General features: G+C 41.0%; 1 pseudogene across 1 annotated transcript; it reads right to left on the bottom strand.

Annotated features, from left to right (window-relative positions):
• Positions 1 to 11,837: 11,837 nt before the first annotated feature.
• Positions 11,838 to 17,436, bottom strand: LOC309967207 (RAD52 motif-containing protein 1-like; annotated as a pseudogene). Its single transcript has 5 exons — positions 17,341 to 17,436; positions 16,779 to 16,958; positions 13,499 to 13,621; positions 12,954 to 13,122; positions 11,838 to 11,980 (listed from the first exon to the last, which is right to left on the bottom strand). The product of its transcript is annotated as an RAD52 motif-containing protein 1-like (transcript).
• Between the last annotated feature and the right edge of the window lie 51,444 nt (positions 17,437 to 68,880).

Below are 68,880 nucleotides of genomic sequence, written 5' to 3'. Positions count from 1 at the left end.
TAGGTTGTTCCAGACCCAGCCTTTAGTGGTAAAGGTTTTGTTGTTATATTTCTATTATGTTTCCTTTAAAAATCATTATGCTATTTAAATGGATTAAGTCAATTCTATAGGCATTTATCTCATGATACTGATGAAATGAATACCTAGAGGGCAGTACTACAAGTTGATTGGACTTGAGAACCTCTATTAGCACAGTTACGTATAAACATTATCTATATGTAAACCAAAGTACATGCTGAGTGAGATTCTCCGACTCTTTTTCACTGTCTGCCCCTCAAGCCTGTGAGAAATGAAATATTTCTCGCCAGCTCAGTAAACAAAGTATGTCACAGTCATCAGCACTTGCAGCCCTCCAGTGTGAGCCGCAGGCCCTGAGTAATTCAGTATATGCAAATAGAGAATGCAGGCCCCAGAGAGCTGAGGTGCATATCAAAGGAAGGATTTCAGTGAGCCCAGACTCTGGCATCTTCCTATACAAAAAAAGCGCTACATTCCTCACGTTGGGAGAGCTGGTTTTCTTTAGTTAAAAATCACCTTTTAATGTTTCCCATTACCTGCGCCAGGTCCCCTCCCCCCCGATACTGTAGCTCAGGGAGGAAGAAGCGTAGAGAGACTCGGCTGAATAAGGGGCCTGCGAGATTCGGGAGGAGTTTTCAGCCGCTTTCCCCGCAGTCGGGAGGAGAGGCGCTGAGGCTGCAGCCGGACCCTGCTCCACCCTTGCCCAGTTTCCCCTCAGGACGCTCAGGCCGACCCCCTCCCCACGCCCCACAGGCCCCGCGAGCCAGGGGCGAGAGGAGTGACCGAAGTTCCCCGGGACCAGACGCTGGGGGCAGCTCTTTCTGCACAGCAGCGGCGGGTGGCAGCGAACCCCTGTCCCTCAGAAGCTGGTCTTGCGCTGTCGCCCGGGCACCGGACCAGGCGGAGGGTCGTCGCCCACTTACCGGCCCGCCGTCCGCACGACTGTCGCGGCTTCGGCCGCCGGGGCCCCTCCAGAACCGGCAGCCTCAGTGAGGCCGCCCTCCCCTTGGCCTCCGGGGAGTTCTGTGACGGCGGAGGGAAGAGACCCCGAGCTGCGGGAGTTCCAGCTCTGCGGAAACGCGGGCTCCGTTCTGGGCGCAGAGGGTGGGACCGCTCTGCCCCGAGGCCTTTCGGGAGGGAGGGGGGCGCCGGGGGAGGGAGCCGCCAGGAGCGCAGGGCCCCGTCGGGGTTCCTGGAGGGGAGGCCCGGCCTGGGGGCCCCCCGACTGTGACCGAAGCCCAGGCCTTTTTCCTGGAATCCTACACAAAAAAGTTATAAAGATACACGGTCTATAGTAAATATTCACAAATGATTGTTGCTGCTGTGCTTACTGTCCTATTAAAGGTGTAAAATCCATAAAACACTTTAAGTTCAAAATTAAATATGAATTTTTACCTTTCTAATTATGTCTCTGCTATTCAAAATTGTCCTTAATGGATCAGAGACTGTGGCATCACTAGTTAAAAATGAGCTTGTTAAAAAAATAGAACTCGGGTCCACCGACCTACTGAATCACAATCTGCACTTTTACAATCTCCCCAGTGTACTTGTGTACCCAAGAATAGTTGAAAGGTACATTTCTACCTCGACATGTCTTTTCTGTCTGAGAAATACACACATTTTATCTAATTTTATATAAATAAAACATTCAAAAATGCATATGCCTGTGTTGAAACCATCATTTTATCATTTCTTTTCTAGGTAAGTATAGTCTCTATACTGGTTTTGTAAATCACATGCCATACTCTTTTCTTGTAGTTAGAAATAAAGTAGAGAAAGTTACTTTGTAGTGTATATATATATATTTGTGATAATTGAAGACACTCTTCTAAATTAAAACCAGTTCTCTTAACTTGCTGTTTTCTTCTTGGGTCACATTATGAACTCTTCCCGTGGCCACATGGCATGTGTACCTTTAATTTTAGGGACTGCTGACATTCCAGGATATGGCCATAGATTTCTCTCAAGAGGAGTGAGAATGCCTGGACCAAGATCAGTGGGAATTGTACAGGGATGTGATGTTAGAGAAGTATAGGAACCTGCTCTCCTTGGGTGAGGATACCTTCCTTCCAGAATTCCTCATGCTCTAAACGCTCAACCACAGCGTTTAGAGTCCTTCATTTGTAGAATGTCTCCTGGAATCTTCTGCTTCCTACAATAGGGTTACAGATTGCAATGTTCCAGGAAATACTGGGAATTTGTGGGTATAATTTATCTTATTCTTTTAAAATTGCAGCCTCCCTCAGCCGCATAGCACAGGGAGAGCAGCTTGGTGCTTTGTGACCACCTAGAGGGGTGGGATAGGGAGGGTGGGAGGGAGGGAGATGCAAGAGGGAAGAAATATGGGAACATATGCATATGTGTAACTGATTCCCTTTGTTATAAAGCAGAAAATAACACATCATTGTAAAGCAATTATACTCCAATAAAGATGTTAAAAAAATAATAAAAAATAAAATAAAATTGCAGCCTCCCTTTTCATATACTTTGTAACTGCTTGGGATGTGTCTATATGAACTGTGTACTATATGCTTCTGTTATAGTCCTTACAATATTTTATTGTCTTATTTTCTGTAACAACGTTCCATGGATTCTTTGGGCTTAAGGTATATTAAAAGGGAGACTGCGATTCTGGGACTTCCCTGGTGATGCAGTGCTTAAGAATTTGCCTGCCAATGCAGGGGACACGGGTTCGATCCCTGGTCCGGGAAGATACCACGTGCCACGAAGCAACTAAGCCAGTGGGCCACAACTACTGAGCCTGTGCGCCACAACTACTGAAGCCGGTGCACCTTGACTCTGTGTGCCATTTATTTTTTGGATAATAAAACCACCTCTGAGTGATCAAAATTTAGACCAGCTAGTCAAAATGCTTTATCACCTGTTCCTAAAAACACTGATCAATGGAACAAGTTTTACTAGGGATAACAGCGTAATTGTATTCTGGAGTTCATATCGGCAATATGGTTTATGACCTTGATGCTGGATGACGACATTTCAATCGTGTAACTGCTATTAATTGTCTGTTTGTTCAACGATTAAAGTCTCACATGATCTGAGTTCAGACTGGAGTCATCCTGGTTGCTTTCTGTCTATTGCAGGTTTCTTCCAGTATGAAAGGACAAGAGCAATACGGCTTACTTTACAAAAAGTCTGCAAGCTAAATGATGATAAAATCTAAATTCAATTAATTTATACATACCTTACTGTAGAACTGGGTTTGTTATGGTGGCAGAGCCCAGTAATTATGTAAAACTGAAACCTTTATCTGCACTGTTTCAAGTCCTCTTCCTAAGAATATGTTTATAATCAACATTCTTTCACAAATGATCCAATTTAATTCACCATAGCATTCCTCATATTAACTAAATGGAAAATCCTAGGCTATATACAAATCCAGAAAGGGCCAAAAATCATCAGCCCCCATGGATTATTACAACCCATTGCTGAGGCATTCAAATTACTTATTAAAGAACCTCTATGTCCATCAACATCATCAATTTATATATTATTGCCCCAATGCTAGCCTTAACCCTGTCTCTCACAACATGAATTCCTCTTCCCGTATCTTATCCACTAATTAATATAAATGTAGGCATATTATTTATATTAGCCATATCAAGCCTAGCCATTTATTCCATCCTCAGATCTGGATAAGCTTCACATTCAAAATACTCACTCACTGAAGCTCTAGGGACAGTAGCACACACAATCTCATATGAAGTAACGTAGCAGTTATTCCATTCTCGGTCTTACTGATAAATGGATCATTTACACTTTCAACAGTAATTATTACACGAGAACACCTATGACTAATTTTCTCCTGACCCCTACCCAGAATTTGATTATCTCCGCAGTAGCAGAAATCCAATGAAGCCCCACTTGATTTCACAGAAGTAGAATCAAAACCTGTATATGTCTTCAATGTAGAAAATGTAGCAGGCTCATTCACCCCGTCCTTCCTAGAGAATATGTCAATTTCCTTATAATAAACATTTCCACAACAATCTATTTTTAGGAGCATTGGACAATCCCTAGGTGCCAGAATTATATACAGCCCAAGTCACCATTAAAACACATCTAACAATCTCCTTTCTATGAATTCGAGCATCCTACCCAGAATTTTGATATGATCAACGTATACATCTCTTATAAAAAGTTTTTTTACTACTGACATTAGCCCTATATATATGAGGGTTTTTCTCACTACCTGTCATCATACCAGGCAACCCAACACAAACTTAAGAAATATGTCTGACAGAAGAGTTACTTTGATAGAGTAAATCATAGAGGTTTCAATGCTCTTATTCCTGGAATTGAATTCTTCCTAAGAATTTTACATTCTCCATGCTACCACTTTACACCACATGCTATATAGTAAGGTTCTCTAAGTAAGCTTCAGGCCCATACCCCCAAAATGTTGTCGTATATCCTTCCTGTACTAATAAACTCTCATTGTTTTTACTATCATTTTACTGACCATTTTCTCAGGAAACATAATTGTATAACAAGCTCACACTGGTTAATGGTATCCCCATTCTAATAAAAAACATGAACCCATAAGCTACAGAAGCATCCAACAAATGTTTCCTAAAACGATCCACCACATCAATACTACTTATAATGGCTATTATCATTAATCTAATATGCTCTGGTCAAAGAACACAAAGAATAACAAAAATCTTTAATCCAGCAGCATCCACCCTCATGACAATCGCCCCTTGTCACAAAAGTAGGACTTTCCCCATTTCACTTCTGAGTGCCTGAAGTCACACAAGGCATCCCATGAACAGCAGTCCTGATGCTATCAGCCTGACAAAATTGCACCCCTATCAGTTTTATATCACATGTCACCATTCATCAAGCTAAATATACTATTAATCATAGTGATATTATAAATCATAGCTGGAGGCTGAGGCAGACTTGGCCATACTCACCTGGAAAAAATTACACCCTCCTCATCAATTGCCCATATAGGATGAATAACAGCTATTATAAAGTATATTCCAATTATAACAATCCTAAACATACTAATTTATATCATAACAACACTCTCTTCTTCTTATTTATGCCCAGATCATGTACTACAAGAGTATCGTTATCACACACATGAGATAAAACACCTCCCATCACAATCCTTTTCCTCACCATTATAGTATCATTAGGACATCACCCATCACTATCAGGGTTTTTACCCAAATGAGTAATTATCCAAGAGATAACAAAAATGATAACATCCTTCTACCAACACTAATAGCCATCATAGCAGTCCTCAACATATATTTCTACTTGCAGCTAACATACTCCACATCACTAACTATGTTCCCTTCATTAAACAACACAAAAATAAAACAATTTGAACATACAAAGAAATAACCTTCCTATCATTACCAATCATAATATCCACACGATTACTACACATAACACCCATTCTATCAGTGCTGGACTAGGAATTTAGGTTAGTTCAGACCAAGAGCTTTCATAACCCTAAACAAGTAAAATTTACTTAATTCCTAAAAATAAGGATTGCAAGCCTTCATCCTACATCAATTGAACGTAAAGCAAACATTGTAATTCAGCCAAATCTTTACGAGATTGATGAGTTTTAACCCCAGGAAACTTTAGTTAACAGGCCAATCCTCCAGTCAACTGCCTTCAGTCTACTTCTGCTTCATTTGAGAAAGAAAAAAAAGGCAGGAAAATCACCGGCAGAAGTTTAAGCTGCTTCTCTGAAGTTACAATTCAATTTGTTGATTCACCACAGGGTTTTTGAGAAAGAGGGCTCAATCTCTGCCTTTAGATTTACAGTCGAATGCTAGCTCAGTCTTTTTACCTCTGTTCATACACTGCTGATTATTTTCAACAAATCACAAAGATATCAGCATTTTGTATTTACTATTTGGTGCTTGAGCTGGAGTAGCAGGCAGCACCTTAAGTATATTAATCCAGGCTGAGCTATGCTAACCTGGAGCGCTACTTGGAGATGCCCAAATCTGTAAGGTAGTCATAACAGTCCCTGCACTTGTAATAATTTTCTTTAGAGTTGTACCCATTATGATTGCAGAGTTTGAAAACTGACTTGGCCCACTAACAACTCAGACACCTCAGGTAGCATTTCCCCCAAAAAATCATGTAAAATTTTGACTACTTCCCCCATCATTCTTACTCCTACTCATATCACCAATAGTAGAAGCTGGTTCTGGTACCAGTGGAATCCCATATTCAGCTCTAGCCTACAATCTGGCCCACGCAGGAGCCTCTGTCAACCTAACCATTTTCTTCTTACATTTAGCCCGTGTCTCTGTAACTCTTGGTATTATTACTTTTATTACTATAGTCTTTCATACAAAACCAGCAGTCATATCCCAATACCAAACACCACGATTAGTTTAATCTTCCCCAACTATAGCCATATTACTATAATTACCAGTGTCAGTCCGAGCAGCCAGAATTGCCATACTGTTAAGAGATAGAAGTCTAAACACTACTTTCTTTGACCCTTCAGGAGGAGACCGAATCCTATACCAACACCTATTTTGATTCTTTGGTCACCCTGAAGTCTGTATTCATGGCCTACCAGGGTTTGTTATAAACTCACATATCATTACATACTATTTAGGACAAAAAGTGCCTTTCAGCTATTTGGGAATAGTATGAGTCATGTCCACTGGCTTTTTAGGATTTCTCTTGTGGCCCCATCATATGTTTACCATAGGGATAGCTGTCAACTCAGGAGCATACTTTGCATCAGCTACCGTAATTACTTCTATCCCTACAGGAGTAAAAGTATCTAGCTGATTAGCAACTCTTTCTTTAATTTTTCTCCTTTTTTTTGGCTGCGTTGGGTCTTGGTTGCTGCACGTGGGCTTTCTCTGCTTGCCATGAGCGGCAGCTACTCTTCGTTGCGGTGCGCGGCCTTTTCATTGCAGAGGCTTCTCTCGTTGCAGAGCACGGCCTCTAGGCGCGTGGGCTTCAGTAGTTGTGGCTTGCGGGCTCTAGAGGGCAGGCTCAGTAGTTGCGTCGCACGGGCTTTTTGCTCCGCGGCATGTGTAATCTTCCCAGACGAAGGCTCGAACCCGTGTCCCCTGCATTGGCAGGCGAATTCCTAACCACTGCGTCACCAGGGAAGTCCCTGGTTAGCAACTCTTCACGGAGGTAATACTGTATTACCTCCCACTATATTATGAGTTTTAGGCTTTAGTTTTTCTATTTACAGTAGGTGGTTTGAAAGGAATCATCTTAGCCAACTCATCCCCAGACATTGTCCTCTAGGATATATACTATGTAGTAGCACACTTCCATGACCTAATGTCCATGGGAGCAGTCTTCACTATTATAGGAGGCTTCCTACACTGATTCCCACTATTCTCAGGTTATACAGTTAACTCAGCATGAGCAAAAATTCACTTTACAAGTATATTTGTAGTAGTAAATATGACTTCCTGCAGCACTTTCTTGGCCTCTCAGGGATGTCACTACATTAGTCTGAGTACCCTGAGGCACACACAACACGAAGTATTTTGTCTTTGGCTCATTCATCTCAGTAGCAGCGGTAATGCTAATAATCTTCATTCTTTGAAAAGCATTTGCGTCTAAACAAGAAGCCTTAGCAGTGGAAACTGCTACTCCTAACCTAGGATGGTTACACGAATGCCCTACATCATATCCCATGTTTCAAGATCCTACCTATGTAAATGTAAAATAGGAAAGGACTCAAGTCCTTTTCAACCAGTTTCAAGCCAACACCATAACAATTATGTCTTTCTCAATAAATGAGATAAAAGTAAAAAGTGATGTAGCTTTGTCAAAGTTAAATCATAGGCTAAAATCCTGTATATCACTAAGGCATACCAATTTCATCTAGGCTCTCAAGACACAACATCACCGATTATGGAAGAACTTTTACATTTTCATCATCACACAATAGTGATTTTTAAAATAAGTTCTCTAGTCCTCTATATTATTTCACTAATACTGACATCTAAACTAACTCATATATATACAATAGATGCAAAGGTAGAGAAAATGTGAACAATTTACCAGCCATTATTGTAATCTTAGCTGCTCCATCATCATTGTGAATCCTTTACATGATACATGAAATCAATAACTCTTCCCAAACCATAAAAAACTATGGGTCAGTAATGATACTGAAGCTACAAATACACAGATTATGAAGATTTAAATGTTGACTCCTCTGTAATCCCCACATCAGAGCTAAAACCAGGAGAATAATGACTAATAGAAATAAACAACTGAGTAGTGAGAGATAGTCATTGAATATTAGTTAGTTTCATCTGAATTGTTGTACACCCCTGAGCTGTTCCTTCTCAGGACTAAAAAGAGCTGCTATCCTAGGATGCCAAAATTAAAGAATCCTAATACCAACAGGACCAGGCCTATGTTGTGAACAAGTTATTCCACCACCCCTACAGAATTTGTTCTTGTCATTGTTCACATTTGAGCCATCCTAATGGGTGTCTCCAGCAGCCCAGTGGTGGAGGGGTGTTGGGAAGGATGCAGAGCTTCCCGAGGAAACCAAAGGACCTGGCATTCTGGGAAATTCAAAAGTGCTAGTCCAGTTCTGGCAATCTGAACACTTCCTCCTGAAAGCTGAAGTCTGAGAGACATTCTTCCTGCCTTTGGCCACACGGCTGACAAGAAAAGTAGGCTGACCTGCCAAATGAGCACCAGTTAGGGTGGCGGGAGGGGGACACTCCTTACAATTATGCTAAAATGTTGCCATTTCCTCCAAACTCTCAGTATTCACGTCTCATTATACATTCACAACTGTGTTCTCAGGGGTTACGACTGAATCAGTGATGACTCAAGAATTTCTGTAGGAGGGGTTTGGGGCAGGTGAGCAATTCATTCTGGGAAAGAGAGTTTAAAACCAAGTGAATGGCCCTTTACATTGGCATGGGAAGACTTCCCCCATCCCACCTTCTCTCAACAGAGCCATTAATCTAGAAAAAACTACAGTGTCACTTTTCAGAGGTCTACCCTGTGTGAACACATGGAGAAGACACTTAGAATGTTAAAGTCAGCATATTAAGTAATTTTCTTGAAATACTGTAACTAGCACCAGTTTACTTTCTTCACAGTCCTTTCCACAATCTATTTAATTTTAGTCCTTTTTAATTGTCTGGTACACCTTTAACACCTAAACTCCAAGAGAGAAGGAGCTTCATCTTATCTCCACTGCCTAACACATAATGGTTTCTAAATGGAACTGATTCCAAGATTGGCCTCATTTAGGAGTGGATATGTTGTTATAATCAGGTTTCCAAAATCTTTAGTATCAATACGGAATCCTTTCCTCTCACATTTCACAGGAAGCTAGACTTCTTATAGCCCAAACATGGATACGTTTGAAGTTTCCTTGACTGATTTAAATTGAATTAAAATTAAAATAATTATTTTGTACAGGAAAAACTTTCAATTTTTTTTCATTTTTCACAACATAACCACCTTTTCTTTCTCTACTTTCTTCCCTTTAAAACAAACTTTGCAACATTGGGGTGAGTTGAATAATCAGAAATCTAGCCCCAAATTAAGCTCTCAATGACAGGAAACACATTTTTTGCTCCTTTTAAATAAAAATCCTATATGCAGTACACTAATGTTTTCTTTCAGAAATTACATTGACAATTTAATCCCTAATTCGAGGTATCCATATAACTCGTTTACAGAAAGGTTCTTTGGCAAAAGATTTAACACAAGATATATATGAGATGTTGAGATCTGGGTAATATACCTTACTTGAAAGGCATGAATAGTTTTTAAACAGTGTAGCATAATCACACTTAAGACCATAGTTACTTTGTTCCCAAACCCCTGCAATTCTATTTGAGGGGAGTTCTAAAAGGCCTGTGTCTTCTCCTGTGTCCACAACTGTAGACGTACACTGGTGGCCCTCAATCCTGCTCTCCAAACTTCAAATAGGGACCAGAGACAAGGCTCGGGACTTGGAGAAGTATTACAAATTCCCTGCCTCAAAAGTACTTTCAGAGTTTCACATTTCCCTAAGGAAGACAGGGCTGAGTAGACATGCTGAAGTCTTCCAAATCCTGCTGGTTGTTTTGAATTATGGCTACACTGGCTGTGTACCTCTTGAGCTTTTATCTCCACATACTTGAATTAAATCCTGTAGTTCCTCTTCGGTTCTAGCATCTGTGACATCTTCACAGGGTCTATATGCCACAGCTGTTTTACCACTTTCTGTAATAAAGTTAACAAGGATCAATTCAGAAGTGTTCTTGTTCTAAAACTTCCTATATACAATGGTAGCACCGAATAATTAGACATTCTTTTGACTTCCAAAAGCAGAAAATAAGAGCATTTTCCTAGAAGTTCCCTCATCTGACACGTCAGTTTTTATTATAATTATTTGTGAAAACATATATAAGAAGTATCAACTTTGGTTCAAAAACTTTATGATCTTAGAAATAAGAACTAAGGAATAAGGACATAGAAATTAAAAGCTGTGGAAACAAAAATGTTCCATCACAATACAATTAAATAGGAAGGCATCAGGTGGGGGTCAAAGTGAGTTCAAACCTGGGAGAGATACCACTGGACTATAATAGATACTTCCTATTAGAAGCAAGGCAAGTGTCTACTCCTTGGGACCAAAATTCTACCAGATACAATGAACAAAGCTTTGGAGACAGAGACAGACAGACAGAGCATTTGAACACTCTACTGGCAGAAACTGGCCCATGTACCCTTTGGACAATACAGCTTGCCTCAAGGCAAGCTAGAGCCACCAGGCTTTTTGGTCTAAGGGGTTTTGCGTACATATAAGGAGTACATTGGCATATTAGGCACAAACAACCCAGGGAATTAGTTTGGTTCTTAAAGGTTGTTACCCAGAGTTGACAGCGGATGGAGATTCTGCCTGATGACCAGGGAAGTCAAACTTCACTGGAAGGACTGCCCAGGCTGGAAGGCCAAGTCCAATCCATGGTCAACTCTTACAAGCCAATAAGGTCGCTGACAACTTAGCTAGGATTTCTCAGTCTCTCAGCCTGCAGGGCTGTGAAGCAGGGGAGCAATTCTGTTCCGGGAATCTACTAATCATAAAGTTTCCTTTGGGCACAGCCTGTGACATTCTCACCGCTGTATAACTCGATAGGGAACACAACGCTATTCAATGGCATGTCCAATTTCAAGACTCACAAAAACGTAGCTGATTATTATATAAGAATGATATTCACCCAATATATCAGAAATGAAAACTGAAATTAAACTGATTCCAAAAACCTAATCTAATAAACTCTTCAACAAGAAAACAACGGTAAAAATAATAGTCAATATACTTTGTCTGCTTACTATGTTTCAGGCATAGTTCTAAGCTTTTTATATTCATCACCTCATTTACTCTTACAATATCCCCGATTTGGTGGTAAGCTGAATTACTAACCCTATTTGCAGATAAAGAAATTGCAGCTTAGAGATATTAAATACCTTCAAATGTCTCTGGCTGGAAAAACCTAAAATTGCAACAACAACAAAATCTAAGAGACAAAGTTAGGACTCAAACACAGGTGTCCAAAGCTTATAATCACTACCCTATTCTGTATGATAAGCAAGCCATTGAGGAAGAACTGGATCAAACACTTTCTGTATGAACTGAGGCAAGTCATTCTACATCTAAACACTGGGGACAATAATATGTGCTGTCGTCTTTCTCATAAATGCCACAAAGAACAAATGTAAGACTGTTGCTGTGAAAGCATCTGGTGAATGAAAGAATATGTAATGTTTTGGATAACCATTAGTTTCATGCAATTAACTTTTCAAGTAAATTTATTTGCTCACTGAAACTGAAGCACTTCAACGACATTCAAAAAGGTCTTACCTAAAACCACAATCAGCAATTTCTGGAATGCAGCTGTCATAGCTTTCTGAATAGCAAGCTTCTGGGTTACCTTCCTTTTCATATGTAATGATAATGACCCTAAATCCAACCAAAACAGATGAATTTAAAATGCCTATATGAATAACTGATTTCTAGGTTATATGTTTAAAACTAAAAATGCATCTGTGATTCTTAGATCATTACCTTAGTGATTAAGGGCAGGCACAATACTGGGGTACGGGTGAATGTCTCCGTTGCAGGTATACCCTGGCATGGCATATTTTTACTGCTCAGATCTATTCTGGAAGTTCCTAAAATATTAGATGGGAAATGTAAACCAAAAACGTGGCACAAATCTCACATTACTCACAGATTTCAAATGGACAAGCTAAGGCTACACTGCTACAGACCCTGCTATCCTCTGCGTCAAGGGCTGGACTCATACAGTGAGATAGCTTTGATTGTAGTGCAGATGATCTGGACTCTACTCAACCATCACCCACTCAGGTGAATGGTGGAGCCTCCTCCACCCTATTCGCTAACAGCCCTGCCTCCGACTTAAAACCCAAAGCCCAAGTGCCATGGATTCTAGGAAAAAACTCAGTACCAATCGGAATCCCCTTTCTAGGGATCTACGTTTACTTATTCTGCTCAAGCCCTTTTATAGGAGGCAAAGGACTGAACATTTACACATGAGTTTATTTCAATCTTTAAACAAAGATTTTATTGGGATAACTGAAGGCCAGGAGATATGTGCATTTGAAGGACTATTTTAGCCCAAAACAAATTATTAACAAAAAAAAAAACCCCAAAAAACAAAACAAAAAAACCTAATTTTCCCTCCTCCTAAGCTTCTTGGCAGGCAGTCAGTATTAAAATTCTAAAGTTTAAGGTGCTGTCAGGTATTGCCTAAGATAAAAACCTATATTGTCGGGCAGAACAATTCTGCCCAGGGCTTTAGTTGCTTAGAAAAGATGATGATGTATCTGAAAAGCTGAGTTTCAGAAAGAAAGGAAAAAAGAGAAATCCCACTCCCTCACCTCCCCACACACACACATACTGGAAAGCAGACCTTCCTCCAACTTATTCAAAGGTTCCTCAGCCATGCCAACTCCAGGACTCCTGCACTCGTGGGAGGGCAACACCACCTCTAAAGCACAGAAGAACTTCAGGCTTTGCTTCTGAAGTGGTGTCACAATATCTTCATTTTCCCTTTCTTCAAGGTTAGAAAGATCCCGAAGCTGTTAGGATTTTGAATTAAAGGCTAGACTTCAACATATACTGTTGTTAGAAATAAAAACTAAACTGCAGCTATCCCAGGTAATAGTTTAGGTATGCTATCCCTTCAAAATCAACTGAGACTTGCAAATGAATCACTAGATATGGACCACTATTTCTTTATGATATACCATACAAATACTGGAGAAAATTATGGACACCACCATCCAAGTCATTGAGATTAGCACTAATTCTAGGTGGTAGGCCAATGCTCAGATACTTCCATGTGGAAGCCTCCCACATGTCCTCCCCATAGCCCTGTTCTATTCTTCTCTCTAAAGTCTAGGAGTTCAGTGTTGAAAAGAGTCTTGTTAGTGAAAGAAAGTCTACAGAGTTTACCTTGATGATCCTTTTTGACCACCCATGGAAATCAAAGTAGTAATTTGCCAATTCTTGGCATCTGGAGCTGTTTAGGGCAAGCGTATTATGTTGAACCGCCTCATGTCTGGTGCCAAGATGAACCTAAAGACATAAAAGACCTAAAAATATCACAACCCTACATAGAGACTTATTTTGGATATACCTGAGATTTATCAATACCAATTTTATAGAGTGGTGAAGATTAAGTAGGACATTTTAAGCAACGAGTTCACAGTGAGCCCTAAATAAATGTTATTTATTATTTTTAAGTCAGTACTTTTCTGCATCATTTCCAGGGCCCCTGATTAACCAGAAGGTTCCCTGACCTCTGGTGGTGAAAGTGATGATGAAAGCATCCAAGAAAGCCCAGCAGAAGCCTATGATGGGGCTGGGTGTAAGCAAAGGAATGGACTGTTTTACTCGTCTCATCCTGTAGCTCCTGCTTGAGAATATGACGTGAAGAGGAGATAAGATGGACCTGCCACTGAATTAGGACCTTAATCTGTAGCACTCCCTCTCCAAGTTACTAACCCCTGTTAGAAGAGGGAATACTTCTACCTCTATAAATGTAAATGAAGCAACGAAAGAATTAGAGGTTCATCTGCATTAACAAGCTTCTTTGAGAGTGCAAATATTTCCATTCTTAACTCTCTAAAGAACTTACATATTACTGTGGATTTTTTTACATCACTAGTTCTTTCTTAAATGTCTATTTCTATTTTGAACAGGGTATAGTATATAAATATAGTCATAAAAATTCAAATAATACAAATAAAGTCAAAGCATTGTTAATTCATTATTGATTTGTTTGTGCATCTTCCTCTGTCACTAGTTTATGAGCTCCTTAAGTGCTTGAAGGAACCATGTATTATTCTTTCCTTGTTACCAGAAACAAGCATAGATCTTGGCATACAATAGAGGAGTGATGGTCTGTTGACTGAGGGAATGAATGAGTACACAATAAAATGAAATTACTTTCTCCAACTGAAGCTGCCTGCAGGGAAGGAGAAATGAAGACTAATTTTTAAATGTTGAGTGTCACATGGGACGCTAGGTCCTGTGCAGTGAGTCATAATGGAGCTGTCTTGGACAATTAGGAAGCTTCAGAAGGGCTCTGAGCCACTGGGTAGTAGAGACAGTTCACATCTGGGATAACCTTGCCACAGTTCTTGCTGGCAAACATTTCCCTTCATGCTACTGAGAAAAACTCAGATACATTAGGCCTTTCCTCATTGTATTTTAAGATGTTATTCTCTTTTCTGTATTTATAAAAAACAGAGGGGAAAAAAGCTAAGAAGTATGTATACCTGCCAGTGAATAAAATAACACATAATTGGAACTTCCGTGCTGGTGCAGTGGTTAAGACTCCTTGGTCCCAATGCAGGTGGCCCGGGTTTGATCTCTGGTCAGGGAACTAGGTCTCACATGCATGCTGCAACTAAGACTTCGCATGCCACATTTAAGGAGACTACAAGCCACAACTGAAGGAGCCTGCCTACTGCAAATGGGGAGCCCACATGCCACAACTGGGGAGCCCTTGAGCCGCAACCAAGGACCCTGCCTGCTGCAACTGAGACCCGGTGCAACCAAATAAATAAATAAATAAATAAAATTGAAAAAGAACGCATAAGTAAATAAGGAAACAATTTCGGGGTTGTGGGTAGTAAACTAAGGCTCTGCATTAAATAAAGAAATCTAATACGAATGCCCTTTCCTCTCAACTCTATAGTGACTTGTAGAACATTTTCTTCAGTACTCTATCAGTGACGGGCTTTATGCTGTGAAAATCTCACAACCTACGCTCTGGAATGGTCTTAATGTCCAATATAAGAAAAGAACTCATTACTTACAACTGATACCAAGTAACTGTTTCATACTCTTTCCAGGACCATCTGTAATATCTGAGTGGTACGTGAAATGGTCGCAGGGTCCGCAAACTAAAGAATGTCTGACACAAAATCATTTCAATCCCAGGGAGTACAGCCAGGATTGAAGTGGGTGTTAAACAGATTACAGAGGTGGGAGGTAGTGTACCTGGAGTCACAGCTGAGGAGAGTTCTCAGATTCAATGTAGGTGAAATCAGTGAGTAAAGAAATATGGGTGAGAATAGGCAGCAAGGTCAGTAGGAAGTAGCTAGAGCAAGAAGACAATCAGAGAAGACACAAAATTATAAAGGGAAAGGTCTGGAAAATCTAAGCCTCACTCACTTATTCAGAGGAATTGAAATGGTCCTTGAAAAAGGAATGGTGGCTGAATGGAGGCACATAATGAAATGTTAATTCTGGGGAAGTAAAATTGGATGGCATGTTGATATGGAATAAGGTTTCTACAATGCATTAAAGAATATTTTAACCATTTTCTGGAATCTGAAGGGAGTTCTGAATAGGCAGCTTGAGAGTGATGATGATGATGAAATGAAGCCTCCTTTATCTTACATCTGACCAAAGTTTGTCAAGCTCGGGACTTCCCTGGTGGCACAATTGTTAAGAGTCTGCCTGCCAGTGCAGGGGACATGGGTTTGATCCCTGGTTCAGGAAGTTCCCACATGCCGCAAAGCAACTAAGCCCGTGTGCCACAACTACTGAGCCTGTGCTTAGAGCCTGTGAGACACAACTACTGAAGCCCGCGTGCCTAGAACCTGTGCTCCACAACAAGAGAAATCGTCGCGATGAGAAGCCCACGCACGGGAAGGAAGAGCAACCCCCGCTCGCCGCAAATAGAGAAAGCCGGCATGCAGCAAAAAGACCCAACGCAGCAAAAAATAAATAAATAAATAAATAAATAAATAATTGTCAACCTCACACATTTAAAATCCACATAAAAGTAAATAAAAGGAAGACTCTTGTGAAGATTTCTTAAATTAAAGGCCAGCATAAAATGACATGGGGTTTAACATCAGTTAAGTTTGGGTTTGGCCTCTAGTTTCCACGTTTACTGTCATGAAACTTAAGTAAGTCACTTAACCATCCTGAGTTCGAGTTTCTTCATCTAACAAAAAAGAAACAACTGGGGAACTGGGGGATCAGTGGAGCAGTGCATCTGAGAGCATTCTGTACACCACAGTGCTGTAGAAAGGCTGGCCTTTTTTTTTTTTCCCCCGTGGGATCTTAGTTCCCAGACCAGGGATTGAACCCGGGCCCTCAGCAGTGAAAGTGCAGAGTCCTAACCACTGGACCACCAGGGAATTCCCGATGGCCTATTAGTTTTAAATTCAGCACATCATCCCAGTAGAGCGAGGAATTCCACATTTGGACCCATCTTCACTGGAGATGTGTGAAAAAGTTGCTTCTGGTCGCATGCCTTTTGGGCTCTGTGGGCATCCCTTGCTGAATAAAACTTGATGATGGCATAGAACCCAGGACAGGCCACTGCTGCGTTTGGGAAGACTCAGACAGAATACAGAAGGCCAAACTGGGAGAAGACTGTGAAGAGAGAATGCTGTAGGGCGGTCCCACGCTAAGGAAGTGCAGTAAATTTCAGGCCCAGGAAAGCAAACCGCCTATTCCCTTATATTCCCCCAGCCCTTCGCCACAGGTAACTGTGGTGAGCCTGGAACTCCAAACACTTCTCATTTCATGAACAAGTTTCCCTCTGAAATCCTAAGCTTCTCGAGAAGCATTAGGAGGCAATGACTTCTGTTGGGAACTATCCCTCAAAAGTCTATGGGGGAGAGCTGACTGCTCAGGTCATCTCTAGAACTAAGATTCCTCTCAGCGGAGACCACAGGCAGATGAGGTACTGAAGCAGTACCCCGGGGAGCCCAGTTACTGGGGCGCGGGGCGGCTTCGTCCACCCCTCCCTCTGCTCCGGCTCGTCTCATTTGCAAGGCCTCGGCTGTGGGTTGAGAGCTCAGCTCCCACATCAGCAGGGTTTTGTCACCCCCAATGGGAACTGCAAAAGGTACCAGCTGCACCATCCTATCTTCACAGCGCGTGTGCGGCTCAGGGAGCAAGCGGACTGCGCCAGAGAACGCGTGCCCGCGCTTTTTAAAAAGTTAGTGCCAATAAATCTAATATATAGAAAAACAGTTGAAAACTCCTGACTGTTTTGTGGATAGAAAAGCTTGAGATTCAGAGCAAGTTCAGAGCTTGACAGTCTAAGAATAAGCTAGCTCTCCATTCCATTAGAAGGACTAGGTAGCAGTTTCTGGTTATGGAACCAGAAATCTCAGGCTCCAAAGAGGACATAAAACAGCATCACTTGTACTCTTTATAAAATTGCAGAAACAAACAAATAAACAAAAATATATTTACACCTGTCCTATAAGACAAAGGGTACTTGAGACCTAATGTATATAAAATCAGTTTACAAACTGTGATGCACTATATCAGTAAGTTCTCATTTGCACAGAGCACAGCATAGGATATGAGGCCATTAATGTTAATTCCCTTCCCCCATCCATTCCTTTCTCTTGTTCCTTTAACTATGCGGATCAGTTACATTATTAAGCTGACAATGTAACTGAGATATTATTAGCTTAATAATGTAACCAAGAATCTGATTTTTAGCAAGGGGGTAGTTCTTAGAAACTTAGGGAGCTGGAACTATGAAAGTATGAATTGAAATAATGCAATTACATCATGAATTTTAAAATTTATCATCGATTAAAAATAAAAATATTAAATAATTAAAAATTTATTATCCCACAATTGAGACTCACCACAACGTGTGACGTCTGTCAGGCATTCGCTGTCACAATGCAGCTTGACTGTCTTTCAGACAACCTCAATAATATTTTTAAATTGGCAGAGGCAGCAGGCATTAAGGCTAGGTAAGATCCTATAAATGGAAACACAGGTAATTAAATTCGTGGTAAAAGAGTTACTTGAGTAGGTAGAAGAGGTAGGCCAAGGCCACCACAGACCAGTGCAAAAAGGAGTTCTTGGGGCGTATGGACTGCAGAACTGGATAGGGGCCGGTTGGCCAATTGCTGCTCTTGACTGTTTTAAATAAATACAGAGGAGGAGAGAGGTGCCCAACAGAAGGATTAGGATGGCAGTAGATATGGTATGCCTAGAAAAAAGGGAATAGGGATTAGAATTGGGTGACACTGATCTGTAGTTTAATTCAGAATTATCTCCTTCCAACCCGAAATCCTCACTTTGGGTTGAGAGTACAGAGGAAGAAGGCAGACTTCTAAGAAGAGTCTGAATAAGACTGCACCTTCTGGAGTCCCTTTCTCAGGTCCTATTTGTGAGTAGTAATATATTAGAAATTATTCTAGTAATAAAAATGCATCGTGTGGTTAAACAATAACAGAGATCGCATTGGCCAAATCTGGACAAAAGGTATAACATAGTTATAAGGTATAACATAGTTAATTGAAAAAAAAAGCACATGAGTTCATAATGATATGCAAAATGAAAAGTGGGGGAGCTCTTCTTTATAGAATAATGTCAGCTAATAAATGCAAAAGGAAAGATAGAATTAGGAAAGTGTCATTTTGCATCTATCAATGTAATAATCGATTCACACTAGGATTATCATTGATGCACAGTTGGGTGAAGAGTGTTTGAAAGTAGGATCTTCACTGATCCCAAAGTATCAACCCACATATGATTTATCAATTACCAAGGGGAAAAATAACTTTACAATGGAGAGATATGGAAGATACCACCTTAATCAAGTGATCAAACTTAGTACTGGGACACCTGAAGTGATGAAGTATGAAGAATACATCACCTATATAGTATTCTTCCCCAAAACATTTCCTTTGAATCTAATGATGGAACAGACAAATACTGATTGTGGGGCAATTTCACGACAACTGGCTTAGATTCTTCAAAAACACCAATGTCATAAAAGACCAAAAAAAAAGTGCTAGGGAAATATTCCAGATTAAAGGAAACAAAGGCATGACATGCAATTCCTGATCTTTAATTGGACCCTGTATCAAAACAAAACAGACTTAAGGAATGTTATTGGCTTCTGGTCAAGATGAAGTTACAAGGACCATTTAACCTCCCACCTGAAACAATGAAAACATCAGACAGAACATATGAAACAACAGTTTTCAAGAAACTGGACCTCAGGCAATAAAGTTCAGTGATCCCCAGGAAATGGGAAATAAATGAAGTGATCCCTATAATTGCCCTAACTTACTTCTCTGAGAGAGTGCCCTGGTCATCGTACAGGAAAGAGAAGTCCAGGCAGAGACTGGTGGACTCCCTGACTGACGAAATGGAGCTGACAGTCTGGGAAAACGAAGGTAACTAGAGTGCACAAAGCAGACTACCAGAGAGAAAAGAAGTGCACAGACAAAGAACTCTGGAGATATGCAGAGGGATCTCTTGAGAATTCAACAAAGTATTTGTCAGTACATTTGTGTGAGGAATTACTTGATGCCAGGAAAAGGACCACATGAAGGGATTAATAATAAGAATATCTGGATATCACATAGGGTTGTAGGAATAACAGCTGTTCCTACAAGTCAGACTGGAAACCCTCATGATACTCAGAAAGGACTTGTCTCAGTAGTTGCAAATAATGTGCTCTAGACTAAAGGGTACTTGGACTCCTACCCAACAAATCTTAAAAGCTAGACCTAAAAGAATAAAATTGTTTTGAGTAACTTAATTTCACCCAAAACAAAGCCCAAGCATTTTACAGGAATATAAATACATACAGTACACAATAAACTAAAACTCACAATATCTGGGATCATATGAAAAATTGTCAAGCATGCAAAGAAGTAGGAAAACATGACCCATACTGAGGAGAAAAGGCAATCAATCAGAATTAACGTAAAATCTATACAGATGTTAGAACTGACATTAAAGAATATTTAAAAAGTTATTGTAACTGTATTTCATATGTTAAAAAAACTCAGACTATACACTGAAAATGTTAAGTATAGGCATGGAAAATGTAAAACAGACCCAAATTGAGCATCTAGAGGTTAAAAACCATGTGCAAATGAAAAAGATATTGAACGAGCTTAATGGGAGATTAGACACTGCAGAAGAAATGGTAAGTGAGCATTAAGGCATAGTAAGAGAAACTATCCAAAATGAAACAAAAAGAGTAACAAAACAAAACAACAACAAAAATGAATAGAGCATCAGTGAGCTGTGCAACAACTTCAAGTGGCCTAATACATGTGTACTTAGAGTCCATGAAGGAGAGGAGAAATACAAAAATTTGAAGAAATAATAGCCATAATTTTCCCAAATTGGTAAACACTACAAAGCCACAAACTCAAGAAGATCAATGAAATTTAAGCATAAGAAACATGGACAAAACTACACAAAGGCACAAAAAATAATCAAATTGCCCAGAACCAGCAATAAAGAGAAAAATTTAAAAGCAGCCAGAGGAAAAAACTACACAATACATGCAGAGGAAGAAAGAAAACAATGACAGCAGAATTTTTGTTGGAAACAATGTAAATGAGATCTCAGTGGAATAACATCTTTAAAGTAGTGAATTGAATTCTATCAAGCTAGAATTCTATACCCAGATCTGCCAAAGCAAAAGCAAAATAAAGGCTATCTCAGACATACAAAAGCTGAAAGAATTCATTACTAGTAGAATTTCACTATAAGAAATTTTAAAATAAGTATTTTTAAGCAGAAGGAAAATGACACCAGATTGGAATATGGATCTACACAGAAGATTAAGAATACAGGAATAGGGACTTCTCTGGTGGTTCAGTGGTTAAGAATCTGCCTGCCAATGCAGGGGACACAGGTTTGATCCCTGACCCGGGAAGATCCCACATGCCGTGGAGCAACTGAGTCCATAGCCAACAACCACTGAGCCTGCACTCTAAAGTCTGTGTGCCACAACTACTGAAGCCCACGCACCTGGAGCCTGTGCTCTGTAACAAGAGAAGTTATCCAATGAGAAGCCAATGCACTGCAACGAAGAGCAGCCCCTGCTTGCCACAACTAGAGAAAGCCCAGGCGAAGCAACAAAGACCCAACGCAGCAAAATAATAAATTTTTAAAAACACTTAAAAAAAATTTTAAAGGATTTTAGTCATTCAGTATATGTCTCTGAACACAATGGAAATAAATTAGAAATTAACAAATCTGAAAAAGTTCCAAATATTTGGAAACCAAAGAACACTCTTCTGAATAACTTTGTGGTCAAAGAAGAAATCAAAAGGGAAATCAGAAAGTATTTTGAATTCACTGAAACTGAAAACATAATATGTCAACATGTGGGATATTGCTAACGCTGTACTCAGCTTCCTCAACTTCCACCTTAATCTGGGAAAACGAGAGCAAATTAATCACAGAGTAATAGAAGAAAGAACACAATAAAGATCAAGGTAGAAATAAATAAAATGGAAAACAGAAAAATACTATAGATATTAAAAGGATAATAAGAGAATATTATAGAATACTTTATATCAATAAATTCAAGATGAAATGGACAAATTCCTTGAAAGACATGCACTACTAAAGTTTATTAAAGAATAAAGGTATTAAAGAAATTGGATGTGCAGTTTAAAGCCTTCCAACAAAGAAAGCTTCAAATTCAGGTGGCTTAACTGATAAATTCTACCGAACATTTAAGGAATAAAATAATGCCAATGCTACAAAAACTTTACCAGAAAGTTGAAGAGAAGGGAATATTTCCCAACTTTTTTATATGGCCAACTTTCACCGTATCAAAATTAGACAATGACATTACAAGAAAACTATAGGCCAATATCTCACATGAACACAGAGACAAAAATTCTTAATAAAATTTTAGCATATCAAATCCAGTAATATATAAAAAGATGATACATCATGACCAAGTGGGGTTTATCTCAGGAAAGAAAGGTTGGTTTAATATTTGAAAATCAATTTACCTAACTTAGTACACTATAAAAAAGAAAAATCAGGACATCTCTGGTGGGGCAGTGGTTAAGGATCCACCTGCCAGTGCAGGGGATATGGGTTTCAGCCCTGGTCCTGGAAGATCCCACATGCCACGGAGCAACTAAGCCCGTGCACCACAGCTACTGAGCCTGTGCTCTAGAGCCTGTGAGCCACAAATACTGAGCCCATGTGCCACAACTAGTGAAGCCTGTTCACCTAGAGCCTGTGCTCTGCAACAAGAGAAGCCACCACAATGAGAAGCCGGCATACTGCAACGAAGTTTAGTCCCTGCTCACCACAACTAGAGAAAGCCTCCATGCAGCAATGAAGACCCAATGCAGCCAAAAATAAATAAACAAATTAAGAAAAGAAGGGAAAAATCACATAATCATTGCAATAGATGCAAGAAAAGAGAATCTAACATCCATTCCTGATTAAAGAAAAAAAAACTCTCAGTAGAATAGGAATGGAAGGTGACTTCCTGAACTTGATAAATGACTTCTACAAAAAAACCTAACATCGTATTTAATGGTGAAGGACAAAGTACTTTCTCCCCAGGATCAGGACAAAAGCAAGGATGTCTACTCTCATTACTTCTATTTGACATTGCACTGAAGGTTCTAGCCAGTGCAATAGGGCAACAAAAATTAAGAGATATTCAGAATGGAAAGGAAGAAGTAGAACTATCTTTATTTGCAGATAACATGATTATGTAGAAATTACAAAAATGCTACTGGAACTAATAAACGAGTTTATCAAGTTTGCAGCGTACAAGATCAACATACAAAAAGATTAATTTATCTCAACCAACAATCAGAGATCAAAGTTTTTTAATACTACTTATAATAGAATCAAACATATAAAATACTTAAATAAATCTGACAAAAGATGTAAAAGACTTGCACACTGAAAACTGAAAAATATTGCTGGGGGAAATTAAGGAAGACCTAAATAAATGGAGAGATATAATGTATTCATGGATCAGAAGGTTCAATATTGTTAAGACATCAATTCTCCCCAAATTGATTTATAGATCAAAATCCCAGTAGGCTTTTCTATAGAAATTGACAAGCTAGTTCTAAAATTCATATGGAAATAAAATTTAGAATAACTAAAACAACGTTGAAAAAGAACAAAGTTGAAGAACTAACAGTAACTGATTTCAAGGGTTATGAAGCTACACTTTCAAGACATTGTGATAGTAGGGTAAAGACAGACAAAAAAAAAATCAAAGGAACAGAATGGAAAGTTCAAAAGTAGAGAGATGTGGACAACTGACTTTCAGGTTCAAAGGCATTTAAGTGGAGAAACGATAGTCTTTTCAACAAATGATGCTGGAACAATTGAATATCCAGGTGCGCAAAACAAAAAAAAAAAAAGAACTTCCATCCAAACCATATACAGAAATGAACTGAAACCGGTTCAGAGATCTAAATGTAAACATAAAACTTCTAGAAGAAAACAGGTGAAAAATTTTATGACCTTGAGTTAGGCAAAATTTCTTAGATACAACACCAAAAACATAATGCATAAAAGAAAAAATAGATAAATTAGACACCATCAAAATTAAAAATTTCTGCCCTGCAAAAGACACTCCTGAGAGAACGAAAAGATGAGTCACAGAATGGGAAAAAATGCTTAGCAACTTATATATTGGATAAAGGACTAATTTCCAGAATATATAAAGAACTCTCAAAACTCCAGAAAAATATAGATAAAAGATTCAAAGATATACAAATGGAAAATAAGCATATGAATAGATGTTTGACATGATTAATCATTAGGGATACTACAGTGAAATACAACTACACACCTATTAAACTATCTAAAATTAAAAATACTGAGCATAGCAAGTGTTGGCCGCAATGTGAAGAAAATGCAACTCTCATACACTGCTGGTAAAGATGTAAAATGATCAGACCAGTATGGAAAACAGGTATTTTTTAAAAAATAAAACATACACTTACCAATGATCAAGCCATTCTACTTGCAGGTATTTACCCAAGAGAAATGGAAGTATACATCCATACAAAGACTTGTAAACAAATATTCATAGCAATATTATCTGTTATAGACAAAGACTGAAACAACTCACATGTCCATCAATGGTGAATAGATAAATTGGGGTACATCCATATACTGGAATACTATTCAGCAATAAACAGAAATGAATTACTGATATACACATCAATATGGATGAAGATTAAAATAATCATGCTGAGTTAGAAGCCAGTTAGAAAAAAGTATACAGTGTATGATTCTATTTACATAAAATTCTAGAAAATGCAAACAGAATGCAGATCAATGGTTGCATGGCGATTGGGAAGGGCAAGGAACGATACGAAGGAAGAATTATAAAGAGACATTAAGAAACTTTCTGATGTGATGGACATTTTGATTTTGGTGATGTCTTCATGGTGTGTATGTATGTGTGTGTAAAAACAGATTACTGTATGTCAATGATACCTCAAAAAGCTGTTAAAAGAAATTATATTATATGAGAGAGACAATTGGGGAAATTTGAAGAGCAAGTCTTTATTAGGTAATATTACTGTGTAGGAATTTAATTTCTTCAATAGTGTGTTTTAACAGTATTGTAGTTACATAGGGAAATAATTTTTAATATCCATAGAGGAGGGCATCTACCTGACAAGAGAGGGATCGCAATTGTGGCAGATGCTGTGGGAGGCTGAAGAAGATGAGGCTAGAGCAGTGAACAATGTGTGATGGCGTGGTGAAGACACTCATTTGTCAGCTGACCTAAGATGGTTGGAATAGAGTGCTAAATGCAGGGCCCTTTCTGCATACTAATCTCATGCAATCCCCTCACCTAGCCTTGGCATAACAGAAAGTTTCTATTAGCTTGCCATATTGGAGGCGTGATGGCACAATTTAAGGTGCAGTAAGTTGTGTAATAAACTGTCACAATAGGGTCCTACAGAAATAGTTTTTTAAACTGCAAAAAAATGAAAGTTGACCCTTCCCTCAAAACATATATGAAAATTAACTCAAAATGAATCATAGACCTAAATGGAACTATACAACTTCTGGAAGAAAACATAGGAGAAAATCTTTGTGATTTTGGGTTAGACAATGGGGTCTCAGACAAAGATTTCTCAGGTAAGACACAAAAAAGCACAAACCACCTAAGAAAAATTGCTAAGGGACTTCCCTGGTGGTTAAGACTCCCAGTTCCCAATGCAGGGGGCCCAGGTTCAATCCCTGATCAGGGAACTAGATCCCACATGCATGCTGCAACTAAGAGTTCACATGCCACAACTAAGAAGCCCATGAGCCGCAACTAAGGAGTCCATCTGCGGCAACTAAAACACAGCACAAGCAAAGAAATAAATTAAATAAATATGAAAAAAAAAGAAAAATTGCTAAATTAGAGATCATCAAAAATTTCAAACTTCTAGTCTTCAGAGACACTCTAATACAAAGAAAATAAGTCACAATCTGGGAGAAGATATTTACTAAACACATATCTGAGAGAAAGGACTTTTTCCATTGCTTTTTAAATAAAGCACTCTTAAAACTCAATATAAATATCCAATTAAAAAATGGATTTGAACAGACACTTCATTTAAAAAGATGTTTGCACATGAATAGACACTCAACGTCATCAGTTATTACAGAAATGCAAAATGTGGCAAAAAACACGAGCTGCAACTACACACATACTAGAAATGCTAATTTTTTTTTTAAAAAAAACATATATAAGGATCAGGTGATGATGTGGAGAAACTGCAACTCTCATAGACTGCTAGTGGGAAACCAAAATGGCACAGGCACTTTAGAAAACAGTTTAGCAGTTTCTTAAAAAGTTAAATATGCACTTAGCATATGATGAAGCAATCCCACCCTTAGGTATTTTACCCCAAAGAAATGAAAACATATGATCGCACAGAACATATGCTCACACACACATCTGAGTGTTTTCAGAGGCTTTGTTCATAATAGCCAGAAAACTAGAAAAAACTCAAATGTTCATCAAACGATTAATGTGTAAACAAACTGTGTATCCATACAGCTAGAATACTATTCAGCAATAAAAAGGAATGAACTACTGACAGGTGCAACAAAACAGATGAATCTCCAAAGAGACTGGTAAGTGAAAGAAGCCAAAAACAAAAGGCTATATAACACATGCTTTCAGTTATAAGATATTCTGGAAAAGACAACATTATACGGACAAAAATCAGATTGTTGGTTGCCAGGGGCTGGTAGTGGGAGGAGGATGGATTGACTACAAAGGGACATGAGGGGTCTTTTGGGAGTGCAGAAGTTTTCTTTACCTCAAATGTGGTGGTAGCTACAGAAGTGTACATTTGTCAAAACACATCACACTGTATATTTAAAAATAGTGAATTTTGTGAAATGAAAATTATACATAAATAAACCTGACTTAAGAAAATAATAAAACAAACCTATAAAAACAATTGAGTGAAAATAAATGTCAGAAAAATCAACTTACATTTTTTCCAATTCAAGGGTCATCATGAGCATGCCTTCAATTGTTGTAAGTGACACTTGTGTTGTTCCCATGTCTCTGAAGGAGAAGCCCAAACATGCATGATATAAAACCCAAAGACAAAAATTCTAAACTTCAAAAGATACTTAACATGTGATTACTTCAATTCTGGCTTCTGACTTGCCATAGATGATAATTCTAAAGAACTCTTATTGAAGAAATTTAAATTTGCATCATCAAATTAATGACCATGGTACTGAACAGCAAAATCATTTTTTATTATCCAAACTTCTCATTTTCAACTGCATCTACCTCTTTGATCACTCATTTAAAAAAATAATGTACCCCTTATTCTTTTTGCTTTCTGGGTTAAATAATATTCCTACATGCATCTACATCTTCCATAACTATATGTGTTCTTCAACACTGTTCTCATTCTCTGCTGGCTGTCTTACCCATATATATTCTTTCTTAATCCTTTTGTGTGCCAATAACTCTTATTTTCAATAACCCAGTTAAAATCTAAATTATGACTTTTTAGGCAAAATACTCAATCTCTGACGAAAGTAAAAAAGAGCAGAAATTACATCTTGAGCCATGAAACTGTTGCAATACTTACAAATATTTTAATGCTGGCAATTTAAAAAGATAAGAATCTTCAACTGTCGTCAAAGGATTACCATTGAGAATTCTGAAAAATGGAATGGAACTAAAATTATGTGCATTTTCAATTACTTCCATGAAAGCTTATATTCATTTTTTTTGGTATGGAACTTGAAGGTTAAAAAAAAATCATTTTCTGTTTTTACCTATAAATCACTGTAAGAATCTGTAAAACACTCTTTCATTGGGAACTGCCCAGGTCTCTAGATGATAAAGTGGAGAAGAGAAACAAAGAAGAAAATAGAAAAAAGTGGCTAGCAAAGAAAAAATATGCCAAAGAACTTTTCAGGTTCAAAACCATCAAAGTGACTATGCTGGTAGGAAGCCCTTGCTCTGTAAAAACGTACTATTCCTAGTGTCCTCCATAATTCAAGGTGTTTTTCTTTCATCTCTACAATTTTTTTTAAATTTAATGATTTAAACTACCCAGTTAAAGATAAAAATAGGGCTAATTCCTTGGTTCTGGAGCCTAAGAAGAAGAGATAAATCCAAGAGGAACTGGTGAAAGCCATACTCCCAGCACATACTCCCACGTGTATACGTGTATCAAAGCCTTTGTTAGTGTGATGTAATCACCTGTTTACTTGTCAGTCTCTTAGACTGTCAGCAACATGAGAGCAGGGATCACACTTTATTGTCATTATTATTCCTCTGCCTGACACAGTGCCTAATATTTACTAGGTATTTACTAAATGTTTCCCGAATAAATAACATTTTGTTTATATATCAATAAAATAAACAAATTAATTTTGGGGAGCAAAATTTTATTCCAAAATGCTGGGATGGATTTCCTTCTTAGTACTGTCTTTTTTTTTTTTCTTAATTCTTTAAAACAAATAAGGGGAAGAAAAACCCCAAAAGAAACAGGAAGAAAGAAAAGAATATCTAACTTTAGGTTAACTCTACTCAAGAATTACTAGCGTATTTTTCCAGAATATTAGAAAGATAACTATCAAAACTAATATCTTTTGGGTTGCCAGGCATCTGTGATCAGCATTTAACAGTTAATCCTCACAGTAACCTTATGTGATAGATATATTACCCCATTGTACAAATGAGGAAACTGAGGCACAGAGAAGTTTCATAACCTGTCCTATGTCATCAAGCTAGTAAGAAGCAGAGATGGAATTTGAACTCAGTTCCGACTCTAAAGCCTGTGTTTAACCTGAATGAAAAAACAAGTGGGCGTGTTTTAAACATCTGTTACTTGAACCTTAATTTTGAGAGCACTAAATATAGAAATACCTTTTCAAACTTCATCTACCCATCTGGGAAAGCCTCTATGAGAATTATATTTTCTCATTTTATTTTTTTATTTATTTCTCTTTTTTTTTTCCCTTAATCGTCTCCCATGACAAATATTTAATTAGCCTATGGTCATTGAGACATCAGAGATTTTAAAAAACATTGCAGGAAAATCAGTAAAAATGATGGAGGAAGGACATCTGAAAATTCATCCCTCCATAGAAGCAACAATACCAACAACAACAAAACTGGCAAAAATGGTCAGAATCAACTTCTTCTGAACTCTGGAAATTTAACCAACAGGTTGCTGCACATTGGGGAGCAATTTATTCAAGGAAAACAAATTAATTTCTGTAAGAACAATGAGATCTGTGTTGCTTGAACTTGTCTTTGACCTTTGATCTCCATGCCACTGGTAGCCTTGAAAAACAGCCCACATCCCTGGTACCAGAAGGAGAAGCATGGACTGGGATGGTCTTCAAAGCCTCATTCCCAAAGAACTATCATTGTTTTACATGTCCTGTGGTCCCTGGAAGACCTCACTTGAAAGGCTTGCCTGTGACCTGACTGAGAGCTGTCTAGTGAGAAAAGCCGCTTCTCAGGTGGCATTACTGGAAAACATTTTCAAGCAAATATTTTAACATGGCGGTTGCATGAGGCAATGGATATCAGTTTGGGGCAAAAAACAGCCCAACGAAAAAGCTTAAAAAGAAAAGCTGAGAAATGAGATGTGCACAGAGACTTTTAAATGTTCCAATGTATTCCTGGGAAACTGGTAGACCACAAGATATATTCCTGGGAATCTCGGAAAATAACTGTTAGCATTAATAAATGAATTCAGGAAGGTTGTAGGATATAAGATCAATATTATTTCTACACACCAGCAATGAGTAATCCAAAAATGAAATTAAGAAAACAATTCCATGTGTAACAGCACCACAAGAAATAAAATACTTAGGGAAAAATTTAACCAAGTAAGTGCAAGATTCCCACTGAAAAGTACAAAACTGTTGAAAGAAATTGAAGAAGATCTAAATAAATATAAAGACATGCTGGATTCATGGACTGGAAGATAATCTTATTAAAATGTCACTACTTCCCAAATCGACTTATGGTTCCACTGCAATTCCTATCAAAATCCCAGCTGATTTCTTTCCAGAAATTGCCAAGCTAATTCTAAAATTCATATGGGAATTCAAGGAAACAGAATAACCAAAACAATGTTGGTAAAGAACAAAGTGGGAGGACTCACACATCCTGGTTTCAAAACTCAGTTCAAAGCTACTGCAATCACAGTGTGGTACTGGAATAAGAACAGACATGTAAATTAATGGAACAGAATAAACCCTCATGTATATGGTCTATTGATTTTCAACAAGCATGCCAAAACAATTCCATGTGGAAAGAACAGTCTTTTCAAATGATCCTGGGACAACTGTACATCCACACACAAAATAATGAAGCTGGACTCCTAAACTTCACACCATATATGAAAATTAACTCCAAATGGATCAAATATCCAAACGTAAGAGCTAAAGCTATAAAACTCTTAGAAGAAAACACAGGAATAAATCTTTATCACCTTGCTTTAGACAACAGTTTCTTAGATATACCAGAAGCACAAAGAACCAAAGGAAAAATACATGAATGGGATTTTATAAAATTTATAAAGTTTGTGCTCCAAAGGACACTATCAAGCAAGTGAAAAAACATATAGAATGGGAGAAAATACTACAGGTGGGAAGAATAAGAGGCAGTTGGGAGAAGAAAAGCATAGTAGTTGCTAGGTGTGACAATCTCAAAATTTTGAACTATTACAAATAAAACAGCCATCCTGAATCACCCCAAAGGGCAGACTCAAGTTTTTTTGTTTTTAGTGTTTATGCCTTTCTAAATCTGAGAAGCTGCCAGGATTCTAGTACATAGCAAAAAGTGATGACAGCACCCTGAAGTGTGTCAGCTTTTGTGTGTACATAGCTATCTAAAGGAAACCAATGATAGTTGACTGGGGGAGCATTAGGGTTGCTCTGTGATGACAGCTCAATTTGCCTTCATAATGTGGCCACACCTCCCTCATTGATATTCTCAACAATGGGGTAAATACTTTAATAGGGATAAGGCTTTGATTTTCCCCTTATTCTCTCTTAGTGCTTATGTTCTTGGTACAATATTGATGTACCACAGACAAGGCAGCATGTGAATGTTCTCTGTCTCATTAAGTTATATAGCCTTTGTACATTGTAGAGCCCTTCAGTTTCTAAAATCTAGGAGCTTGTATTGTTAGAACCAAAGAAGTGACTAAAAGAATTTTAAAAATAAGCCATCAGTGTGGACCTGCATAGGTGAATGAAGGAGAAACATTTTAAAGTCAAAAAAAAAAAGTATACTTAACATTTAGGGTTATCAACCACTGCTGCTTTTCCATAATATATTTCACTCCTGATTTTATCTGAAAGAGATATGATTACTACCAACATTCAAAAAGTGGTACTTTATTAATTAATAAGCTCTTGGCTCATTTTTGAAGTAGATTTCGGATTTAAAATAGACTACCACACTGCTAACTACTTCACCTGATGTTTGTCAATAACATAGAGGCTTCATTCAAGAAACCTGCTGACTTATACTTACCTGAAACCCGGTGATGACTCAAGGTTTTGTGGGGCCTGAAGCTCATCTACGTTGAGAAATCCTATCTAATAAAAACATGTAAAGTTATGAATACAAAAATCGCTAGGACCCTTCTCAAGACCTTGGAAGGGACCTATGCAAGTGAGGAGCCCTGAAGCCTAAGCTTCATTTAATTCATGATAAATCCACCTAAGCTGGGGCCCTTTTCCAAACTTATTTAATGCAGGCAAATTATAAACACCCCAGTAATATGTCATTATAGGTAGTAAAATGACTTAACTCAAGGGTGCTGTCTTCCCTTGGTGGCTTGGTTTGGAAAGAGATGCAATAAAGCTTATGTCTCACCATGGCAAATGTTTCCTGAATCAAATTAGCTTTGTCTATTAGAAAGACTTATCCCAAAACAAAGACTTACTACACTGTGACAATCTTTTGAAAGTAACTGTGAACGAGTTTTAGGAGTACAGTACTAATTTATTTCCAACACCAGATAGTTCTGATTCTTTCCCTAACTTTTTCTGTCATTTAAGAGGAACACAAATTCAAAAGGAACGAGTTGGTGCCTCTTCCATTACAAATCTTTTCCAAACTAACACCCATTTTCTACTTCATCACCCACCTCCCTCACCTTGATACCCTGCTGCATAGATGCTCGAATAGCTCTCACATATGTTTTCCCATCAACATCCATCTTTCTCCTTTCAGTATGAAAGTTTCTTGGGGAGAAAGTCCCTGCCCTATGCGTCTTTGTATCCCCAGCACTTAGTACAGTGCTGACACACAGTGGGCATGGCACTCAGTGAATGTTTTTGAATGAATTCATTAATTTTTAAACTGCGATTTATTTATTTCCACAATGTATTGTCCCGTGTTGCCTACATAACTATAGTGAAACTCTGATTCTTATAAGGAACTCTTGCTGTTATAAGATGTTTAGGAAAGGTGGTGAGTTTAAGACGTTGTACTGACGCTAGTAAAACCTCCTGGTGAAGAGACCTCATGAGCCTGCTCTCCGGTGTGCAGGCAAAAGAACAACTGACCCTTGGTGCTCTCTCCCCAAGGTAGGCATCAGCAAACTAACAAGGGAAAGGAAGGAGGCCGCTAAAAATAGGCATCTGTACAAATTGCTAATCCAGTTCCAGACACAGCCTCAACACCTTCATTAACGCAAAATGTGTGAACTGCGTGAAACTGGATTTCTGACCCACAAGACAGGTAAGAGAGTCTTTTCCAAAGCCAGGTGTAGAAGAGCTCTTTTTACCTTGAGTCTGAAATCACCTTCGGGCCATTAAACATACCCACTATCATTTCCTTGTGTCAAGAGAAATCACAGAATTTTTGAGCTGAAGGGGTGTGAAACCCACATTTCTTATTGAAGAGTAGTCAGCAAAGAAAGTATATTGCATTAGGCTACAGCAATGTATTTTCTATATATTTTTCACACTACCGTAAATGAGATTCTTGTAAACAGAGCCGTCCCAAACTTTGGGGTGGCTGTGTCTTTTTGATTTTAATTTCCCTAAGCTATAGGACCATAAGTTATTTATGACGTCTTTAGTTGCGCCACAGTTATTAGGCTTGTGCGGAGATCCAATCCGCGCCACCAGTGTAGGCCTTTTTCCCAGAGTCCCCAGGGCGCAAGCCATCCTTCCCCTTGCAAAGGCAACAATAATCTCCTGCCGGGCCCTCTTCCCAACCCCGCCCTGCCCACCCTGGCCCCAAACAATGAGGCGGGATTTGGGCTGCAGACCCGAGTGGCCCCAAACTGCAGCAGCCCAGGGGTGGACTGGGGAGGGAAGGATGCAGAGCTTCCCGAGGAAACCAAAGGACCTGGCATTCTGGGAAATTCAAAAGTGCTAGTCCAGTTCTGGCAATCTGAACTCTTCCTCCACAAAGCTGAAGTCTGAGAGACATTCTTCCTGCCTTTGGCCACACGGCTGACAAGAAAAGTAGCTGACCTGCCAAATGAGCACCAGTTAGGGTGGCGGGAGGGGAACACACCTTACAATTATTCGAAACTGTTGCCATTTCCTCCAAACTCTCAGTATTCACGTCTCAATATTCATACACCACTCTGTTATTAGGGGTCACCACTGAATCAGTGATGACTCCAGAACTTCTGTAGGAGGGTTTTCGGGCAGGTGAGCAATTCATTCTGGGAAAGAGAGTCTAAAACCAAGGGAATGGCCCTTTACATTGGCATGGCAAGACTTCCCCCATCCCACCTTCTCTCAACAGAGCCATTAATCTACAAAAAACTACAGTGTCACTTTTCAGAGGTCTACCCTGTGTGCACATATGGAGAAGACACTTAGAATGTTAAAGTCAGCATGATAAGTAATTTTCTTGAAATACTGTAACTAGCACGAAGTTTAATCTCTTCACAGTCCTTTTCATAATCTATTTAATTTTACTCCTTTTTAATCATCTGCTACACCTTTAACACCTAAATTCCAAGAGAGAAGGAGCTTCACCTTATTTCCAGTGCCTAGCACATGATGGTTTCTAAATGGAACTGATTCCAAGATTGGCCTCATTTAGGAGTGGATCTGTTGTTATAATTAGGTTTCCAGAAACTTTTGTATCAATACGGAACCCTTTCCTCTCATATTTCATAGGAAGCTAGACTTCTTAAAGCCCAAACATGGATACGTTTCAAGTTCCCTTGACTGATTTAAATTGATTTAAAATAATTAGTTTGTACAGGAAAAAACTTTCAAAATTTTTACATTTTTCAGAACACAACCACCTTTTCTTTCTCTACTTTTTTCCCTTCAAAACAAACTTTGCAACATTGGGGTGAGTTAAATAATCACAAATCTAGCCAAAAATTAAGCTCTCAATGACATGAAACACATTTTTTGCTCCTTTTAAATAAAAATCCTATATGCAGTACATTAATGTTTTCTTTCAGAAATTACGTTGACAACTTAATCCCTAATTCGAGGCATCCATATAACTGTTTTACAGAAAGGTTCTTTGGCAAAATATTTAACACAAGATACATATGAGATGCTGAGATCTGGGTAATATACCTTACTTGAAAGGCATGAATAGTTTTTAAACAGTGTAGCATAATCACACTTAAGACCATAGTTACTTTGTTCCCAAATCCCTGCAATTCTATTTGAGGGGAGTTCTAAAGGGCCTGTGTCTTCTCCTGTGTCCATAACCATAGATGTACACTGGTGGCCCTCAATCCTGCTCTCCAAACTTCAAATAGGGGCCAGAGACAAGGTCCGGGACTTGGAGAAGTACTAGAAATTCCCTGCCTCAAAAGCAGTTTCAGAGTTTCACCTTTTCCTAAGGAAGACAAAACTGAGTAGATATGCTGAAGTCTTCCAAATCCTGCTGGTTGTTTTGAATTATGGCTACACTGGCTGTGTACCTCTTGAGTTTTTATCTCCACATACTTGAATTAAATCCTGTAGTTCCTCTTCGGTTCTAGCATCTGTGACATCTTCACAGGGTCTATATGCCACAGCTGTTTTACCACTTTCTGTAATAAAGTTAACAAGGATCAATTCAGAAGTGTTCTTGTTCTAAAACTTCCTATATACAATGGTAGCACCGAATAATTAGACATTCTTTTGACTTCCAAAAGCAGAAAATAAGAGCATTTTCCTAGAAGTTCCCTCATCTGACACATCAGTTTTTATTATAATTATTTGTGAAAACATATATAAGAAGTATCAACTTTGGTTCAAAAACTTTATGATCTTAGAAATAAGAACTAAGGAATAAGGACATAGAAATTAAAAGCTGTGGAAACAAAAATGTTCCATCACAATACAATTAAATAGGAAGGCATCAGGTGGGGGTCAAAGTGAGTTCAAACCTGGGAGAGATACCACTGGACTATAATAGATACTTCCTATTAGAAGCAAGGCAAGTGCCTACTCCTTGGGACCAAAATTCTACCAGATACAATGAACATAGCTTTGGAGACAGAGACAGACAGACAGAGCATTTGAACACTCTACTGGCAGAAACTGGCCCATGTACCCTTTGGACAATACAGCTTGCCTCAAGGCAAGCTAGAGCCACCAGGCTTTTTGGTCTAAGGGGTTTCGTGTACATATAAGGAGTACCTTGGCATATTAGGCACAAACAACTCAGGCATTTAGTTTGGTTCTTATAGGTTGTTACCCAGAGTTGATAGCGGATGGAGATTGTGCCTGATGACCAGGGAAGTCAAACTTCACTGGAAGGACTGCCCAGGCTGGAAGGCCAAGTCCAATCCAGGGTCAACTCTTACAAGCCAATAAGGTCGCTGACAACTTAGCTAGGATTTCTCAGTCTCTCAGCCTGCAGGGCTGTGAAGCAGGGGAGCAATTCTGTTCCCGGAATCTACTAATCATAAAGTTTCCTTTGGGCACAGCCTGTGACATTCTCACTGCTGTATAACTGGATAGGGAACACAATCAATGCTATTCAATAGCATGACCAGTTTCAAGGCTCACAAAAACTTAGCCGATTATTATAGAAGAATCATATTCACCCAATATATCAGAAATAAACACTTCAACAAGAAAACAACAGTAATAATATTAGTCAATATATTTTGTCTGCTTACTATGTTTCAGGCATAGTTCTAAGCTTTTTATATTCATCACCTCATTTACTCTTACAATATCCCCCATTTGGTGGTAAGCTGAATTACTAACCCTATATGCAGATAAAGAAATTGCAGCTTAGAGATATTAAATGCCTTCAAATGTCTCTGGCTAGAAAAACCTAAAATTGCAACAACAACAGCAACAAAACCTAAGAGACAATGTTAGGACTCAAACACAGGTGTCCACGGCTTATAATCACTACACTATTCTGTATGATAAGCAAGCAATTCAGGAAGAACTGTATCAAACACTTTCTGTATGAACTGAGGCAAGTCATTCTACATCTAAACACTGGGGACAATAATATTTGCTGTCATTCTTCTCAGAAATTCCACAAAGAACAAATTTAAGACTGTTGCTGGGAAAGCAACTGGTGAATGAAAGAATATGTAATGTTTTAGATAACCATTATTTTCATCCAATTAACTTTTCAAATAAGTTTATTGGCTCACTGAAACTGAAGCACTTCAACGACAATCAAAAAGGTCTTACCTAAAACCACAATCAGCAATTTCTGGAATGCATCTGTCACAGCTTTTTGAAGAGCGACTGAAACATAAAAATTAGGAAAGGAAACTTCCTACAGGAAAAACCTCATTGGATAAGGCCAATATTCAACAAAGGCAGTAAATCAACCATGTACACAGCTAATAGGAAGGATGAAAGAAAACAGTAATAAAATCATCTATATTCACATTAAGAAGTTAAGGGACACATGAAAGAAGTAGATGTAAAATACAAGGTCAAATTCAGTAACTGAAGGGGAGCAGAGTAACAATGCAGTGTTGTTAGTGTCCATGTGAAATTCAGAGCTCAGCAACTTAAATAATCAGACACACACACACACACACACACACACCCACACCCACACACCACTGAAAGAAATCCAAACATAATATTAAAGATAGTCCTCACATCACAGATGAAGGGAATAAAAGGAGAAGAAAGGAACACTTAAGAAATTAATTAGGGATTCTAAAAATACCCAAGGCAAATGAAAATGAACACATAATGATCCAAAATCTATGGGACACAGCCAATGAAGTTCACAGGCGGAAGTTATAGTGATACAAGCTTATTCTTAGGAAACAAGAAAAGTATCAAATAAACAACCTAACATTACACCTGAAGGAATTAGAAAAAGAAGAAAAAACAAAACTCAAAGCTGTCAGAAAGAAAAAAAATTAAGAAAACAATGCCATATGCAATCACACCAAAAAGAATAAGATACCTAGGAACAAGCACACCTAAGCAGGTAAAAGACATGTACTCAGAAATCTATCAGCCATTGGTGAAAGAAGTTGAAGGCAACAGAAAAAGATGGGAAAATATAGCAGGTGCATGGACTGGAAGAATTAATAGTGTTAAATTAACCATACTACCAAAGACAATCTACAGATTTAATGCAATCCCTATCAGAATACCAAAGCATTTTCACAGAACTTGAAAAAGTAATTTTAAAATTTGTATAGAAACACAAAGACCCCAAATAGCCAAACGATCTTGAGAAAGAAAAGAGCTGGAGGCATCACACACCTTGACTTCAGATTATACTGCAAAGCGACAGTAATCAAAGAGAATTGGACCAGAGCAAAAACAGACACAAAGATCACTGGAATAGAAGAGATCCCAGAAAGAAGCCCACACACATATATTTAATTGATTTATCACAAAGCAGGCAATATGGAGAAAAAATTGTCTCTTCAATAAGTGGTACTGGGAAAACTGGTCAGCTACATGGAAAATAATAAAATTAGAGCATTTCAGCACACCATATATAAAATAAACACAAAACTGAATAAAGACCTAAATGTAGGACCCTAAAAGCCCTAGAGGAAAATACAGAACATTCTTCAACATAAATGATAGCAACAGTTTTAGGTTCAGTCTACAAAGGCAAATGAAACAAAAGCAAGAATAAACAAATGGGACTTCACTACACTTAAATGATTTTGCACAGCAAAGGAAATCAAAGACAAAATGAAAAGACAACCTGCTGAAGTAGAGACAATATTTGCACATAAGAGGTTAACACCAAAAAGATGACCAAGCAAGGGTTCATATCTGAACTACAGAAACAGCACATGCAACTCAATATCAGAACAACACACAAAATATTTTTATAAAAAATGTGAAGACCTAAATAGACATTTTTCCAAGGAAAAAATACAGAGAGACAGTCAGAACTCACAAAGATGCTAAACATAGCTAATCTGGCAATAAAATGCAAACCAAAACAATGAGATATATCACCTCAGGCTTGTCAGAATGGCTGTCATCAAAAAGGTCACAAATAACAAAGGTTAGTGAGGATGTGGAGAAAGGGAAACTCTTTTACACTCTTGATGTGAATGTGAAGTAGTGCAGCTACTGTGGAAAGCAGAATGGAGGTTCCACAAAAAACTAAAAATAGAACTACCATAATAACCTGCAATTTCACTCCTGGGTATATAAGAAGAAGACAAAAACACTATTTCAAAAACATAACTGCACACCAATGTTCATAACAGTGTTATTTGCCATAGCCAAGATATAGAGTCAAACTAAGTGTTCATCAATAGGTTAGGGGACAAAAAAGATTTTCTATGATGACTTCAGCAAAAAATGAAATTTTGCCATTTGCAAGAACATGGATGGACCTGGAAGGTATTATGCTTAGTAAAATAAGCCGCAGAGAAATCAAGCCTGGTAGGTTATCACTTACACGTGGCATCTAAAAAATTGAATACAACAACAACAACAACAAAACAGACTAGAGATTAAACAACAGACTAGTGGTTACCAGCAGGGAGAGACAGGGTGGAGGAGCAAAATATTGGTAGGAGATTCTGAGAAAGAATCCACTATGTATAAAATCAATAATCTACAGTGACGTACAGTATAGCATGGAGAATAGAGCCACTCTTCTATAATAAGTATAAATGGAGAACAAGCTAAACATTTATGAAGCACTATGTTGTACCTCTGAAACTAATATAATAATGTAAATTAACTATAGATCAATAAAATATAAAGTAAGAAACAATAAAGGGGAGACACTGGTTATTAGATAGAAATCAATTAAATAAACACAAGTTTTGGAAATCAAGGAATTAAAAAACAACATGTAAGACACAACATTGGCATTTAAAGTGTACGATCTATTCATTTAAGGGGTGAAAAATGGTACCCATTCTCACAATTTTGTATATCTAGGATAAATTATTATCTACAAAAATATGTTACAAATATTCACTCAAAAAGAAAGAGAAAATTTGGATTAACCCACTTTAGTATACAAATTAATATCAAAGTCTCTATGTAACATTGACTTGAGTAAGTTCTGTTAGCCACTTCTAGGTTCTTTGTGATGTAAAATCTTTTAAAGCATAAAAATCAGCCTTTCTACATTATTCCATTAGACATACATATAAGTTAAAAGAAATGAGAAGACAGAGCAATCAACCAGGAAGGTGAATTTACTGAGAAATAGTCATTCGTTCTCCCTCCTCCTTTTCTTTTCCTCCTTTTCCAGCTCTCTTTCCGTTCCAATCAGGAAAAGTCTTGAGAGTTCTGAGAATATTTCTTTGAGGGCTTCAAATGACCATACCTACATCCTCTGCCACAACTACACACACAGGAACAAAAATAAACCTCTGCTATCTACTCATGTAGGAGGGATTCGTGCAAAATAAAATCCTACATGGAGACCAACAGGTGAGTTTTCTACCCGTTCTTTATAATGTCTTTCCATTATCATAAATCCCACACATTATGAGGCAGAAGCGGTTATGTGAGCTCTTCCTTGAAGATAAAAACTCGCAGTCATTTCAAGTACCTGGTGATCATAGGGTACAGCCAGGGAAGGTGCCATCCCCCTTGGGGGTGGGCAGTGAATGGGCTCCCGCAGCCATGTACCTCCTGATGTACAGATTCTGGAGAAACAAAGGGCGGTCACACCGCAGTTAGCCTGTCAGGCTGTCGGGCCACTGGGCAACCCTAGCAGCTTGCAAGTGACCCCTCAGTTGCTGAAAGCAAAACTCTGTCCCCCCTGTAAAGCCAGGCAATTTGGGCCAGAGAGTCAGAGGAGACCGGTAATAAACTCCTCCTCTCTGCTCACCTCCTTGGGGTTACAGCAACCCCATCTCCAAACCCAACTCTGATCCTGGAGTGCCAAAGTGGGAGTGCAGGTGGGCTCTTCCGGTGCTTCAGCGCCCTCTGGGAAGCCCCCTATTTTGAATATGATTTGAGTTTGATCCTGTGAAATCATCAGAACTTCCCACCACAGATAAATGAGGAGATCCTGGCCTTTATTAGTACGCACGGTGAACACGGTTGTCCTGGCTGTACTTTCCAACCCTCCTATTTTACCCACCTATTTTTATCCACCTTCCTCCCTGTGAGTACCTTTGACCAACTCTGAGCTCAGACTCCTGACCTATTACAGTGACTTTGTCAGTCTTTCTTTAAAAATAGACAGGTAGGGCTTCCCTGGTGGCGCAGTGGTTGAGAGTCTGCCTGCAATACGGAGGACACGGGTTCGTTCCCCGGTCTGGGAGGATCCCACATGCCGTGGAGCGGCTAGTCCCGTGAGCCATGGTCGCTGAGCCTGCGCGTCTGGAGCCTGTGCTCCGCAACGGGAGAGACCACAACAGTGAGAGGCCTGCTTACCCATCCCCAAAAAAAACAAAAAAAAAATGGACAGGTAATGAAATGAATTAAACCTAGAAGCAGCAGCACAGTAAGGGAAAGAAAATCATGAGAAGTTATCTAATCACAGACACAGCCATCCAGGGCTCTGTCTTATCTGCTGGGGCATAAGAATGGGACCTTCCTAAACTTGAAGGGCATCCAATCAAATAGGTAAAAGTGTTGCTCACCTCTGGCTCTTGGAGGGATTCCTAGGCAGTCTACCCAGTGTATACTAACTGCAAAACACTGTCATGGTTTTGAAACACCCATGTTCCAGGAAAGCTTTTTGGGGTGCATGGGGAAAGTTTCTTCTTGACATCAAGCAAAAAATAAATCACCAAGCTCTTTGAGCACAGGGGTTCTTAAGAGGGCAGTAGAAGGAAGGAATGGGCAGAAAAGACGATCTCCTCTGAAGTGCAGTTCATTTTTCCAAAAGAGAAGGATTTAGTCTCAGTTAAAGGAGAACACTTTTAAATACCTGGGACAGCTCCAAACTGCAGTTTAGGAAACGAGTATTTCAAAAGAACAGTGCTTTAAAAGTCCTGGCAAGGCAGCAAGAGGATTAAGTGTTGGTTTTGCATAGTTTTGAACACAGGAGTAAAGAAGCAGAGGCATCTCTGACTAAACGGCCCTGAGATCCTATGGCATCAATGGGTCAGTTTCACGGGGCAGGGGGTTTGGGAGGCAATATTTCTCTCTCAACATTTCCCAGGGCAGCTACTCCTCCCTACCCTACCCCCCTACTCCCTTCACCCTTCCTCCCTCCACTGTTGGGTCCCCAGGGACAGCACTTCTTAAGCTGGAAGGCTCAGGCACCATCTCTGCAGTCTGGATTCTTCCTGGAGCTTGAGAAGTTCTGGGACAGGAAGGCAGGTCTGCAAGGCCGCTGGGGTGCAGTCGGACCTGGAGGCCTGGAGGGGAACTGAAGCCCTGAAGCCCACCCACGTCCTTGAAGCCGAGGGAGGAACACATCCTCCTAACAGTACTTCTCAGGGCTCAGAGTGTTTCCCATCCAACGGTGATCCATACTCACTTGAAGCAGCAAGGACTGCCTCTAACTGACCCACTCGATTCCGCCTTAAGGGTCCTCACACATAAGTGAGAGCGCAGGCCCCGGTTCTCCTTAGTCAGCTGAGGCCAGTGCTGCAGGGGTCCCTCCAGTCCCATCCCCACCCCCTTCTTCTAGGACTGTATCTAATACAAAAAAGAGCACAGAAGAATTGGATGAATCAAGGGACCTGGGAGTCTGGGTATGAGTTTGAAGACCAAGAACCAAAGGCACAATTTCATATTATTGGAGACTCTTGTGGGGTGTGGGCGGGGGGTTAGGAGGCTGAGAAGCTGAGTCGACCTGATGAGTCCAGCCCAAGGACACCACACAGCCCCGCCCCCCCTTCCATGCCTTCAGAAAAGGGGTGCCGCAACTCCAGCCAGGATTCTGCACTTCCCTCTCCCTGATTCTCCTCCAAAAGAGCAGGTGGCCCCCCTCTGAGGGCAGGGGCAAGACAAGGCACCAAGTCCCCCTGCACTAAGGCACTACTGGAAGCTCTTCCTGAACAGCAGTGCTGGCTTGGAGCGAACCCGAGCACCGCCAATGTTGGTCTCGTCCTGCAGCTGAGAGAAGCGGGGTTTAAGTCAGCTGCCATGGCTTTAAATCAATCAGCGCCCCCTTTACGTCAGGTGACCCGACTTTAAATCACTGTGTGCCCCTCAAGCCTGCAACTTCTAAAGTTGGGAACTTCACTTTGATCCCAGCAGCTCACATAGCTGAACGCACACTGTAGTCACCCCCAAGCCTGGCTTAGAGGCAGGATATAAGGTGAGGGGATGGGCGTGCACTCACAGTGATGAGGGTGTACTTCATGTACCAGAACGGTCTAGGTACTCTGGGGTACAGCAAGCAGTGCACGATACAGCAGCTCCCTGGCAAAGCTGGTGATGCACAGGGAGAGTGGGCACACCCAGGCATGCAGAGGGTCCAGGACGGGAGCTGGGGCACAGCCAGCCAGGAGGGTGTGAAAGTGGAGGATCTGAGCCTTCTCGAGAAAGGCAGACACCGAGGATGGATGAGAAACAAAGACCAGATGAAATATGGATTTGAAAAACACACCCTGCTCTTGAAATTAGTGTGGGGGGGGCACCCCAGATTTGAGTCTTCTTACTCCCCAGTACCTAGTGCTTTGGCCTTTACCCAATTACTTATAAAATTACTTATAATATCTATCCCATAGAATACTGCATTTGTAGTGCTATTGCATATTAATGTTTCTAGAGTGGAATAATCTTTTCTACAAGAAACATGTACACTATCTGAAACAAATTAAAACCCCTCTTTATAAAGTACTATATTGGACTTCCCTGGTGGCGCAGTGGTTAAGAATCTGCCTGCCAACGCAGGGGACATGGGTTAGAGCCCTGGTCAGGGAAGATCCCACATGCCACGGAGCAGCTAGGCCCAGGCAACACAACTACTGAGCCTGCAGGCCACAACTACTAAAGAAGGCGCACCTAGAGTCGGTGCTCCACAAGTGCAGCAAGAGAAGCCACCGAAATGAGAAGCCCGTGCACATCAACAAAGAGTAGCCCCCTTTTGCCGCAACTAGAGAAAGCCCGCATACAGCAATGAAGACCCAACGCAGCCAAAAACTAATTAATCAATCAATTAATTAATTATTTTTCAAAGGAACTATATCCTTCTGTACAACTTATCTGGGAAGAACAGCGAGATGGCGTGAGAGAGTGAGAAAGACCAATATTTAGTGCACATCTCTCATGCAAGTGCTCTGCTGGCTCAGATATATTTATCCCAACTTTACAAAGGAGGAAATAAGCTCAGAGAGGTTTCGTAATTTTCCCAAAGCCAAACAGCTATTGAGTGGCAGAACCAGGATCTGAACCAAGTCTGTTACCTTCAAAGCCTAAGTCCTCATCACAACAAAACTCAATTAATATTTACATTTATCGAATTACATTGAAACCTGGGGAGTTCTTGGCACAATCCTGAATAAGAGTGAGAAAGAAAGAGATAACATTGTTCCGACAGTCAACCAAAATTTCTGGAGCAGCTGCTAAATACCTGGCCATTTTGGGGGTTCAGCAGTGATCACGACAGGAAGAGTCCTGCTTCCATGAACCATGTAGTGGGGAGGAGAGACGGGTGCAACTTGGGTAAGGGATTTCACCTTGCTGGGCCTCTGTTTCCTCATCTGGAAAATGGGATGGGTGCTCCTCATTTTGTGGGATTGTCCAGCCCTCACATTTTCTGATTCCATAAGAAGCATTTGTTTTCCTGTTTCTTTAAAATTCATTCAGGCCCTGAGCCGTGATGAACGTTGTTAGCTAACGTTGTTAGCTGCAATCTAAATCACTCTATTCCCACAGTTTCCTGTGATCAGGTCTTTCCCCCAACATGACTCACAATCAGTCAAGTCCCAGAACCTAAGGGGCACCCAGGAGAAAAATTCCAACCCTTGCTTCTCAGGAGCTCTGCGGTCTACCTGCCAGGTAAACTTAACTCACCTGGCACAAGGTGGCCATCCCCGGTTGCACATCAGCATGATCTCAGGCACAAACCTCCTTGTTTTTCCATTTTGTCTTTAAGTTACTTGTTGAAACAACTGTACAAATATGACAAAGATATAAATTCAGACATTTTCTGCCCCCAGTGCCTACTAATAAATGATATTCTGTCACTTTAATGATATAGAACATTTCAACATTCTGCTTCCCTTATTATTTGTCATTTTTGTTGATATTTCTATTGAATACACCTTTCAATATTTTAACAATGGAACATTTATTTAGGTTGTTGCAGACCCAGCCTTTAGTGGTAAAGGCTTTGTTGTTATATTTCTATTACGTTTCCTTTAAAAATCATTATCCTATTTAAATGGATTAAGTCAAATCTATAGGCATTTATCTTATGAATATTGATGAAATGAATACCTAGAGGGCAGTAGTACAATTTGATTGGACTTGAGAACCTCTATTAGCATAGTTAGGTAAAAATATTATCTATATGTAAACCAAAGAACATGCTGAGTGAGATTCTCCGACTCTTTTTCACTGTCTGCCCCTCAAGCCTGTGAGAAATGGAATATTTTTTGCTATCTCAGTAAACAAAGTATGTCACAGTCATCAGCACTTGCAGCCCTCCAGTGTGATCCGTGGGCCCTGAGGAACTCAGGATATGCAAATACAGAATGCAGGCCCCAGACAGCTGAGGGTGCACATCAAAGGAAGGATTTCAGTGAGCCCAGACTCTGGCATCTTCGCATACAAAGGAAAGCGCTACATTCCTCACGTTGGGAGAGCAGGTTTTCCTCAGTCAACCATCACCTTTTGATGTTCGCCATTACCTGCGTCAGTCCCCTGCCCTGTCCCCTCCCCCCGGTACTCTAGCTCAGGGAGGAAGGAGCACAGAGGGACTCTGCTGAATAAGGGGCCTGCGAGCCTCGGGAGGAGTTTTCAGCCGCTTTCCCCGCAGTCAGGAGGAGGGGATATTTACGGACCCTGCGCCTCCCTTGCCCCGTTTTCCCTCAGGACGCTCAGGCCGACCCCCCCTCCCCACGCCCCACAGGCCCCGTGAGCCACGCCAAGGACAGGGGCGAGAGGAGGGACCGAAGTTCCCCGGGACCAGACGCTGGGGGCCGCTCTTTCTATACAGCAGCGGCGGGTGACAGCGAACTCCTGCCCCTCAGAAGCTGGTCTTGCGCTGTCGCCTGGGCACCGGAACAGGCCGAGCGTCAGCGCCCACTTACCGGCCCGCCGTCCCCACGACTGTCGCGGCTTCGGCCGCCGGCGCCCCTCCAGAACCGGCAGCCTCAGTGAGGCCGCCCTCCCCTCGGGCTCCGGGGCAGTTCCCAGAAGGCGGAGGGAATAGACCCCGAGCCGCCGGGAGTTCCGGCTCTGCGGAAACGCGGGCTCCGTTCTGGGCTTAGTGGGTGGGACCGCTCTGCCCCGAGGCCTTCCGGGCGGGAGGAGGGCGCCGGGGGAGGGAGCCGCAAGGAGTGCAGGGCCCCAACGGGCGTCCTGGAGGGGCGGCCCGGCCTGGGGGCCCCGCCCATTGTGACCGCAGCCCAGGCCTTTTTCCTGGAATCCTTCACAAAATAGAAAGATACACGATCTATGGTAAATATTCACAAATGATTGTTTCTGCTGTGCTTACTATCCTATTAAAGGTGTAAAATCCATAAAACACTTTAAGTTCAAAGTTAACTATGAATATTTACCTTTCCTTATTATGTCTCTGCTATTCCCAATTGTGGTTAATGAATCATAGACTGTGGCGTCACTAGTTAAACATGAGCTTGTTTAAAAAATAGAACTTAGGCCCACCGGACCTACTGAATCACAATCAGAACTTTTACAATCGCCCCAGTGTACTTGTGTACCCATGAATAGCTGAAAGATACATTCCTACCTCGACGTATCTTTTCTGTCTAAGAAATACACACATTTTATCCAGTTTGACATAAATAAAACACTCAAAAATGCATATGCCTGTGTTGAAACCATCATTTTATCATTTCTTTTCTAGATAAGTATAGTCTCTATACTGATTTTGTGGATCACATGCCACACTCTTTTCTTGTAGTTAGAAATAAGGTAGAGAAAGTTACTTTGTAAAATATATATATATATATATATATTAGTGGATAATTCAAGACACTCTTCTAAATTAAAACCAGTTCTCTTGTTTTCTTATTGGGTCACATTATGAACTCTTCCCGTGGCCACATAATATGTATACTTTTAGTTTCAGGGACTGCTGACATTCCAGGATGTGCCCATAGATTTCTCTCAAGAAGACTGGGAATGCCTGGACCAAGATCAATGGGAATTGTTACAGGGAAGTGCTGTTACCCAAGTATAGGAACCTTCTCTCCTTGGGTGAGGGTACCTTCCTTCCAGAATTCCTTATCCACCCACAGGGTTTAGAGTCCTTCATTTGTAGAATGTCTCCTGGAATCTTCTGCTTCCTACAATAGGCTTTCAGGTTGCAACGTTTCAGGAAAAATTGGGAGTTTGTGGGTATAATTTATCTTATTCTTTAAAACTGCAGCCTCCCTTTTAATACACTTTTTAACTGCTTGGGATGTGTCTATATGAACTGTGTACTATATGCTTCTGTTATAGTCCTTACAATATTTTATTGTCTTATTTTCTGTAACAACGTTCCATGGATTCTTTGGGCTTAAGGTATATTAAAAGGGAGACTGCGATTCTGGGACTTCCCTGGTGATGCAGTGGTTAAGAATTCGCCTGCCAATGCAGGGGACACGGGTTCGATCTCAGTCTGGGAGGATCCCACTTGCCATGGAGCAGCTAAGCCAGTGGGCCACAACTACTGAGCCTGTGCACCACAACTACTGAAGCCGGTGCACCTTGAGCCCGTGTGCCATTTATTTTTTGGAGAATAAAACCACCTCTGAGTGAGTAAAATTTAGACCAGCTAATCAAAATGCTTTATCACCTGTTCTTTTAAAACACTGATCAATGGAACAAGTTTTACTAGGGATAACAGTGTAATTGTATTCTGGAGTTCATTTCGGCAATATGGTTTATGACCTTGATGCTGGATGACGACATTTCAATCGTATAACTGCTATTAATTGTCTGTTCAATGATTAAAGTCTCACGTGATCTGAGTTCAGACTGGAGTCATGCTGGTTGCTTTCTCTCTATTGCAGATTTCTTCCAGTAGGAAAGGACAAGAGCAATACGGCTTACTTTACAAAATGTCTGCAAACTAAATGATGATATAATCCACATTCAATTAATTTATTCATACCCTATTGTAGAACCGGGTTTGTTACGGTGGCAGAGCTTGGTAATTATGTAAAACTGAAACCTTTATCTGCATGGGTTCAAGTCCTCTTCCTAAGAATATATTTATAATCAACTTTCTTTCACAAATGGCCCAATTTACTTCACCATAGCATTCCTCATATTAACTAAATGGAAAATCTTAGGCTGTATACAAATTCAGAAAGGGCCAAAAATCATCAGCCCCCATGGATTATTACAACCCATTGCTGAGGCATTCAAATTACTTATTAAAGAACCTCTATGTCCATCAACATCATCAATTTATATATTATTGCCCCAATGCTAGCCTTAACCCTGTCTCTCACAACATGAATTCCTCTTCCCGTATCTTATCCACTAATTAATATAAATGTAGGCATATTATTTATATTAGCCATATCACACCTAGCCATTTATTCCATCCTCTGATCTGGATGAGCTTCACATTCAAAATACTCACTCACTGGAGCTCTAGGGACAGTAGCACACACAGTCTCATATGAAGTAATGTAGCAGTTATTCCATTCTCAGTCTTACTGATAAATGGATCATTTACACTTTCAACAGTAATTATTACACGAGAACACCTATGACTAATTTTCTCCTGACCCCTACCCAGAATTTGATTATCTCCGCAGTAGCAGAAATCCAATGAAGCCCCACTTGATTTCACAGAAGTAGAATCAAAACCTGTATATGTCTTCAATGTAGAAAATGTAGCAGGCCCATTCACCCTGTCCTTCCTAGAGAATATGTAATTTCCTTATAATAAACGTTTCCGCAACAATCTATTTTTAGGATCATTTGACAATTCCTAGGTGCTAGAATTATAGATTCTTTCATCTTGTGAATATAGTTTTTTTTTAAATTTTTTTTTATAGTTTTACTACCTTTAAACAAAATGTACTCCATTGTTGTGGAATATTCCTTCATAGGAGCACGCATGGTTTATTTCTGCATACGCTTGTGATGGCCTTCAGTTTCTTTCAGGTTTGGCTCCTGTGGCTGCAGAGTCCATGTCCGTGTGTCCTGGTGCAGGGCTGGGGGGTTTGTGTTCAGCTGGGAAGAACACTGTGGGTCTGTGTGCACAGACTTCGTTCACTGAGGCCCTATTGTTTCACAAGTGGTTGCACCCCCCACTGTGCACCAGGCTTTCCATTGCTCCACATCCTGCTGATATTTGATACTGTGTCTTCATGTCTGCCATTCTGGTAGGTGTGTGCACAGTAGTTTTCTTATGGTTTTAATCCCTCGGTTGTTAGTGAAGTTGTGCATCTTGTGGTATTCATGGATTACTTCCTGTTGTTTTTTAAAAAGTTTTAAAAATTGTGGTCAAATACACAAAACATAAACTTTACTATCTTAACAATTCTAAAGTGCACATTTCAGGGTCAAGAAGTAATTCACACTGTTGTGCAAACCTGACTGCCATCGTTCTCCAGAACTTTTTCATCTTGCAAAATTGAAAGAGTCCCCGTTAAACACTCAGTCCCCATTTTCCCTCCCTCAGCCCCTGGCACTCAACATCCTACTTTCTGTCTCTATGTTTCCGACTGCTCTAGGGACCTTGTATGAGTGGATCAAGCACTGTTTGTTTTTTTGTGTCTAGCTTAAAACACTGAGCATAATGCCCACAAGGTTCATCCCTGCTGCAGCCTGGGTCAGGATTGCCTTCCTTTTTAGGCTGAATAACATCCCGTTGTATTGATGGACCATGTTTTTCTTCTCCATTCATCCATTAGTGGACACATGTAATATCTACATTCATTTCTCCTGTCATAATATTTGTGGAATAACGTCAGAAACTCCTATGAATCAAAAGTCATTTGCCATTAACTTTTTTCTTAAACTTTTTATTGTGAAAAACATCAAAGCTAAGAAAAGGGAAAAATACATGTCAGCTTCACTTGTGTTCAGGGCTTAATGCTTTACGGATTCACTTTATGGATAGACTTTATTCCCTGTGTGTGTGCTATTACATGCATGTGCATGTGCCTGTTTGCATACCTATGCTGTGCATGTGCATAGGTGTGTGCACTTGCACATGTTAGTTAGTGTGCACTTGCTCACGTTAGTGTATGCCTGGGCATATATGTGCATGTGTGTTCATATGCTAGTGTGTGAATATATTTGTGCTGTGCACCTGCATATGTTTGTGTGTGTGCTGTGCCTGCCTGTGTGCACAACTGTGTGTTTGCTGGAACCACTTGCAGATATATCCACATGCAGCTGCTCTAACAATCCTGCGTAGCCACGTAAAGGTCACAGATCTCAGGGATTTAAATGGATGGAGCAGGATGTCCTGACACAGAGTCTGTCTTCCAATGACTGTCACTGTCTCAGTAACATCCTTCACACCTTCTTTAAGCCACATTCAGTGTCCAGTTTAGACCCCCATTACATTCAGTCACCTGTCCCAGGTCCCCTAAAGCTACAATGTCACAGTTGGAGAGCCCGGCCAAGGCTGGGGGTGCCCCTCCTGTTGGCCTGGCCTCCAGGCTCTACACTTGGCTCCTGTGTTCCCATCTCTCAGCCAGGCCCTGACTTGGATGGGGCCACCACCTCTTTCCTCACAGGGTCCCATCGCCCAGTCAAGGGGGTTCATTCTCCCAAACTCAGAATCAGGAGTGGGGGCGTGACAGTCCCCACTGGGTCTCCTTCATGTGAGACCCTGTGCTGTTGAAAGAGCATGTGCCCTGCCCTCGGGGGTGGGGGCTGGGGGGTGACATGCGGCCCACGATGGGCAGACAGGTCACCAGGTGGGGCGAGCCAGTGTGCAAGGAATTCCGCGGTGGGCTGTCCTCTCCAACGGCTTCTGTGCCCCTACCGCTCCCCGTGCCTCCCCTCGAAGACAGCGCGGTGCCCGGGACCGGAGCCATGGGAGCCATCAGCCACCGCCCCCTCTACACACACGCACACGCACACACACACACGTACACGCTGCAGGGAAGCAGGACCTGAGTGCAGGGCTGTCAGTGGCCCTGAGCGTCCCGCCCGGAATCGGCCAGCGGAATGGACAGACCGGATCTCCCGGCCCGGACCATGCAGGACTGTCCTGCCTGGGCTTCCAGTGCGGCCGCCTCCTTCTGGAAGCCTGGGAGGCTGGAATCAGGCCACTTCTTGTCTATCCTGGCAGCAGACTGGGCTGCACTCTAAGAAGTTTGTGGCTCACCCGTGGATCCTGACCATCAGGTGGCCAGAGATATTGGTAACATTTCTGTTTTGCCTGTTGAAATGTTTAATGACAAAGATTTTGTTCAGTTTCCTGATGTGGGTGTCCAAAGATGAGAGACCCATGTGTGTGATCTGTACCTCCTATGAGATCAGCCCTAAGCTAGTTTAAACATGATCAAGTTCTGTCTACACGGTAGATTTAGACCTCTGCATGTCCTGTCTACTGATTATGTTTAGAGCTGACCATGTGTTGTCCATAATAAGAAGATTTAGACCTGACCGTGTTCTGTGTATGCTAGGACTATGGGAACCTGGGTAGACACCCAGCCTGGCCTCAGTACTGGGAAGCTCCGTGCTTCTGAAGGTCAGTGCTTAGATGTCTGGGGTCTGGAGCTGAGGTGGGCTTATCTAAGTAACAGCCTCTCTTCTGAGTGTGGTTACCTGGTCCTCCCAAGTGTCAGTGCTATGGTCGGGGCCTTAGTCTTAATCCCTGCAAGGTTCACCTTTCATAGGGCTTGTGGAGAATCCGCAGGAGGGCTACCTGGCAATCATTCCAATTCACCATCATGTGCATGGTGCGTAGGGAGGCAGGTTTAGCTGGTGAATTGATTGCAGGGCACGCAGTTTGGGCAAAAGGCCGATGGGTAACAGCTGAGGCTGCTGCTGAGCTCTCCTTCCAGTCTACCGTCCCTACTCAGAAGCGTCCAGAGCTGCCCCTCGGCTTTCAGCCCTGCTGTCCTATGAGTTATCTCAACAAGTATGTGAGACAAGAAAGGACTGAGCCTGCCAGAACCAAGGAGTGTGTTCACCTCTAGCATGAAAGCTTTAAAAAGAGGTAAAATCAACAGAACCAAAGTGGAAAGAGGAGGACTTCTCTGGGACAAGTGTGGGGAGAGGAGACCCACCTGCCACTTTTTCCCATCCCAGGAGGTCCCAGGAACACAGCTTGTTTCCACAGTAGGGGAGCCACCAGCAGAGCCATGGTGTCCTGACAAAGGGGACATGTCCCCCAGGTGCAGGGTCTGGGGAGGTGAGGTCACCCTGGAGACTGTGCATGTGTGACCCCAGTTGGGGGAGTCTGGTGAGGGCGGTTCACCCTGGGACTGTGGACATGTGACTCAGGCAGAGGGGTCTGGGTAGGATGGGTCACCTGTTGAGAGAGAACGTGTGACTTTAGGTGCAGGGTCTGGGGAGGTGGGGTCACCGTGGTGAGTGTGGATGTGCGATCCCAGGTAAAGGGTGTGGGGAATGTGTGGGTCTCACCACATCTGCATGGGTCAGGATCACATGTATGGGGAGACCCCATATGTGCTGTTTGCCTGCAGTGTTTCTTTTCCCCTTTGAGATTTCCAACCTCTGCATTAAGTGTGTTGCCCTGATTAACCTGTGGTACCTTTTCTTCTCTTAATCTTCTCACATTCATATGAGGTCAGGCATGTTTGAGTGGGTTGCTGCTCTGTGTTCTGGTGAGCGACAACACTTGGTGGTATCATATTAATATCATATCATATCATATGTCTAATCTATGGGGGTCATCACTGTCTGGGTCCCCCTGGACAAAGGTCAGGTGAGCACAGAATAGCCCCCCCCAAGAATGGTCTCCCATGTGCCATGTGAGGGTACCGTGATGGCCCCTAAGGTAGGGGACTGTGTCTGGGCCTCCGACATTTGTGATGAAGGGGAGTCGAAATGGAATCTCAATTAACAAGACATTATTTTAAGAATTTAAGTGAAATAAAACACACGTCACATACCCTTTACCATCATCACCATTTTAAGTGCACGTTTCTGAGGCATCATATCTATTCACTTTCTCGTGGAGCCATCACCACCATTCCTAGAACTTTTCACCTTGCAAAACCAAAATTCGACAACCATGCAAGTCTCACTCCCCATTCCCTCCCACTGCCCCTGGCACCGATATCCACTTCAGTCCCTGAGTTGTCGACTCCAGGGCACCCACTGGAGTGGAATCCTGCAGTGTTTGCTGACGGGTCACTTTGGAAGAGCTGACTTTCAGTCTGAAGCTCTGCCTGTTTGCATCTGAAGAATCTGCATTTAAGGAGAGGGTGTATGAGGAAGGGGGTGTATGAGGAACAAAGGTGTCCGGGGTGCAGATGAGCCAGGACCTGACCAGCTGCCTGTTGGGCCCTCTGGTCCCATCTCTTGGTCTGTGCCTCATCTGCATCATCACTGGCCCCGCTGGCACCCCTGGGGTGTTGTTGTCTGAGTGAGATTCCCCTGGTGCCCCTGCTCTCCTTCCCTCCTCCTGCTGGTTGGGGAGGGAACTGCTTGCTGTGTGGTCTCTACTCCTGAGGCATGAAGGACCCTGCAGCATGGACCTGAAGAGTGTAGGTGTGGTCCCAAGAGCATGGGACCCACATAGGACACAGCACTGGGGTATGACAAGTGCTAGGGCTGCCTCATCACTGACAGGGAATGGTGCCAAGATCCTGCTCGGGAGGGCGCGGTGGGTGGCCTGGGACCCCAGAGGCCCCATTCCTATCCTGGAGCTTGGACAGTGCATCCCCATGGGCTCCAGATTCACCCCATACCTCAGCCATATCCCTCTGTCCTGTCTTTGAACTCAGGAAAACGACCTCTACTGATCATTGTCCACAACATAGGCTTGGTCCTGTCGGTATTAAGATTCTTTAATTTAGCCATCCTGGGATAGCAGCTCTTTTTAGGCCTAAGAAGGAACAGCTCAGGAGTGTACAACAATTTCAGATGAAACTAATATTCAATGACTATCTCTATACTGCTAGGTTGTTGACTTCTATTAGTCATTATTCTCCTGGTTTTAGCTCTGATGTGGGGATTACAGTGGAGTCAACATTTAAATCTTCATAATCTGTGTATTTGTAGCATCAGTATCATTACTGACCCATAGTTTTTATGGTTTGGGAAGAGTTATTGATTTCATGTATCGTGTAAAGGATTCACAATGATGACAGGGCAATTAAGATGAAAATAATGGCTGGTAAATTGTTCACATTTTCTCTACCTGTGCATCTATTGTACATATATGAGTTAGTTTAATTGTCAATATTAGTGAAATAATATAGAGGAGTAGAGAACTTCTTTTAAAAATCACTATTAATGTGTGTGATGAAAGTGTAAAAGTTCTTCCATAATCGGTGATGTTGTATCTTGAGAGCCTAGATGAAATTGATATGCCTTCGTGATATAAACTATTTTAGCCTATAATTTAACTTTGAAAAATTTACATCAATTTTTACTTTTATCTCATTTATTGAGAAAGACATAATTGTTATGCTTTTGGCTCCAAACTGCTTGAAAGGACTTGAGTCCTTCCTTATTTTACATTTACATAGGTAGGATCTTCAAACATACGATATGGTGGAGGGCATCCATGCAACCATTCTAGGTTAGGAGTAGCAGTTTAGTTTCCACTGCTGAGACTTCTGGTTTGGACATAAATGTTTTTCACAGTATGAAGATTATTAGCATTACTGCTGCTACTGAGATGAATGAGCCTAAAGACAAAATATTTCATGTTGTGTGTGCCTCAGGGTACTCAGAGTAATGTAGTAACCTCCCTGAGAGGCCAAGAAAGTGCTGCAGGAAGTCATATTTACTACTACAAATATACCTGTGAAGTGAGTTTTTGCTCATGCTGAGTTAACTGTATAACCTGAGAATAGTGGGAATCAGTGTAGGAAGCCTCCTATAATAGTGAAGACTGCTCCCATGGACATTAGGTCATGGAAGTGTGCTACTACATAGTATGTATCCTAGAGGACAATGTCTGGGGATGAGTTGGCTAAGATGACTCCTGTCAAACCACCTACTGTAAAAAGGAAAATAAGGCCTAAAACTCATAATACAGTGGGAGGTCATATAATATTACCTCCGTGAAGAGTTGCTAATCAGGGACTTCCCTGGTGATGCAGTGCTTAAGAATTCGCCTGCAAATGCAGGGGAAATGGGTTTGATCCCCGGTCCCCGAAGATTCCACATGCTGCCGAGAAAAAGCCTGTGCACCACAAGTACTGAGCCTGCCCTCTAGAGCCCGCAAGCCACAACTACTGAGCCCACGCGCCTAGAGACCGTGCTCTGCAACAAGAGAAGCCACTGCAATGAAAAGGCCGCACACTGCAACGAAGAGAAGCTGCCACTCACCGCAAGCAGAGAAAGCCCACGTGCAGCAACCAAGACAACACAGCCAAAGGAAAAAAAAAAGAAACGAAAAATTAAAGAGAGAGTTGCTAATCAACTAGATACGTTTACTCCTGTAGGGATAGAAGTAATTACGGTAGCTGATGCAAAGTATGCTCCTGAGTTGACAGCTATCCCTATGGTAAACATATGATGGGGCCACAAGAGAAATCCTAAAAAGCCAGTAGACATGACTCATACTATTCCCAAATAGCTGAAAGGCACTTTTTGTCCTAAATAGTATGTAATGATATGTGAGTTTATAACAAACCCTGGTAGGCCATGAATACAGACTTCAGGGTGACCAAAGAATCAAAATAGGTGTTGGTATAGGATTCGGTCTCCTCCTGAAGGGTCAAAGAAAGTAGTGTTTAGACTTCTATCTCTTAACAGTATGGCAATTCTGGCTGCTCGGACTGACACTGGTAATTATAGTAATATGGCTATAGTTGGGGAAGATTAAACTAATCGTGGTGTTTGGTATTGGGATATGACTGCTGGTTTTGTATGAAAGACTATAGTAATAAAAGTAATAATACCAAGAGTTACAGAGACACGGGCTAAATGTAAGAAGAAAATGGTTAGGTTGACAGAGGCTCCTGCGTGGGCCAGATTGTAGGCTAGAGCTGAATATGGGATTCCACTGGTACCAGAACCAGCTTCTACTATTGGTGATATGAGTAGGAGTAAGAATGATGGGGGAAGTAGTCAAAATTTTACATGATTTTTTGGGGGAACCGCTACCTCAGGTGTCTGAGTTGTTAGTGGGCCAAGTCAGTTTTCAAACCCTGCAATCATAATGGGTACAACTATAAAGAAAATTATTACAAGTGCAGGGACTGTTATGACTACCTTACAGATTTGGACATCTCCAAGTAGCGCTCCAGGTTAGCATAGCTCAGCCTGGATTAATATACTTAAGGTGCTGCCTGCTACTCCAGCTCAAGCACCAAATAGTAAATATAAAATGCTGATATCTTTGTGATTTGTTGAAAATAATCAGCAGTGTATGAACAGAGGTAAAAAGACTGAGCTAGCATTCGACTGTAAATGTAAAGACACATTGAGCCCTCTTTCTCGAAAACCCTGTGCTGAATCAACAAATTGAATTGTAATTTCAAAGAAGCAGCTTCAATTCTGCCAGAGATTTTCCTGTCTTTTTTCTCTTTTTTTCTTTCTCAAATGAAGGAGAAGCAGATTGAAGCCAGTTGACTAGAGGACTTGCCTGTTAACTAAAGTTTCCTGGGGTTAAAACTCATCAATCTCGTAAAGATTTGGCTGAATTACAATGTTTGCTTTACGTTCAATTGATGTAGGATGAAGGCTTGCAATCCTTATTTTTAGGAATTAAGTAAATTTTACTTGTTTAGGGTTATGAAAGCTCTTGGTCTGAACTAACCTAAATTCCTAGTCCAGCACTGATAGAATGGGTGTTATGTGTAGTAATCGTGTGGATATTATGATTGGTAATGATAGGAAGGTTATTTCTTTGTATGTTCAAATTGTTTTATTTTTGTGTTGTTTAATGAAGGGAACATAGTTAGTGATGTGGAGTATGTTAGCTGCAAGTAGAAATATACGTTGAGGACTGCTATGATGGCTATTAGTGTTGGTAGAAGGATGTTATCATTTTTGTTATCTCTTGGATAATTACTCATTTGGGTAAAAACCCTGATAGTGATGGGTGATGTCCTAATGATACTATAATGGTGAGGAAAAGGATTGTGATGGGAGGTGTTTTATCTCATGTGTGTGATAACGATACTCTTGTAGTACATGATCTGGGCATAAATAAGAAGAAGAGAGTGTTGTTATGATATAAATTAGTATGTTTAGGATTGTTATAATTGGAATATACTTTATAATAGCTGTTATTCATCCTATATGGGCAATTGATGAGGAGGGTGTAATTTTTTCCAGGTGAGTATGGCCAAGTCTGCCTCAGCCTCCAGCTATGATTTATAATACCACTATGATTAATAGTATATTTAGCTTGATGAATGGTGACATGTGGGATAAAACTGATAGGGGTGCAATTTTGTCAGGCTGATAGCATCAGGCCTGCTGTTCATGGGATGCCTTGTGTGACTTCAGACACTCAGAAGTGAAATGGGGAAAGTCCTACTTTTGTGACAAGGGGCGATTGTCATGAGGGTGGATGCTGCTGGATTAAAGATTTTTGTTATTCTTTGTGTTCTTTGACCAGAGTATATTAGATTAATGATAATAGCCATTATAAGTAGTATTGATGTGGTGGATCGTTTTAGGAAATATTTGTTGGATGCTTCTGTAGCTTATGGGTTCATGTTTTTTATTAGAATGGGGATACCATTAACCAGTGTGAGCTTGTTATACAATTATATTTCCTGAGATAATAGTCAGTAGTATGATAGTAAAAAAAATGAGAGTTTATTAGTACAGGAAGGATATACAACAACATTTTGGGGGTATGGGCCTGAAGCTTACTTAGAGAACCTTACTATATAGCATGTGGTGTAAAGTGGTAGCATGGAGAATGTAAAATTCTTAGGAAGAATTCAATTCCAGGAATAAGAGCATTGAAACCTCTATGATTTACTCTATCAAAGTAACTCTTTTGTCAGACATATTTCTTAAGTTTGTGGTGGGTTGCCTGGTATGATGACAGGTAGTGAAAACTCTCATATACATCAGGCTAATGTTAGTAGTAAAAAAACTTTTTATAAGAGATGTAGACATTGATCATATCAAAATTGTGGGTAGGATGCTCGAATTCATAGAAAGGAGATTGTTAGATGTGTTTTAATGATGACTTGGGCTGTATATAATTCTGGCACCTAGGGATTGTCGAATGCTCCTAAAAATAGATTGTTGTGGAAATGTTTATTATAAGGAAATTGACATATTCTCTAGGAAAGACGGGGTGTGTGGGCCTGCTACATTTTCTACACTGAAGACATATACAGGTTTTGATTCTAATTCTGTTGAATCTAGTGTGGTTTCATTAGATTTCTGCTACTGCGGAGATAATCAAATTCTGGGTAGCGGTCAGGAGAAAATAAGTCATAGGTGTTCTTGTGTAATAATTACTGTTGAAAGTGTAAATGATCCATTTATCTGTGAGACTGAGAATAGAATAACCGCTACGTTACTTCATATGAGATAGTATGTTGTACTGTCTACTCACTAGGGCTCCAGTGAGTGAGTATTTTGAATGTGAAGCTCATCCAGATGAGAGGATGGAATAAATGGCTAGCTGTGATATGGCTAATATAAATAGTATGCCTACATTTACATCAATTAATGTATAAGATATGGGAAGAGGAATTCATGTTGTGTGAGACAGGGTTAAGGCTAGCATTGGGGCAATAATATACAAATTGATGATGTTGATGGACATAGTAGTTCTTTAATAAATAATGTGAATTTCTCAGCAATGGTTTGTAATAATCCATGGGGGTTGATGATTTTTGGCCCTTTCTGAATTTGTATATAGCCTAGAATTTTCCATTTAGTTAATATGAGAAATGCTCTGGTCAATTAAATTGGGTCATTTGTGAAAGAATGTTGATTATAAACATATTCTTAGGAAGAGGACATGAACCCATGCAGATAAAGGTTTAAATTTTACATAATTACTGGGCTCTGCCACCGAAACAAATCATGTTCTACAATAGGGTATGTATAAATAAACTGAATGTAGATTATATCATCATTTACTTTGCAGACATTTTGTAAAGTAAGCCGTATTGCTCTTGTCCTTTTCTACTGGAAGAAATCTGCAATAGGGCAACATGACTCCAGTCTGAACTCAGATCACGTGAGACTTTAATCGTTGAACAAGACAATTAATAACAGTTATACCATTGAAATATCCTGATCCAGCATCAATGTCATAAACCATATGGATGATATGAACTCTAGAATAAAATTACACTGTTATACCTAGTAAAACTTGTTCCGTTGATCAGTGTTTTAGAACAGGTGATAAAGCATTTTGACTACCTGGTCTAAATTTTAATCACTCAGAGGTGGTTTTATTCTCCAAAAAATAAATGGCGCACGGACTCCAAGCAAACCGGCTTCAGGAGTTGTGGCATGCAGGTTCGGTAGTTGTGGCCCCTTGGCTTTGTTGCTCCGTGGCACGTGGGATCTTCCCGGACTGGGGATTGAACCCATGTCCCCTGCATTGGCAGGCGAATTCTTAACCACTGCATCACCAGGAAGTCCCAGAATCGAAGTTTCCCTTTTAATATATGTTAAGCCCAAAAAATCCATGGAAAATTGTTACAAAAAATAAGACAATAAAATATTATAAGGACTATAACAGAAGCATATAGTACACAGTTCATATAGACACATCCCAAGCAGTTACAAAGTATATTAAAAGGGAGGCTGCAGTTTTAAAGAATAAGATAAATTACACCCACAAATTCCCAATCTTTCCTGAAACGTTGCAACCTGAAAGCCTATTGTAGGAAGCAGAAGATTCCAGGAGACATTCTACAAATGAAGGACTCTAAACCCTGTGGGCGGATAAGGAATTCTGGAAGGAAGGTATCCTCACCCAAGGAGAGAAGGTTCCTATACTTGGGTAACAGCACTTCCCTGTAACAATTCCCATTGATCTTGGTCTAGGCACTCCCAGAGCTCTTGAGAGAAATCTATGGGCACAACCTGGAATGTCAGCAGTCCCTGAAACTAAAAGTACGCATATCGTGTGGCCAGGGGAAGAGTTCATAATGAGACCCAATAAGAAAACAGCAAGTTAAGAGAACTGTTTTTAGTTTAGAAGAGTGTCTTGAATTATCCACTTTTATATATATATATATGTATGTAATTTTTTTACACAGTAAGTTTCTCTATCTTATTTCTTACTACAAGAAAAGAGGATGGCATGTGATCCACAAAACCAGTATAGAGACTATTCTTATCTGGAAAAGAAATGATAAAATGATGGTTTCAACACAGGCATATGCATTTTTGAGTGTTTTATTTACATCAAACTGGATAAAATGTGTGAATCTCTCAGACAGAAAAGACATGTCAAGGTAGAAATGAACCTTTCAACTATTCATGGGTACACAAGTACACTGGGGAGACTTTAAAAGTTCAGATTCTGATTCAGTAGTTCTGGTGGACTTGAACTCCATTTTTTTAACAAGCTCATGTTTAACTAGTGATGCCACAGTCTATGATTCATTAACCACAATTGGGAATAGCAGAGACATAATAAGGAAAGGTAAGAATTCATAGTTAACTTTGAACTTAAAGTGTTTTATGGATTTTACACGTTTAATAGAATAGTAAGCACAGAAGCAACAATCATTTGTGAATATTTACTGTAGACCGTGTATCTTTCTAACATTTTGTTTAGGATTCCAGGAAAAAGGCCTGGGCTGCGGTCTCAGTGGGCGGGGCCTCCAGGCAGCGCCGCCCCTCCAGGACCACCGACGGGGCCCTACGCTCCTAGCGGCTCCGTCCCCCGGCGCCCCCTTCTCTCCCGGAAGGCCTCGAGGAAGAGTGGTCCCACCCCGTGCGCCCAGAACGGAGCCCGCGTTTCCGGAGAGCTGGAATTCCCGCAGCTCGGGGTCTCTTCCCTCCGTCGTCACGGAGCTGGCCCGGAGCCCGAGGGGAGGGCGGCCTCACTGAGGCTTCCGGCTATGGAGCGGCCCCGGCGGCCGAAGCCGTGACAGTCGTGGGGACGGCGGGCCGGTAAGTGGGCGACGACCCTCCGCCTGGTCCGGTGCCCGGGCGACAGCGCAAGACCAGCTTCTGAGGGGCAGGTGTTCACTGCCACCCGCCGCTGCTGTGCAGAAAGAGCGGCCCCCAGCGTCTGGTCCTGGGGAACTTCGGTCCCTCCTCTCGCCCCTGTTCTTGGCGTGGCTCACGGGGCCTGGGGGGCGTGGGGAGGGCGGTCGGCCTGAGCGTCCTGAGGGAAAACGGGGCGAGGGAGGCGCACGGTCAGCCGTCAGCGTCAGCGCCCCTCCTCCTGACTGCGGGAAAAGCTGCTGAAAACTCCGGAGGCTCGCAAGGCCCCTTATTCAGCCGAGTACCTCTGCGCTCCTTCCTCCCTGAGCTAAAGTACCGGGGGGAGGGGACAGGGCAGGGGCCTGGCAAAGGTAATGGGGAACATCAAAAGGTGATTGTTAACTAAGGAAAACCAGCTCTCCCAAGGTGAGGAATGTAGCGCTTTTCTTTGTATGCGAAGATGCCAGAGTCAGGGGTCACTGAAATCCTTCCTTTGACGTGCACCCTCAGCTCTCTGGGGCCTGCATTCTGTATTTGCGTATCCTGAATTTCTCGGGGCCCGCGGCTCACACTGGAGGGCTGCAAGTGCTGATGACTGTGACATCCTTTGTTTACTGAGATGGCAAGAAATATTCCATTTCTCACAGGCTTGAGTGTAAAAAGTAGGAGAATCTCACTCGGCATGTAATTTAGCTTATATACATATAATATTTATATTTAACTGTGCTAATAGAGGCTCTCAAGTCCAAGTAACTTGTACCACTGCCCTGTATATATTAATTTCATTAATATCGTATGATAAATGCCCATAAAATTGACTTAACCCATTTAAACAGGATAATGATTTTTAAAGAAAACATAATAGAAATATAACAACAAAACCCTTACCACTGAAGGCTTTGTGTGGAACAACCTAAATAAATGTTCCGTTGTTAAAATATTGAAAGATGTATTCAGTACAAATATCAACAAAAATGAAAAGTAATACGGGCAGCGGAATGCTGAAGTGTTCTCTGTCATTAAAGTGGCAGAAACTCATTTATTAGTAGGCACTGGGGGCACAGGATGCCTGATTTTATGTCTTTTTCATACTTGTGCAATTGTTTCAACGAGTAACTTAAAGACAAAATGGAAAAACGAGGAGGTTTGTGCCTGAGATCATGTTGATGCGAAACTAGGGATGGCCACCTTGTCCCAGGTGAGTTAAATTTACCTGGCCAGGTAGACCGCAGAGCTCCTGGGAAGCCAGGCTGGAATTCTGCTGGGTGCCCCTTAGCTTCTGTGACTTGATTGTGAGTCATGTTGAGGGAAACACCTGATCATGGGAAATGGGTGGAAATAGAGTGACTTGGGGAGCAGCTAAGGACATTCATCACAGCTCATGGCCTGATTGGATTTTAAAGAAACAGGAAAAGAAATGCTTCTTATGGAATCAGAGATTGTGAGGGCTGGACAATCCCACAAAATGAGGAGCACCCGTCCCATTTTCCAGATGAGAAAACAGAGGCCCAGCAAGGTGAAATCCCTCACCCAAGTTGCACCCGTCTCTCCTCCCTACTACATGGTTCATGGAAGCAGGACTCTTCCTGTCGTGATCACTGCTGAACCCCCCAAATGCCCAGGTATTTAGCAGCTGCTCCAAAAATTTTGGTTGACTGTAGGAGGAATGCTATTTCTTTCTTTCTCACTCTTATTCAGGATTGTGCCAAGAACTCCCCAGTTTTCATTGTAATTCGATAAATGTAAATATTAATTGAGTTTTGTTGTGATGAGGACTTAGGCTTTGAAGGTAACAGACTTGGTTCAGATCCTGGTTCTGCCACTCAATAGCTGTTTGGCTTTGGGAAAATTACGAAACCTCTCTGAGGTTATTTTCTCTGTAAAGTGGGGTTAAACTATCTGAGCCAGCAGAGCACCTGCATCAGGGATGTGCAGTAAGTTTTGGTCTTTCTCACTCTCCCACTCCTTTCTGTTCTTCCCAGAGAACATGTACAGAGGATATAGTACTTTTTAAAAAATTAATTTATTTTTGGCTGCGTTTTGTCTTCGTTGCTGCGCGTGGGCTTTCTCTAGTTGCAGCGAGCGGGGGTTACTCTTTGTTGTGGTGCACGGGCTTCTCATTGCGGTTGCTTCTCTTGTTGGGCTTGCTGTGGAGCATGGGCTCTAGGCACGTGGGCTTCAGTAGTTGTGGCCTGCAGGCTCAGTAGTTGTGGCGCATGGGCTTAGCTGCTCTGCGGCATGTGGGATCTTCCCTTACCAGGGCTTCAATCCATGTCCCCTGCCTTGGCAGGCAGATTCTTAACCACTGTGCCACCAGGGAAGTCCTATGTAGTACTTTTTAAAAAGGGGTTTTAATTTATTTCAGAAGATATACATTTTTCTTGTAGAAAAGGTTATTTCACTATAGAAACATAAACACGCAAAACGACTACAAATACAGTATTACATGGGTTAGATATTATCAGTCACATTTTTTAAGTAACTGGGCAACTGCCAAAGCACTAGCAACTGGGGATTAAGAGGATTCAAATCTGGGGTGCTCCCACCCCAATTTCAAGGGCAGGGTGTGTTTTTCAAATCCATGTTTCATATGGTCTTTGTTTCTTATCCATCCTCGGTGTCTGCCTTTCTCGAGAAGGCTCAGATCCTCCGCTTTCACACCCTCCCGGCTGGCTGTGCCCCAGCTCCCGTCCTAGACCCTATGCATGCCTGGGTGTGCCCGCTCTCCCTGTGCATCACCAGCTTTGCCAGGGAGCTGCTGTATCGTGCACTGCTTGCTGTACCCCACAGTACCTAGACCCTTCTGGTACATGAAGTACACCCTCATCACCATGAGTGCACGCCCATCCCCTTACCTTATATCCTGCATCTAAGGCAGGCTTGGGGGTGACTACAGTGTGCATTCAGCTATGTGAGCTGCTGGGATCAACGTGAAGTTCCCAACTTTTCAAGTTGCAGGCTTGAGGGGCACACAGTGATTTAAGTCGGGTCACCTGACTTAAAGTGGGGCTGATTGATTTAAAGCCAGTGCACCTGACTTAAAGCCTGCGTCCCTCACCTGCAGGACAAGACCAAATTTGGTGGTGCAAGCGTTCGCTCCAAGCCAGCACTGCTGTTCAGGAAGAGCTACCAGCAGCACCTTAGTCCACGGGGACTTGGTCCATTGTCTTACCCCTGCCCTCAGAGGGGGGCCACCTGCTCTTCTTGAGCAGAATCAGGGAGGGGAAAGTGCAGAGTCCCGGCTGGAGTTGCGGCACCCCTTGTCTGATGGCAGGGAAGGGGGGGCGGGGCTGTGTGGTGTCCTGGGGCTGGACTCACCAGGTCCACTCAGCCTCTCAGCCTCCTAAACTCCCCACACACACCCCACAAGAGTTTCCAATAATATGTAATTGCGCCTTAGGTTCTCGGTCTTCAAACTCATACCCAGACTCCCAGGTCCCTTGATTCAGCCAATTCCTCTGTGCTCTTTCTTCTATTAGATACAGTCCCAGAGGGAGGGGCTGGGGGATGGGACTGGAGGGACCCCCGCAGCACTGGCCTCAGCTGACTAAGGAGAACCGGGGCCTGTGCTCTCACATATGTCCGAGGACCCTTAAGGCGGAATCGAGGGGGCCAGTTAGAGGCAGCCCTTGCTGCCCCAAGTGAGTATGGATCACCATCAGGTGGGGAGCACGCTGACCCCTGAGAAGTACTGTTAAGAGGATGTGTTCCTCCTTTGGCTTCAAGGACGTGGGTGGGCTTCAGGGCTCCAGTTCCCCTCCAGGCCTCCAGGTCCGACTGCACCCCAGCGGCCTTGCAGACCTGCCTTCCTGTCCCAGAACATGTCAGGCTCCAGGAAGAATCCAGACTGCAGAGATGGTGCCTGAGCCTTCCAGCTTAAGAAGTGCTGTCCCTGGGGACCCAACAGTGGAGGGAGTTAGGGTGAAGGGAGTAGGGGGGTAGGGTAGGGAGGGGTAGCTGCCCTGGGAAACGTTGAGAGAGAAATATCGCCCCCCACACCCCCTGCCCCCTGCAACTGACCCATTGATGTCATAGGATCTCAGGGCCGTTTAGTCAGAGATGCCTCTGCTTCTTTACTCCTGTGTTCAAAACTATGCAAAACCAACTCTTCATCCTCTTGCTGCCTTGCCAGGACTTTTAAAGCACTGTTCTATTGAAGCACTCGTTCCCTAAACTGCAGTTTGGAGCTGTCCCAGCTATTTAAAAGTTTTCTACTTAAACTGTGCCTAAATCCTACTCTTTTGGAAAAACTACCTTCACGTCAGAGGAGATTGTCTTTTCTGCCTATTCCTTCCTTCTACTGCCCTCTTAAGAAGTCCTGTGCACAAACAGCTTGGTGATTTATTTTTTGCTTCATGTCAAAAAAATAAATAAAACTTTCCCATGCTCCCCAAAAAGCTTTCCTGGAACATGGGTGTTTCAAAACCATGACAGTGTTTTGCAGTTAGTGTACACTGGGTAGACTGCCTAGCAATCCCTCTAAGAGCCAGAGGTGAGCAACACCTTTACTTGATTGGATGCCCTCCAAATTTAGGAAGGTCACATTCTTATGACCCAGCAGATAAGACAGGAGCCCTCGATGGCTGTGGCTGTGATTATATAACTTCTGGTGATTTTATTTCCCTTATTGAGCTGCTGCTTCTAGGTTAAATTCTTTTTATTACCTGTCCATTTTTAAAGAAAGTGTGAAAAAGTCACTCTGATAAGTCAGGGGTCTGAGCTCAGGGTTGGTCAAAAGTACTCACAGGGTGGAAGGTGGATAAAAATAGATGGGTAAAATAGGAGGGTTGGCAAGTACAGCCCGGACACCCGTGTTCATTATGCATACTAATAAAGGCCAGAATCTACTCATTTATTCTGGTGGGAAGTTCTGATGGTTTCACAGGATCAAACTCAAATCATATTCAAACTAGGGGATATTCCCCGATCATAAAAGGAAGTATCCACCCCTCACAGGAGTCGCTGATGAGGAATAAAGATGCAGACATAGAGACTGGACTTGAGGACAAGGGGCAGGGGGAAGGGTAAGCTGGGACGAAGTGAGAGAGTGGCATGGACATGTATACCCTACCAAAGGTGAAATAGATAGCTAGAGGGAAGCAGCTGCATATAGTGCAGGGAGATCAGCTCGGTGCTTTGTAAGCACCTTGAGGGGTGGGATAGGGAGGGAGGGAGGGAGATGCAAGAGGGCAGGGATATGGGGATATATGTATACGAATAGCTGATTCACTTTGTTATACAGCAGAAGCTAACACGACATGGTAAAGCAATTCTACTCCAGTAAAGATGTTTACAACAACAACGAAAAAAACAAAATAAGTCAGCCACACCAAAGGAGACATTGTATGTGTTTACAGTTCAAGAAATCCAAAATAGAATACTTTACTCTGTATACAATGAATTGTCCATTAGAAAAGAGAAAAACTTTATAAGATGTTGTTTTTCCATTTATTGTTCAGAATGTCATTTTTATACCTCTGCATGTCTATTCAGAGCCAAGTCACGTGAGTTAGAGGTAAGCAGCTGATTGATTTAAAGTTGGGTCGTGGGATTTAAAAACCAGTGGCAGCTGATTGATTAAATACAGTCATATGACATGACGAGTGGGTGCTAAAAACTGCTTTTTCATCTCTGGCTCAGAATATCCTATTTACCTTGGTTTTTCTTATGATTTAGAAAACTTGAGCTGTCTCCCCTTGGAATCATCAGGACAAAAATACAGTATTTCAGGTTCATTCTTGAAACCAGATTCTCACGGTTGAGGTGTATTGACTAAAAGATCCTCCTTCTTCAAGAGATTCCAAAGCTCTGTAGGACACTTCATTGTAATTGGAGAAAGAAGAATGAAATCATGTCAGCAGCTGCAGGAGGCAAGGCAGTCCCCAGGACTAGGGGAGGAGGAGGAGAAAGGGCTGAGGGTTGCCATTAGAGCGGACAACCGCCAGATGGCGCTGAAGCACCGGCAGAGCCCACCTGCCACTCCCAGTTTGGCACTGCAGGGTTAGATTTGGGTTTGAAGATGGGGTTGTTGTAACCCCAAGGAGGTGAGCAGAGAGGAGGAGTTGATTACCGGTCTCCTCTGACTCTCTGGCCCAAATTGCCTGGCTTCACAGGGGGGACAGAGTTTTGCTTTCAGCAACTGATGGGGCACTTCCAGGCTGGGGGGGTTGCCCAGTGGTCCGACAGCCTGACAGGCTGACTGTGGTGTGACCGCCCTTTGTTTCTCCAGAATCTGTACATCAGGAGGTGCATGGCTGCGGAAGCCCATTCACTGCCACCCCCCCCCCAAGGGGGATGGCACCTTCCCTGGCTGTACCCTATGATCACCAGGTACTTGAAATGAATGCAAGATTTTTGACTTCAAGGTAAAGCTCACATAACCCCTTCTGCCTCGTAATGTGTGGGATTTACTATAATGGAAGGGCATTATAAAGAACGGGTAGAAAACTCACCTGTTGGTCTCCATGTAGGAGTTTATTTTGCACGAATCCCTCCTACATGAGTAGATAGCACAGGTTTATTTTTGTTCCCGTGTGTGTAGTTGTGGCAGAGGACTTAGGTATGGTAATTTGAAGCCCTTAAAGAAATATTCTCAGAACTCTCAAGACTTCTCTTGATTGGAACGGAGAGACCTGGAAAAGGAGGAAAAGAAAAGAAAGAGGGAGAAAGAATGACTGTTTCTCAGTAAATTCACCTTCTTAGTTGATTGTTCTGTCTTCTCATTTCTTTTAACTTCTATGTATGTCTAATGGAATAATGTAGAAAGGCTGATTTGTATGCTATAAAAGATTTTACATCACAAAGAGACTAGAAGTGGCTAAAAGAACTTATTCAACGTTGACAGAACTAATTCAAATCAATTTTAGATAGAGTCTTTGATATTAAATTTCTACACTAAAATTGGTTAATCCAAAGTTTCTCTTTCTTTTTGAGTGAATATTTGTTACATATTTTTGTAGATAATAATTTACTCTAGATATACAAAATTGTGAGAATGGGTAACATTTTTTACCACTTAAATCATTTCTTTTAAATGAATAGATTGTACACTTTAAATGCCAATGTTATTTCTTACATGTTGTTTTTTATTTTCTTGATTTCCAAAACTTGTGTTTATTTAATTGATTTCTATCTAATAATCTGTGTCTCCCCTTTATTGTTTCTTAGTTTATATTTTATTGATCTATACTTAATTTACATTATTATATCAGTTTCAAAGGTACAACATAGTGATTCATAAATGTTTAGGTTCTTCTCCATTTATACTTATTATAAAAGAGTGTCTCTTATTCCCCATACTATACAATACGTCACTGTAGATTATTGATTTTATACATAGTGGATTCTTCCTCAGAATCTCCTACCACTATTTTGCTCCTCCACAACACTGTCTCTCCCTGCTGGTAACCACTAGTCTGTTCTTTAATCTGTGAGTCTGTTGTGTTGTTGTTGTTGTATTCAGTTGTTTAGATGCCACATGTAAATGATATCATACCAGGCTTGTTTTCTCTGCGACATACTTTACTAAGCATGATACCCTCCAAGTCCATCCATGTTCTTGCAAATGGCAAAATTTCATTTTTTTTGAAGTCACCATAAAAAAAACTTTTTTTTAATCCAGTAACCTATTGACGAACACTTAGTTTGACTCTGTATCTTGTCTATGGCAAATAACACTGTTTTGAACTTTGGGGTGCAGTTATTCTTTTGAAGTAGTGTTTTTGTTTTCTTCTGATATATACCCAAGTGAAATTGCTGGATATTATGGTAGTTCTATTTTTAGTTTTTTGTGGAACCTCCATTCTGCTTTCCGCAGTAGCTGCACTAATTCACATTCACATCAACAGTGTACAAAAGTTTCCTTTTCTCCACATCCTCACTAACCTTTATTTGTGATCTTTTTGGTGACAGCCATTCTGACAAGAGTGAGGTGATATCTCATAGTTTTGATTTGCATTTTACTGCCGATTAGCTATGTTTAGCATCTTTATGAGTTCTGGCTATATATCTGTATTTTTTCCTTGGAAAATGTCTATTTAGGTGTTCTAATTTTTTTAAAAAAGATTTTGGGTGTTTTTTGATATTGAATTGTATGTGCTGTTTCTGTATTTTAGATATTAACACTTCATTGGTCCACGTTTTGTGTTAACTTCTTATCATGTGCAAATATTGTTGCTCTTTCAGCACGTTGTCTTTTATATTGTCTTTGGTTTCCTTTGCTATGCAAAATCTTTTAAGTTTAGTGAAGTCCCATTTGTTTATTTTTGGCTTTGTTTCATTTGCCTTAGTAGACTGAACCTAAAACTGTTGCTATCATTTATGTTGAAGAATGTTCTATATTTTCCTCT

Source organism: Leucopleurus acutus (assembly GCF_964270905.1).
Source record: "Leucopleurus acutus genome assembly, chromosome: 1".
Classification (NCBI taxonomy): Eukaryota; Metazoa; Chordata; class Mammalia; order Artiodactyla; family Delphinidae; genus Leucopleurus; species Leucopleurus acutus.
The sequence above is the reverse complement of the archived record's forward strand: the minus strand, read 5'-3'. Positions and strand labels throughout refer to the sequence as shown.